Source organism: Narcine bancroftii, chromosome 10 (assembly GCF_036971445.1).
Source record: "Narcine bancroftii isolate sNarBan1 chromosome 10, sNarBan1.hap1, whole genome shotgun sequence".
NCBI classification, from domain to species: domain Eukaryota; kingdom Metazoa; phylum Chordata; class Chondrichthyes; order Torpediniformes; family Narcinidae; genus Narcine; species Narcine bancroftii.
Genome location: NC_091478.1, coordinates 296,733 through 368,309, shown reverse-complemented (window position 1 = coordinate 368,309; position 71,577 = coordinate 296,733). Strand labels below are relative to the sequence as shown.

The 71,577-nt window shown below is 49.3% G+C and overlaps 1 long non-coding RNA gene across 1 annotated transcript; it reads right to left on the bottom strand.

The window, feature by feature from the left end:
- Window positions 1-47,961: 47,961 nt before the first annotated feature.
- On the bottom strand, window positions 47,962-51,487 carry LOC138743864 (uncharacterized). The gene is made up of 3 exons (XR_011345078.1): window positions 51,378-51,487; window positions 50,297-50,522; window positions 47,962-48,063 (listed from the first exon to the last, which is right to left on the bottom strand). It is a non-coding gene; the product is annotated as an uncharacterized lncRNA (long non-coding RNA).
- Window positions 51,488-71,577: the final 20,090 nt, after the last annotated feature.

Sequence of the window (71,577 nt, the reverse complement as noted above, 5' to 3'; positions counted from 1 at the left end):
CAAACTTTTACCTCCTGTTTCAATCCCTGCTCCCCGCAATGAAAAAAGTCTCTCCACATCAACTCGTTCTATCCTCCAAGTAATTTTAAAGACTTCGATCAAATCCCCTCTCAACCATCTACAATCCAAAGAATAAAGACGTCATTTGCTCAATCTTTCTTTGTAATCTAGTTGCTGATATCCAGGTAACATTGACGTAAATCTTCTCTGCACCCTCTCTACTTTATTGATAGCTTTCCTCTCATTTGGTGACCAGAACTGAACACAGTACTCACAAAAGAGCTTCACCAATATCTTGTCTAATCTCAACCTCACTGCCCGACTCCTGTATTCTATGCGATGGTTGATCAAGGCCAGCTATTTGAACAGATTCTTTTCGAGGTACTCTCTGATTACCCTCCAATAATTTACCTATTTTGTCCGGCTCACCTGGTTGGCTTTTGAAGCCGTTTTTAAACAAGGGAACATTAGATTACATCCATTCCTCTGGCACCTCACCCGTGGATAAACAGGTTTTAAATATTTCTGTCAGAGCCCTTGCAATTTCTACTCTTCTTTCCCTCAAGGCCAAGGGAATATCATGTCAGACCTCCATCCACCATCAGACAAAAATCAGCCAACACAAGATGAAGGCAGGACAGTAGTCCCACCTCTCCAGCACAAGTCATGGATCAAGTGAGCACTGACTGCAAGAAGTTTCTATATCCTCTTGGTGTCTGTGTGGATTTCCTCCCACACTCCACAGCTCAAGGGGGCCGAAAGTTCATTGGCGAATTGGGAAGCTCAAGACCATGGGGTGGAAGTGCACATTCTGGTCCTGGGGGCATCAATTCAATTCAACTGCACGGATGAACCTTTGGGCACGACCTGATCTTTTTCTGGTTTCAAACTCATTATTTTTGAAAATTGTATGTGCCCCTCTAATGCAGCACGACTGCTGCAAAACAGGCTTCATGATACATATCCATGACAAGAACTCGGGAAAATCTGATTTAGTTACTAGACTTTTGAACAGAACAGTGTCTGGACATTTTATCCCTAAACTGAAACTTTATAGACATACAGAACAAAAAGAGGGCAAAACAAGCTTGTGTCTCACCAATACCACAATTCACGGACACTTTTTAAGTTCTCAAGGGTGGCAGAAAACACAAAGAACAGACAAACTCCTTCCACACTGTCACTTTGAGAGCTTTGGACTCACCATGCTATAAATATTGCCAAGCCATCACTCTCTCTCCAAATCAATGACCCAAAGTCCTGGCTGAGCAATAGATTTGAGACATTTTACCCGCTATGTAGCAATCAGGCACAAGGAAAATTGCTGCTTCCATTGTGAAGTATTTAGGAATCTCAGACCACAAACAACCTTCACCCCGAAAAACAAGCAATTCTCCACAATAAAACTAGGTTTCCTTCCTGTCTGCAAGCATCTGCTCTCTTGAGTCTGAATGGCACAACTGGGGAAACCGTTTCAAACCCATGACCTGAAACAGCATATTCTCTTCCCCTAATTGGAGGTGTCTTGCAATTGGCCACCACTGCCCAAGCAAGAATGAACTGGGAGATCTCACACTTGCTCCTTCACAGGTGAGACCTCCCTGTTCATTGGAGCTCCATATTATCCATCTTGCTCTATTTTGTTAACCTTAATCAAGTCTCCTCTCATACTCCAACACTCCCATGAAAAATAAAAATCATGTATCCTGTAGTTTGCGAGTCCGGACACCAGGTGGTGGTATTATACCTAGATCTTTCTCTCTCTCTCACTCTCTCGCTTCATGCATGAAGTACTCGGTGTGAACAGGCGGTGGCAGCACTTTACAGCCCTTGCAATCTGCAGCTTGGACAGGAGATGTCAGAGTTACAGAGACATGGCCGCGGGAAGGGCAGGATTGGGAAATCAATGTTCCCGGGTACACGTCCTATAGAAAAGACAGAAAGTTGGGAAGAGGGGGTGGGGTAGCTCTGTTGGTAAGAAATGAAATTCAGGCGTTTGAAAGGAAAGACATTGAAACAGATGGGTAGAGTCTGTTTTGATAGAATTAAGAAATTGTAAAGGCATGAGGACCATAATGGGGGTCATTTACAGGCCTCTGAAAAGTAGCTCAGATATCGGTAGCAGTATAAATCAGGAATTAAGAGTGGCATGTCAAAGTGGTAGCAATACGGTAGTTATGGGGCACTTCAACATGAAGGTGGACTGGGATAATCAGACGGGGGCAGGAACACAAGAGAGTGAGTTTATTGAATGTCTACGAGATACTTTCTTCCATTGATTTAATTATAAATTTGGTTACTTTGTTCTTTCTGTTAATTTTTTTCCCAGTTTTATCCATATTTGAATCCAAATTCAGGTTGAAATCCCCTCCTATTAATATGTTCCCTTGCGTATCTGCTACCTTCAAAAAGATAACTTGCATAAACTTTTGATCTTCTTCGTTAGGTGAATATACATTGAGTAGATTCCAAAACTCCGAATATATCTGACATTTTATCATTACATATCTCCCTGCTGGATCTATTATTTCCTCTTCTATTTTAAATGGCACATTTTTACTAATTAATATAGCTACTCCTCTTGCTTTTGAATTATACGATGCTGGTGTTACGTGTCCTACCCAATACGAGATACTTTCTTGGAGCAGCTAGTGGAGGAACCTACCAGGGGGAAGTCGATTCTGGACTTGGTGCTGTGCAGCGACGCAGAGTTTATAAGTGACCTCGATGTAGGGGAGCCATTAGGGAATAGTGACCATGGAATGGTTATTTTTGAGCTGCAATTAGAAAGGGAAAAAGAAAGGAAGTCGGAAGCATCTGTACTGCAGTTAAATAAAGGGGATTATGCAGCTATGAGGGAGGAGCTAGCCAAAATAAAATGGAAAGATACACTAGCTGGGAGGACAACTCGGGAAAAATGGCAGGTGCTTTTGGACATTTTCCACAGGATTCAGGACAAATTTATTCCAAAGTGGAGGAAAGGCTCTAGGAGATGCAAATGGCAGTCGTGGCTAACTAATGAAATCAAGTGCAATATCAAATCCAAAGGGAGTAAGTATAAGATAGCGAAGTGGAGTGGGAAGCTAGAGGATTGGGAAACCTTCAAAGAGCATCAGAGGGTAACTAAGAAAGTCATAAGAGAGGGGAAAATGAAGTACGAGAGGAAATTAGCAAATAATATAATGGAGGATAGCAAAAGCTTTTTTAAATATGTGAAGAGGAAGAAATTGGTTCGATCTAAAATTGGTCCATTAAGAATGGAAAAGGCTGGAATTATTACCGGAAACAAGGAGTTAGCTGAGGAATTTAACAAATACTTTGCATCGGTCTTCACCAAGGAGGATATAGGTTATGGTCAGTTAGGGGGTAGTGGTCATGCGGTATCAAGAGACTTGGGGAACTTTCCTGGGGAAGTAGGGGATCTAATGGATATCCGGATCTAGAAGCAGGAAGTTGTGAGTAAATTGTTGGGACTGAGGGCTGATAAAACACCAGGGTCTGATGGGCTGCATCACAGGGTGCTTAAAGAAGTTGCTATGGAAATTGTGGAGGCACTGGTCGACATTTTCCAAAGTGCATAGATTCGGGGGAGGTCCCTGAGGATTGGAGAGTGGCTGATGTGGTGCCGATTTTTAAGAAGGGAGGGAGGAAGAAAACAGGAAATTATAGACCGGTCAGCCTGACGTCAGTGGTGGGGAAGATATTGGAATCTATCATAAAAGGAGTAACAGCAGAACACTTAGGCAGAAATAATAGTATAAGGGCTAGTCAGCATGGATTCCTTAAGGGTAAGTCATGCTTGACTAACCATCTGGAATTTTTCGAGGATGTGACAAAGAGGGTGGACTTGGGAGAGCCAGTGGATGTGGTGTATTTGGACTTCCAGAAGGCCTTTGATAAGGTACCGCACGGGAGACTAGTGGGCAAGATCAGGGAGCATGGAATTGGAGGTAAGGTGCTGACATGGATAGGAAATTGGTTAAGAAATAGGAAAAAAGGGGTTGGAGTAAGCCAGTCCTTTTCAGGATGGCAGGATGTGATGAGTTGAGTGCCGCAGGGATCGGTATTGGGTCCTCAGTTGTTTGTAATTTATCTAAATGATTTGGATGAGGGGATTATTAATAACATGAGCAAATTTGCAGATGACACTAAACTGCGTGGCGGTGTGGGGTGTGAGGAGGATGTCAGGAAAATGCAGAGGGACTTGGACAGGTTAGGGGTGTGGGCTGCTGAATGGAAGATGACGTTCAATGTGAGCAAATGTGAGGTTATCCATTTTGGGGGCAATAATAGGAAAGGTGAGTATTATTTAAATGGAGACAGGCTAGGGAGTGGGGAGGAGAAAATGGATCTGGGTGTACTTGTTCACCGGTCAGTGAAGGCTAACATGCAGGTTCAGAAAGCTGTGAAGAAGGCAAATGGCATGTTGGCTTTCATAAAGAGGGGATTGGAGCATAGGAATAGAGACGCGCCCTTCTGCAGTTGTACAGGGCCCTGGTGAGACCCCACCTGGAGTATTGCGTCCAGTACTGGTCTCCAATTTTGAGGAAGGACATACTAGCTATAGTGGGTGTGCAGCGCAGATTTACAAGGTTAGTTCCAGCGATGGCGGGGTTGACATATGCTGAAAGGCTAGAAAAACTGGACTTGTATCCGATGGAGTTTAGAAGGATGAGGGGGGACATGATTGAGGTATACAAAATTATCAGGGGGATGGACAGGGTGAAGTCGGATTACTTGTTCCCAGTGATGGGGGAGACGAGGACTAGAGGGCATAGTTTAAGAATACAGGGTAGGCCCTTTAGGACGGAGATGAGAAAACATTTTTTTACCCAGAGAAGTGTGAATCTGTGGAATGCTCTGCCACAGAGGGTGCTAGAGGCAGATTCGATGATTATGTTCAAAAGAGAGTTAGATAAGACTCTAGTGGGCAAAGGAGTTAAGGGTTATGGGGATGAGGCTGGAAAGGGGTACTGATAGTAGTGATCAGCCATGATCTGGAAAATGGCGGTCACTGAAGGCTCGACAGGCCGAAGGGCCTACTCCTGCTCCTATTGTCTATTGAACCATTCCTCCAAGATCCCTCTGTTCCTCAATGCCCTCCCCTTCACTGCATACGTCTTGGTTATTCTTCCCAAAATAAAGCACCTCACACTTACCAACATTAAACTCCATCTGCCATCTTTCCAAACAGTCCAAATCCTTTTGTAGTCCATGAAAACCCTCCTCACTCTCCACAACTCTTGAAAATAAGCAAAATGTATTACGTTATGTTAAGCTTCTCTTTGAAAATTTTAATTTCACATGCATTAAATGCGTACATAAATTTCTCATTCAAAGATAATGAAAAATTAATACATAGTATTTTTTTTTTAAATTCCCCCTGCACAACAACCCAATAGAAAAGAAAGATAACATCTGGAAAGTACTTATAAAAAAATTACTAAAAATCTATCAAATAAAATATAACAAATTTTCTTGATTTTAGGAGTCAGAAGGTTCAGGTTGGGCGATTACAACTTAATTCCTACAGTTTATAAATAGGAGTCCCAAATCTTTCCAAAAATTTCAAATTTGTTACATAAATTACTTGTAATTATTTCAAGTGTCAAGGGACTTGGGGGGGGGGTTCTCGTTCAGGAAAACATAGTGAGTGGGTAACCACCAGGTTGGATCGGCAGGAAAAGAAAGCAAATCCTATGTTGGCCTTTGTTTCAAGGGTAGGGAGGTGTTGATGGGGCATGGGAGAGACCTCATTTGGAGAACTGCGAAGTTTATCTTAAAAAGGATGTGCTGATATTGGAGAGAGAGCAGAGATTTACCAGGATGATATATCTCCACTCTTCATTGGAGTATAGAAGAAGGAGAGGAGATCTCAGAAACCTTTCCAATGCTGAAAGGATTGGACAGTAGATGTGAATAATGTTTCCCTTGGATAAAAAGACATGGTCTTAGAATTGGAAGATACCTATTTAAAGCAGATGAGAAATTTATTTCACCAGATGGTCATGGAATTTGTTGCTGGATTGTTGAGGGAGTTTAAGTGGTGGGGGGGGGGGGGGGCAGAATTAATAGATGTTTAATGAGTCAGGGTATCAAGGGATCAGGGGAAAAAGCCAGAACTTGGAATGAAAGGCGACAACAGTTTAGGCCAGGGGATAGCAGACACAGTGGGCTGAATGGCCAACTTCTGTTCCTTGTGATTTGACACCATTTTAACTAATGTACCTTTGAGAATTTTAACATCCATCCATATGTCCTCTGTGGAGGCCTGTGACGAGAGCTGTGCCTCAGGGATAGGTGCTGGAACAATAATGTGGTAAATTGGATTAGCAAGTTTGCAGGTGACACCAAGAACGGTGGAGTTGTGGACAGCCAGGAAAGCTTGCAGAAGGATCTGGACCAGCTGGAGAAAGGGCAGATGGAATTTAATGCAGACAAGTGTGAGGTGTCACATTTTGAAGGGCAAACCAAGAAAAGATAGACACGGTGAACGGTCGGGCACTGAGGAGTGAGGTTGAACAGAGGGACATGGTAAACGGGTGTCATTCCATGCAAGTGCTGTCACAGGTGGATTTGGGCGGGAATTGAAGATAACCAAGTTAACTAAAATTGAAAATTGTAAATGGGGCAAAAGAAGGGATCTATTTCAGAAATGTTTGTGACAACAGAAAATGGCTAAACCAACTTTAGATTAAATGGGAGATTCTTCTTTAGAATTAACCCAAGAAGAACGGACTACTTACTATGTGTGAAGATGGTGGATTAAATTGATGAATGTGCGATATAATTGGGTGAATTATAATTTTTTTTACATCAGTTGTATTTAACTTTAGTCATTCAGATTTATGTTTTCATTGTGGGATTCAAATTAATACTTTTTTTTTGTCTGTCTGGTGGTGTGATAAAAGTTAAGCCTTTGAAGATTTATTTGAAAGGTTAACACAATTCCATTACACCTCCTTCCCATGGAGAAATTTTTAGACTTCTGAAAGGTCAAAATTTTAAACTGCAATCTCTGATTTGTTCTTAATAGATTTCACAGCCATAATCAATAGAATAAAAACAAATATAGCAGAAACCTCTAAATCCAACATCTAAATAAGCAATCCTCAATGACACTGGCCCTTAATATCATTATAGTGTCTTATAATTCAGTCCTATTCTTGCAAAATTAAACTCCAGTTGAATCATCATCTATTCTTATTTTTAATCTTACTCAAAAATTATGATCAATACTTCATCCCATAGCAGCACAAACACATTCTTCTACATGTTGCAGAGCTAATACAAGGGACAAAAATTATTTTCCAGCAGCAGAATAATTCTTTTGAGTGTTTATTCAATGACTGAGATACATAAGCCAGTGGATTTTTAACATTATCAGACATATTTATTTTTAATACAGCACCGGCTGCATCCATCAAATCCCGGGATGAAGCGGTTGTAAAAGTAGTCCATACCCGCAAACTCCTGCAGCTCCTTGAGGCTGTCCGGACATGGTAACTCCCTGAGAGCGGAGACCTTTGCAGCGGTGGGCGTGGCTCCTTCGGCCGTGATGGTATGGCCCAGGAACTGCATGGACTCTTTCCCAAACTAGCACTTGGCCAGGTTGATGGCAAGGCTGAAATCGGCCAGCCGGGAGAAAAGGGAACAAAGGTGGGCCTTGTGTTGCGCCTGGTCCTTGCTGGCGACGAGAATGTCGTCCTAATAAATAAAGCCAAAATCCAAGTACCTGCCCACAGAGTCCATGAGGCGCTTGAAGGTCTGAGCGGGATTCTTGAGCCCGAATGGCATGCACAGGAATTCGAAAAAGCCAAAGGGGGAGATGATTGCTGTCTTTGGTATGTCCTCAGGGTGCACCGGGATCTGGTGATATCCACGCACCAGGTCAACCATGGAGAAAACACTCGCACCATGCAGGTTGGCCGCCAAGTCTTGGATGTGAGGGATGGGATAACGGTCAGGAACTGTTACCTCATTGAGTCGTCGATAGTCTCCGCAGGGACGCCAGCCACCGGAGGCTTTCAGGACCAGGTGGAGCGGCGAGGCCCATGGGTTTTCATACCGCCGAATGATCCCGAGTTCCAACAGGTGCCAAAACTTCTCCTTCGCCTCCTTGAGCTTGTCAGGCAGGAGCCAGCGAGCCTTGGCGTGAACCAGTGAGCCCTGCGTGGGGATGTGGTGGAACACCCTGCGGTGCGGTGAGGCAGCGGAGAACTATGGCTTGATGAGTGTTGTGAACTCTTCCGGCATTCACTGGAACGAGTCTCTGGGTGTGCTGATCGTGGCCATCTGTGGTTGCTCCGAGCGGGAGGCGTCGAGGCGAACGGCCTGGAAGGTACGGCATCCACCAGGCACCTACCTCGAATGTCTACCAGAAGCGCATGTGCGAGGAGGAAGTCTGCACCCAGGATGGCAGTTGGAAAGGACAAGACGGTGAACCTCCATGTGAAATTTCATTGGCTGATCTGGAAGTGGACTGTCTTGTCTCCATACATCTGGCTGCACGGAGGGGAGGACCACAAGGTCAGTTCCTGGACTCGACGGCCGTGGCCAGGATGACATTGATCTGGGCTCCAGATCAACGAGGAACTGCCAGCTGCTGACTGAGTCCCGCAGATAGAGGAGGCTGTGTTCTTGGCCAGCCCCCGCAGCCATTAACCCTGGCCGAACTGGTCATTTCCCTGGAATGAGCCAGACTGATGACACTTCCGAGCCTTGGCTCCCCAGCGCTGGTGGTAGAAGCAGAGGCATGGAGCGGATGCTGTGGCCTTGGTTATGCTCTTGGGCACCCCTGCAGGAGCCAAATGCTCTACTGCAGTGCTCGGGGCAGGCTTGGCGTGGTCATGTCTGTGCCTCGAGACCTACTGGACCACTGAGCCCTCTGGGAATAGTGCGTGCCATAGCTCCTGGGCCTTCTTGGGGACCTTCCTCAGGTCAGTGAAGCACTCCTGGACCAGCAGCAGCTGGACGTCCACGGGTATATGGTCGAGGAAAATGCACTCGAAGAGGGGGAGTTGGTGTGTTCACCCATGAGCGTGAGCATCTCGTCCATCAGCTCCATTGGGGACCTGTCCCTCAGGGCGCCGAGGTGTAGCATCTGAGCGGCATGCTGGTGTCTGGATAGTCTAAGGGATCCAGTTAGCACTTGCTTGACGGTCTCGTATTTGTCTTCGGCGGGTGGGTGCTGAGCAAGGTGCAGCACGTGTCTGCCGATGGCCAGGTCCAGGGCAGCGACCACATGATAGAATTTGGTTGTGTCGGACAAGGTCTGGCAGAGGTGAAACTGAGCCTCCGCGTGGCTGACGCAAGTCTCCAGCTCCTGAACCCAGAATTCATGGAGTTTCGCGGCTAAGGCGCTGATCACCCCAGGCTCACTCATGATGGGTTCAAAGACGTTTGATCCAATCAGGGTCACCAATTGTTTCATCAGCTACAGTGCTCCTGAAAGAACACACACAACCAGACAGTTTGAGCTCAGTGAGCAGACTAGTTTATTGCAGGCTACTAAGCTGTACTTATACTCCCATCCTGGACCTGGCTGAAAACCATGCTGGAGGGCGCTGACGTCACCTGGGCATCACGTGGTCCCCCAGCTCGGGGCTTCTGAGCCCCGTGCTGGGAGGAAGGGAACACACCCAATGGCGCCATTTTGGCCGGCTGTCCCACCGCGTGGCTTACAAGCGGGGCTGGTTCGCCTGCCTGGTGGTGAGCCGCCACACATCACACATTCTGGGTGATTTGCAGACAATGCAATTTGGTTTTCTTAATACTTTATTTCTCAATTTTTCACCAAAATAATATTTGTATTACATTCAACTGTAAATTATTTTAAAAAATTAACATGTGGTATTATCCTTCCATCCCCCTCAACCCACCCTCCCAACATCCCCCCCACTCCTAAAAAAAAGAAATAAACTGGAGAATGCCAAGAACATAAAGCATTCCTGGAGAAATATCTATTGGGATGTCTGGGAATGGACCAAGCGTTTGGCCTTCACGTCCAAAGGCAGGCTGTGTGCTCGTAGAAAGTCTGCGCCGAGAAGTGATGTGTCCACAGTGGCTCGAATGAAATTCCACTAGAAATTTTATCTGCCGAGTTGTTTTTGGACATTGTGCGTGACAAAGGTCTTGATGGCAGTCTTTTTTGTCGCCCAGAGGGTGGGACCTTGTGGGTATGTTCGTCTCTTCAGGGCGATTGGTGGGATGACACTGAGTTCAGCACCCGTGCCGGCCACTAGCCTTGTCAGTAATGTTCAAGAGGCTATTGGTGAGGTCATCCACCTTGTCCATGAGCGGCGGCTGGCCTGGGCATTTTCTGAAAATGAGCAGGGCTGGCTGCATCTTCACGCTCGAGCCCATCGGTGTTGCTGATAAAGACACCAGCTAACGTTCAGTGCCTCTGCTAATTTGGTGGGGGGCGGTTGTGCTCGGTTCGGGTGGGATCAGTTCTGCTGCCCCACATGAGGATGAGTCAATCGGTTCATGGCGGACTCATTTTCCTGTTTCATGTGCCACAGCGCATCAGCTCTGGCCGTGACCTGACGTGGGTCTGAGAAATCTTCGTCCGTCAACGGCAGTTGTATGTCATCTGGCATCTGTTCCAAGAAAGCCTACTCAGACATGAGGCATGACTTGTGGCCCTCTGCTCGTGCGACCATCTCATCCATCAGGGCACATGGTGTTCTGTCTCCTTAGCTGTGCAGGTGCATCAGCCTGGCAGCGCACTGTCGTCTGAACAGGCCGAAAGCCCTCAAGAGGAGTTTGTTGAGGGCTGGGTATTTCCTTCCTCCGGGGATCGTGTATCAGGTCGTCCACCCTGGCCGCGGTCTCTTGGTCCAGGGAACTGACGACATGGTAGAACGTTGTCGAGTCAGACGTGATCTGCCGGAGGTGAAATCGTGCTTCCGCTTGCCTGAACCAAGTGCGTGGGCGAAGCGTCCAGAGGTTGGCAATTTCATAGCCACTGCGTTGACTGCTGCAGCATCCATGGTGTGGAGTCCAGAATCGTCTGGACTCGTCGGGGTCACCAATTGTAGCGGTAGCTACAAGGAGAAATGAAATAAGGAGATGACTCTGTTAGTCGCTTGCACTTCCAACAGTTTATAATGGAAAGTTCCCATGCTGCAACTTATCAGGTGGCCCGTAAGTGCCGCCCACACAGGGGCGGTGATGTAACGACGCAGCCAAGTGCATCTGCATGGCCCGTTTGAGCTGGGGAGAAGATGCGCCCAGCAGTACCATCTTGACACGGCTACACTGCTGCTGCGGCCGTAACAGTGCAGAGCCGATTCGACTGCGTCTCGATGTGTGCCGCTACAGCTATACATTTCCGAGCAACTGCTGAAGCAATTGACACAAATTCAATGTGATAAATATTTCAATTTAATTTTGGCCTCATAACCTTAATCTTTCTTTGGCTTGGCTTCGCGGACGAAGATTTATGGAGGGGTAATGTCCACGTCAGCTGCAGGCTCGTTTGTGGCTGACAAGTCCGATGCAGGACAGGCAGACACGGTTGTAGCGGTCGCAAGGGAAAATTGGTGGGTTGGGGTTGGGTTTTTCCTCCTTTGTCTTTTGTCAGTGAGGTGGGCTCTGCGGTCTTCTTCAAAGGAGGTTGCTGTCCGCCAAACTGAGAGGCGCCAAGATGCACGGTTTGAGGCGATATCGGCCCACTGGCGGTAGTCAATGTGGAAGGCACCAAGAGATTTCTTTAGGCAGTCCTTGTACCTCTTCTTTGGTGCACCTCTGTCTCGGTGGCCAGTGGAGAGCTCGCCATATAACACCATCTTGGGAAGGCGATGGTCCTCCATTCTGGAGACGTGACCTACCCAGCACAGTTGGATCTTCAGCAGCGTCGGCCTCTGCCATCTCGAGTACTTCGATGTTGGAGATGAAGTCGCTCCAATGAATGTTGAGGATGGAGCAGAGACAACGCTGGTGGAAGCGTGATGTTGGAAGAGGACCCATGATTCGGAGCCAAACAGGAGTGGGGGTATGACAACGGCTCTGTATACGCTAATCTTTGTGAGCTTTTTCAGTTCGTTGATTTTCCAAACTCTTTTGTGTAGTCTTCCAAAGGCGCTATTTGCCTTGGCGAGTCTGTTGTCTATCTCGTTGTCGATCCTTGCATCCGATGAAATGGTGCAGCCGAGATAGGTAAACTGGTTGACCATATTGAGTTTTGTGTGCCCGATGGAGATGTGGGGGGGCTTTTCGTCATGGTGGGGAGCTGGCTGATGGAGGACCGACCTCAGTTTTCTTCAGGCTGACTTCCAGGCCAAACATTTTGGCAGTTTCCGCAAAACAGGACGTCAAGCGCTGAAGAGCTGGCTCTGAATGGGCAACTAAAGCGGCATCGTCTGCAAAGAGTAGTTCACGGACAAGTTGCTCTTGTGTCTTGGTGTGAGCTTAATATTACTCGGTAAAAATAACATGAAGGCCTGTGAAAATTACGTACCCCAATCCAAAATTGTCTAACTTTAGCACATTGCCAAGTTGAATGCAAAAATGTTCCAATCTCAGGTCCACATCGAAAACATTAATCCGATACGGCAGGATTTAATCTATTTGATTTTTGTGGAGTCAAATAGAACTGATGTAAAAAATTATATTGAACCAACTTATATCTTAGTCATATTATTTACACAAATCCATCCAATCCTTTTCGCTTATTTGAGAATTTAAATCTATTTCCCATCTTCATCTAGATTTATTCACTCCAGTTTTGGGGGCCTTAGATTGAAGCAAGTTATACAGTACTGAAATAAATTTATTTCCAGTAGGATAACAAATCAGTAATTCTAATTCACTTTGATTAGGTAACATCAAAGTAAGACCTACTTTTACAGATAAAAAAGCTTTAACTTGGTAATAACAAGATAATTCTTTCAAAGATTTCAATCTCACATCCTCAAAACTAATTTTCTTAATACCCTTCCATCTCCAAATCTTCCAGAATTGGTTGTCTATTGAAAAAGGAAAATGCCTATTTCAATATTAAACCTTTCATGCCAATTTCATTATCAACTCAATCAAATGTTTCAAAATAGATGATTCCCCACTTCCAAATAAAGCTTAGGATTCCATTTGTAAATAAAATCTTGGGGATCCGTATTCCCTATTGCATTAAATTCAACAGAAACCCAAGATGGAATATCATCTAAATTATACAATATATTTATAAATCTCAATTGAGCTGCTTTTTAAAATTCTTAAAATGAGGAAGACACAAACCACAACCACCCCCACCCCACCCCCACCAACTCATATTTCCAAGTCAATTTTTCCAAAGAAACCCTGGGCATTTTATCTTTACATAAGTTCCGAACCGCCATATTTAAATCCTGACAATGCAATTTGTTGAGCTCCTTGTTTATAAACTAACGGTTGAAATACATCTGACATAAAATTCTTTCCCTGATCTGATTTCATTTCTTGAGGCAAACCAAACCAATTGAAAAAATTTTTCTCGAGCCCCAGACACAGTTTTTGCTTTAATGTTCCCAAGTGGTATGGCTTCTGTACACCTGGAAACATCCAAGCTAACTCATCAAGAATACAGGTACAATATTTTACCTCAGTAATTTAATTTACTAAGACATTTTTATATACGAGAAATATTAAATTAATATTAAAGGTTAACACAACTCCGTGACATATCTGAATAGTCAAGGTATTAAAGGTGAGTGGGAGAATGGATCAGTTCATGATGGAATGGACACAATGGGCCAAAAGGCCTACTTCTGCTCCTGTATCTTATTGTCTCATATTTTACAAAGCACAGATGTTTTTTTCAACCCCAATTTTTAAATCACAGTTTTGGCTTTTGAAATGAAAATTGCACTAATTTTTGCACAGCAAAGATGTCGGTTTTGACCCAAAAACAGGACATAGTTTGAAAAATACAACTTTTGTCCCTTTTTAGCAAAACACTCCATACTTTCCTTCAAAACACAACCTTCAGTTTTTGTTTATTAGAACCACCACTTCTCCCAAAACAACCATTGTACACAAATTCTCCAAAACACCACAACCATTCCTTAATTGGGCAACACTTCTCCTAAATATTGGCAACATTTATGCTGGCATTGCTCGGACGCCCTAATCAGAGTGACCCACAGTCGCCAGGAGTGGGTGCTGCCACGCGAGCCATCATCCAAGTAAATGGCTCGCGAGACTATCTTGTGACTTGAAGTCAAGCTGGTGTAAATACGATCAATAACTCTCTCTCTGTTTTGTGCAAAGAATCTTGTATATAAGAACGAAAGAGAGTTGGAGTGTGGTTTGGTGAAACTCTGTGTCCTTCATTAATTCTCTGAGTCAACTCAAAGTGGGAGTTCGATTCCTCATCTACGTGTGCAGCCCAGACAGTTTGGGCACAGTTACACCAGGTGTACACATTGCCCAAAGCCTTTGGGATCAGCATTGTGGTGCACACAATAATCACGTCAAATAGGATGGAGTGATTAAACACCTTCAATGACCAAAAACCTGAGCATTACTGATACACGACTGGGCCAGGTTCCATGAACAGAAGCAAGAGGGGGCAAGTCCGGGAAATCCAGGGTGGAGCTAAGGGAGAGGTTGGAGAAGGTCAGGTAGATATGGACTGGCCAGTCCATACATCTATATCAAAGCCTTTCACCACTTCTTTGAGATAAAACCCAACGAGGTGATGTGGCGACACAGAGCACATACTGTACTTTATGACATACATAGTTCATAGTGTCCATCACAAGTTCAGCCTGTCGGGTGGTCTTGTGATCCTCTGTGGCTTCCGAGGCACTGGGCCCTCCCAATTTTGTGCCAGCTCCCCTTCTCGCTTCAGTCTGTGTACGGACCTGAATCATTAACTGACCATCTCTCTCCATGGACACTGCCTAACCAGCTGAGTTCCTCCAGCTTCATTCTTTATTCCTCATTCTGGTGGTCCTTCACCTAAAGGCAGAATAGGCTCACGGGGAGAAACTGCCTCCTGCTCCTACTTTGTTCTGTGTTGGGGAAAACCTATTCTAAATCCTCGTTCACTCCTTGAGGTGATCGGTCCTTGGCATCTGTTGGCCCTTGTACAGAACTAAGGCCACTTTTCTGCCTCTCACCCTGAAAGGACTCAGTTCAACCTTGTGCCATTTGGGGGATTAGCATTGGGGGAGTGGGTTTGTTGGGGGATAAGGGATAAGTTAAAGGTTATCTGCCCTCTCATTTCAACTGAATCCACACAGACCTGCATCATTCTGTGTCGTATTAAGCCCTGACCACACAAATCCCCCCATTCACTTTCCAATTTGATGAAGGGTGCAGAATATTAGCTGGATTTGTTCTGATAATTCTGATGAAGACATCATCACACAGATTTTGCTAGGAAGCTAGGAGAGAGAGTGACCAAGGACATTTCAGACAGGAATCAATTCTCAACTCCTCGACTGAGTCTCATATCCTAATGCCTGCCTCATCTCTAAAACAATAGTGCGAATTGACTACAGCTGGAGCCACTTTCAGCTGCATTCTACGTCAAGAATCAGTCTGCAGAAGCAGAAACAGCCCTATGGAATGTTCTTTCAGATGGCAGCCTGAAAGGGACAGCTGCAGGAGAGGCGCCTCAGAGCGCACTCCAGTTCCTGTCAGCGCAGGACATCAGGGCAGGTGCGGCTGGCACAGGATGTTGGGGCAGGGGAGGCTGTCAGGCAGCAGTGATGTATGGTGTCGGGCGCGGTGATGGGGGCTCTCGGGTGAGGTGAATGGGGCTGTCGGACGCGGGAAGGGTGGGTTGTCGGGCACGAGGAGGGGGGCTGTCAGGCGCGGGGATTTGGGTCCCTGGCTGATTATCATTAGGCGGCTGCATTCAGGGTCCTCGGGGGAATTGCTCAGACACGGAGATCATACCTCCCGAAGGAAGATTGGTAAGTACTCCTCCGAGCCGCATCAGGCTCTTTCACATGGCCTCCTTACAGCCGCATTCGGGTAGAATATGTGACTTTACATCGGGGGTATTCTGGCCACCTGAAGGAGGCTCATCAGGCCTGATCCAAAGGCTGCAATAAGCCTTCAGCACCACTCAGTCCAAGAATGGAAGTTTCTGCTTTGAACTGTTAGCCACCATTGTCAACTTCAAGAATTAAAAATTCCTATGAAATTAGACATTTACATGTGTAAATTGGAAACCAGAAATCAGACAGGCAGAGAATGATTACCAATGTGTACTGTGAGCAACCCTTCCAGATTTCTTTTGAAATTTTAATTATAATGGGCACATGAGATTAAATTGCCAACAACAAATCCTTTCTATGTCTTGAGGAAGAGGATGTGCAAAATGTAAAGCAGAAGCTGTACTAATACCTTCCAAGAAATGTTATCCAATTTGTTGGCAGGAAAATGTCTTAAAAGCTCTACCATGTGACTGTGTTCTTTAACTGCCCTTCATACATTGATAGTGAGGTGAGTCTGTTCACCCACCACTGGTACCCCTCATTCCTGCTGGCATGACTCAATAAAGACTGTGTTTTAGAGTTTGTGCTTTGTTACTGTACCTTTTTGTACCTTGACAGGAAATCGACTTCAACAAGGGTGAGAAAAAAAAAAACACTCAAACCCCTTACATGGTGACAGATTTGAACCTGGGTCACTGTCACTAAGAACATTCTTCCAAACATGCCAAGATCAAAATTCAATTGATTGTCATGGTATAAAGTGCAATATTACACAAAATTCACTTCATTCAGTCATAAAGCAGACAGAGTCACATCAGCAGGAAGTTAGACATAGTGTTCCTTGCAGTCAAGAAGAAAAGAGAATTCCCTGAGTCCCCTACAGCCCCCAAACCCAGCCCTTGCCCACAAACACCCAGACCCCTGCCCCCAAAATCCAGCTCAAACCATCAAATGCAGTCGCCTTGTTTAGAAAAGGTAATGGGGAGAATCTTGGGAATTATAGACCAGTATAGGATCTATGAGCATTTGCAGAAGTACAGACTTCTCAGGTACAGTCAGCATGGCTTTGTGATGGGAAGGTCATGCCTCGTGAGTCTAAATGAGTTTTATTTGAGTGGGGTAACAAAGGAAATGAATGAGGGTCGTGTGGTAGATGTGGTCTACATGGATTTTAGCAAGAATTTGACGAGACTCATCAGAAAGCAATTTGGCAAAGGATCAGGGTAACTTTGGCTGTGGATAAAAAATTGTCTTGTTGGAAGAAAGCAGAGAGGAGTGGAGTGCCACAAGGATCTGTTCTGGGACCCCTGCTCTTGATGATTTTTATAAATGACCTGGATGAAGAGGCAGAAGATGGGTCAGTAAGTCTGCAGATGATGTGAAGGTTGGAGGAGTTGTGGATGAAGCTGAAGGTTGTCGAAGGATAACGATTTCAATCCAGGTAAGTGTGAGGTGATGCATTTTGGAAGGACAAACCAGAAGGCTGGGTATAAGGTTACCAGTCGGTTACATGAGTGAGGATAAACAGAGGGACTTTGGGGTTCAGATCCAAACATCCCTCAAGGTTGCCGCTCAGGTTGATAGGATAGTTATGAAGGCCAATGGGATGATGAGCTTCATTAAACTTTTCTACGTGGTCGTGCGTGAAAGTGAGGCCATTTTGGCAAGAGAGCGCAGAAAAATTAACCACGATCACAGCAGTGACCTCCACGTGAGACCTGGAGCAATCTGTTCATTGAAACAAGCGACAACTTGACCAAATATCTAATCTCATTTATAAAAATAGCACTGGCCTTCGCGAAGAGATGTATCACGATCAACTGGATGTCCGATAGCACGCTGGGCTGTGGAAATGAACTGCAGTTACCTACGGAAAAAAAAAATCACATAAACATGACCCTTTGGTAAAGGTCTGTCAGCTGTACCTCGACCACATAGGGACCCAGACACTAATATAAATGAACAATAAAAGGAGTTAAAAGTAACCATTATATAGACCAAAACAAAGTTTCCCCAACTGGACTCATCTACTTGTAATCTCTGAAAATGTGGAAATAAAAACAAACTGCAATAGAGAGAGAAAAAATTCAAAGTGCAAAAGGGAGACTCTTTAAATGAGTCCCTGAATGTGTGTTGAGTCTCGTGGTGAAGGGGTAGCAGCTGTTCCTGAACCTGGCTATACCTCTATCCTGATGGGAGCATTGAGAACAGAGCGGGTAATGTGGATCCTTGATTTCTGCTGCTCTCTGACAGCAGCGCTCCCTGCAAATGTTCTCAATGGTGGAGGGTTTTTACCTGAGATGTCCAGGGCGGTGTCCAAACTTTTGCAGAGCTTTTTGCTCAGGGGTATTGGTGTCACAAGACAATAGCTCAAACCTACTAAAAACTGAACCTTTCCCCCCTCACACCCGTAACCCACTATTTTTCTTGCATCAATGTGCCTGTCCAAATGTTAAAGGTCCCTATTATTCCAGACTCCACTATCCTGCCCGGCCATGCGCTCCAGGCATCCGCAGCCTTGTGGGTCCCCGGCCCCGTCCACTTACCCACACAGCCTTCTGGGTCCCCGTCGCCCCTCAGCATTCTGGGTCCCCGTCCCCGTCCCCGTCCCCCCTTAGCCTTCTGGGTCCCAGACCCGTCCCCCCTAAGCCTTTTAGGTCCCCGTCTCCCCTCAGCCTTCTGGGTCCCCGACCCCCCCTCAGCCTTCTGGGTCCACGTCCCCCCTCAGCCTTCTGGGTCCCCGTCCACCCTCAGCCTTCTGGGTCCCCGTCCCCGTCCACCCTCAGCCTTCCGGGTCCCGGTCCCCGTCCCACCTCAGCGTTATGGGTCCCTGTCCCCCCCTCAGCCTTCTGGGACCCCGTCCCGTCCCCGTCAGCCTTCTGGGTCCCCGTCCCCGTCCCCCTCAGCCTTCTGGGTCGCCGTCCCCGTCCCCCTCAGCCTTCTGGGTCCCCGTCCCCCCTCAGCCTTCTGGGTCCCCGTCCCCCCTCAGCCTTCTGGGTCCCCGTCCCCCCTCAGCCTTCTGGGTCCCCGTCCCCCCTCAGCCTTCTGGGTCCCCGTCCCCCCTCAGCCTTCTGGGTCCCCGTCCCCCCTCAGCCTTCTGGGTCCCCGTCCCCCCTCAGCCTTCTGGGTCCCCGTCCCCCCTCAGCCTTCTGGGTCCCCGTCCCCCCTCAGCCTTCTGGGTCCCCGTCCCCCCTCAGCCTTCTGGGTCCCCGTCCCCCCTCAGCCTTCAGGGTCCCCGACCCCCCTCAGCCTTCTGAGTCCCCCCTCAGCCTTCTGGGTCCCCGTCTCCCCTCAGCCTTCTGGGTCCCCGTCCCTGTCCCCCCTCAGCCTTCTGGATCCCAGTCCCCGTCCCACCTCAGCCTCATAGGTCCCAGTCCCCCCTCAGCCTTCTGGGTCCCCGTCCCCCCTCAGCCTTCTGGGTCCCCGTCCCCCCTCAGCCTTCTGGGTCCCCGTCCCCCCTCAGCCTTCTGGGTCCCCGTCCCCCCTCACCCTTCCGAGTCCCCGTCCCCCCTCACCCTTCTGGGTCCCCGTCCCCCCTCACCCTTCTGGGTCCCCATCCCCCCTCAGCCATCTAGGACCCCGTCTCCGTCCCACCTCAGCCTTCTGGGTCCCCGTCCCCCCTCAGCCTTCTGGGACCTCGTCCCCCCTCAGCCTTCTTGGACCCCGTCCCCCCTCAGCCTTCTGGGTCACCGTCCCCCTCTGCCTTCTGGGTCCACGTCCCCCCTCAGCCTTTTGGGTCCCCGTCCCCCCTCAGCCTTCTGGATCCCCGTCCACCCTCAGTCTTCTGGGTCCCCGTCCCCCCTCAGCCTTCTGGGTCGCCATCCCCCCTCAGCCTTCTGGGTCCACGTCCCCCCTCAGCCTTTTGGTTCCCCGTCCCCCCTCAGCCTTCTGGGTCCCAGTCCACCCTCAGTCTTCTGGGTCCCCGTCCGCCCTCAGCCTTCTGGGTCCCCGTCCATCCTCAGCCTTCTGGGTCCCCGTCCCCGTACCCCCTCAGCCTTCTGGGTCCCCGTCCCCCCTCAGCCTTCTGGGTCCCCGTCCCTCCTCAGCCTTGTGGGCCCCCGTCCCCCCTCAGCCTTCTGGGTCGCCGTACCCGTCCCTCCTCTGCCTTCTGGGTCCCCGTCCCTTCACAGCCTTCTGGGTCCCCGTCCCTCCTCAGCCTTCTGGGTCCCCGTCCCTCCTCAGCCTTCGGGGTCCCAGCCCCCCTCAGCCTTCGGGGTCCCCGCCCCCCTCAGCCTTCGGGGTCCACGTCCCCCCTCAGCGTTCGCGGTCCCCGTCCCCCCTAAGCCTTCTGGATCCCCGTCCCCCTCAGCCTTCTGGGTCCCCGTCCCCCTCAGCCTTCTGGGTCCCCGTCCCCCTCAGCCTTCTGGGTCCCCGTCCTTCCTCAGCCTTCTGGGTCCCCGTCCCTCCTCAACCTTCTGGGTCCCCGTCCCCGTCCCTCCTCAGCCTTCTGGGTCCCCGTCCCTCCTCAGCCTTCTGGGTCCCCGTCCCCGTCCCTCCTCAGCCTTCTGGGTCCCCGTCCCCGTCCCTCCTCAGCCTTCTGGGTCCCCGTCCCCGTCCCTCCTCAGCCTTCTGGGTCCCCGTCCCTCCTCAGCCTTCTGGGTCCCCGTCCCTCCTCAGCCTTCTGGGTCCCCGTCCCTCCTCAGCCTTCTGGGTCCCCGTCCCTCCTCAGCCTTCTGGGTCCCCGTCCCCCCTCAGCCTTCTGGGTCCCCGTCCCCCCTCAGCGTTCGCGGTCCCCGTCCCCCCTCAGCTTTCTGGTTCCCCGTCCCCCTCAGCCTTCTGGGTCCCCGTCCCCCTCAGCCTTCTGGGTCCCCGTCCCCGTCCCTCCTCAGCCTTCTGGGTCCCCGTCCCTCCTCAGCCTTCGGGGTCCCCGCCCCCCTCAGCCTTCGGGGTCCCCACCCCCCTCAGCCTTCGGGGTCCACGTCCCCCCTCAGCGTTCGCGGTCCCCGTCCCCCCTCAGCCTTCTGGATCCCCGTCCCCCTCAGCATTCTGGGTCCCCGTCCCCCTCAGCCTTCTGGGTCCCCGTCCCCCTCAGCCTTCTGGGTCCCCGTCCCTCCTCAGCCTTCTGGGTCCCCGTCCCTCCTCAACCTTCTGGGTCCCCGTCCCTCCTCAGCCTTCTGGGTCCCCGTCCCCGTCCCTCCTCAGCCTTCTGGGTCCCCGTCCATCCTCAGCCTTCTGGGTCCCCGTCCCTCCTCAGCCTTCTGGGTCCCCGTCCCCGTCCCTCCTCAGCCTTCTGGGTCCCCGTCCCTCCTCAGCCTTCTGGGTCCCCGTCCCCGTCCCTCCTCAGCCTTCTGGGTCCCCGTCCCCGTCCCTCCTCAGCCTTCTGGGTCCCCGTCCCCGTCCCTCCTCAGCCTTCTGGGTCCCCGTCCCTCCTCAGCCTTCTGGGTCCCGGTCCCTCCTCAGCCTTTTGGGTCCCCGTCCCCGTCCCTCCTCAGCCTTCTGGGTCCCCGTCCCTCCTCAGCCTTCTGGGTCCCCGTCCCCCCTCAGCGTTCGCGGTCCCCGTCCCCCCTCAGCTTTCTGGTTCCCCGTCCCCCTCAGCCTTCTGGGTCCCCGTACCCCTCAGCCTTCTGGGTCCCCGTCCCTCCTCAGCCTTCTGGGTCCCCGTCCCCGTCCCTCCTCAGCCTTCTGGGACCCCGTCCCGTCCCCCTCAGCCTTCTGGGTATCCGTCCCCCCTCAGCCTTCTGGGTCCCCTTCCCCGTCAGCCTTCTGGGTCCCCGTCCCCGTCCCCCTCAGCCTTCTGGGTCGCCGTCCCCGTCCCCCTCAGCCTTCTGGGTCCCCGTCCCCCCTCAGCCTTCTGGGTCCCCGTCCCCCCTCAGCCTTCTGGGTCCCCGTCCCCCCTCAGCCTTCTGGGTCCCCGTCCCCCCTCAGCCTTCTGGGTCCCCGTCCCCCCTCAGCCTTCTGGGTCCCCGTCCCCCCTCAGCCTTCTGGGTCCCCGTCCCCCCTCAGCCTTCTGGGTCCCCGTCCCCCCTCAGCCTTCTGGGTCCCCGTCCCCCCTCAGCCTTCTGGGTCCCCGTCCCCCCTCAGCCTTCTGGGTCCCCGTCCCCCCTCAGCCTTCAGGGTCCCCGACCCCCCTCAGCCTTCTGAGTCCCCCCTCAGCCTTCTGGGTCCCCGTCTCCCCTCAGCCTTCTGGGTCCCCGTCCCTGTCCCCCCTCAGCCTTCTGGATCCCAGTCCCCGTCCCACCTCAGCCTCATAGGTCCCAGTCCCCCCTCAGCCTTCTGGGTCCCCGTCCCCCCTCAGCCTTCTGGTTCCCCGTCCCCCCTCAGCCTTCTGGGTCCCCGTCCCCCCTCAGCCTTCTGGGTCCCCGTCCCCCCTCACCCTTCTGAGTCCCCGTCCCCCCTCACCCTTCTGGGTCCCCGTCCCCCCTCACCCTTCTGGGTCCCCATCCCCCCTCAGCCATCTAGGTCCCCGTCTCCGTCCCACCTCAGCCTTCTGGGTCCCCGTCCCCCCTCAGCCTTCTGGGACCTCGTCCCCCCTCAGCCTTCTTGGACCCCGTCCCCCCTCAGCCTTCTGGGTCACCGTCCCCCTCTGCCTTCTGGGTCCACGTCCCCCCTCAGCCTTTTGGGTCCCCGTCCCCCCTCAGCCTTCTGGATCCCCGTCCACCCTCAGTCTTCTGGGTCCCCGTCCCCCCTCAGCCTTCTGGGTCGCCATCCCCCCTCAGCCTTCTGGGTCCACGTCCCCCCTCAGCCTTTTGGTTCCCCGTCCCCCCTCAGCCTTCTGGGTCCCAGTCCACCCTCAGTCTTCTGGGTCCCCGTCCGCCCTCAGCCTTCTGGGTCCCTGTCCATCCTCAGCCTTCTGGGTCCCCGTCCCCGTACCCCCTCAGCCTTCTGGGTCCCCGTCCCCCCTCAGCCTTCTGGGTCCCCGTCCCCCCTCAGCCTTGTGGGCCCCCGTCCCCCCTCAGCCTTCTGGGTCGCCGTACCCGTCCCTCCTCTGCCTTCTGGGTCCCCGTCCCTTCACAGCCTTTTGGGTCCCCGTCCCTCCTCAGCATTCTGGGTCCCCGTCCCTCCTCAGCCTTCGGGGTCCCCGCCCCCCTCAGCCTTCGGGGTCCCCGCCCCCCTCAGCCTTCGGGGTCCACGTCCCCCCTCAGCGTTCGCGGTCCCCGTCCCCCCTAAGCCTTCTGGATCCCCGTCCCCCTCAGCCTTCTGGGTCCCCGTCCCCCTCAGCCTTCTGGGTCCCCGTCCCCCTCAGCCTTCTGGGTCCCCGTCCCCCTCAGCCTTCTGGGTCCCCGTCCTTCCTCAGCCTTCTGGGTCCCCGTCCCTCCTCAACCTTCTGGGTCCCCGTCCCCGTCCCTCCTCAGCCTTCTGGGTCCCCGTCCCTCCTCAGCCTTCTGGGTCCCCGTCCCCGTCCCTCCTCAGCCTTCTGGGTCCCCGTCCCCGTCCCTCCTCAGCCTTCTGGGTCCCCGTCCCCGTCCCTCCTCAGCCTTCTGGGTCCCCGTCCCTCCTCAGCCTTCTGGGTCCCCGTCCCTCCTCAGCCTTCTGGGACCCGGTCCCTACTCAGCCTTCTGGGTCCCCGTCCCTCCTCAGCCTTCTGGGTCCCCGTCCCCCCTCAGCCTTCTGGGTCCCCGTCCCCCCTCAGCGTTCGCGGTCCCCGTCCCCCCTCAGCCTTCTGGGTCCCCGTCCCCCTCAGCCTTCTGGGTCCCCGTCCCCGTCCCTCCTCAGCCTTCTGGGTCCCCGTCCCTCCTCAGCCTTCGGGGTCCCCGCCCCCCTCAGCCTTCGGGGTCCCCACCCCCCTCAGCCTTCGGGGTCCACGTCCCCCCTCAGCGTTCGCGGTCCCCGTCCCCCCTCAGCCTTCTGGGTCCCCGTCCCCGTCCCTCCTCAGCCTTCTGGGTCCCCGTCCCCGTCCCTCCTCAGCCTTCTGGGTCCCCGTCCCCGTCCCTCCTCAGCCTTCTGGGTCCCCGTCCCTCCTCAGCCTTCTGGGTCCCCGTCCCTCCTCAGCCTTCTGGGACCCGGTCCCTACTCAGCCTTCTGGGTCCCCGTCCCTCCTCAGCCTTCTGGGTCCCCGTCCCCCCTCAGCCTTCTGGGTCCCCGTCCCCCCTCAGCGTTCGCGGTCCCCGTCCCCCCTCAGCCTTCTGGGTCCCCGTCCCCCTCAGCCTTCTGGGTCCCCGTCCCCGTCCCTCCTCAGCCTTCTGGGTCCCCGTCCCTCCTCAGCCTTCGGGGTCCCCGCCCCCCTCAGCCTTCGGGGTCCCCACCCCCCTCAGCCTTCGGGGTCCACGTCCCCCCTCAGCGTTCGCGGTCCCCGTCCCCCCTCAGCCTTCTGGATCCCCGTCCCCCTCAGCATTCTGGGTCCCCGTCCCCCTCAGCCTTCTGGGTCCCCGTCCCCCTCAGCCTTCTGGGTCCCCGTCCCTCCTCAGCCTTCTGGGTCCCCGTCCCTCCTCAACCTTCTGGGTCCCCGTCCCTCCTCAACCTTCTGGGTCCCCGTCCCTCCTCAGCCTTCTGGGTCCCCGTCCCCGTCCCTCCTCAGCCTTCTGGGTCCCCGTCCCTCCTCAGCCTTCTGGGTCCCCGTCCCCGTCCCTCCTCAGCCTTCTGGGTCCCCGTCCCTCCTCAGCCTTCTGGGTCCCCGTCCCCGTCCCTCCTCAGCCTTCTGGGTCCCCGTCCCCGTCCCTCCTCAGCCTTCTGGGTCCCCGTCCCCGTCCCTCCTCAGCCTTCTGGGTCCCCGTCCCTCCTCAGCCTTCTGGGTCCCGGTCCCTCCTCAGCCTTTTGGGTCCCCGTCCCCGTCCCTCCTCAGCCTTCTGGGTCCCCGTCCCTCCTCAGCCTTCTGGGTCCCCGTCCCCCATCAGCGTTCGCGGTCCCCGTCCCCCCTCAGCTTTCTGGTTCCCCGTCCCCCTCAGCCTTCTGGGTCCCCGTACCCCTCAGCCTTCTGGGTCCCCGTCCCTCCTCAGCCTTCTGGGTCCCCGTCCCCGTCCCTCCTCAGCCTTCTGGGTCCCCGTCCCCGTCCCTCCTCAGCCTTCTGGGTCCCCGTCCCCGTCCCTCCTCAGCCTTCTGGGTCCCCGTCCCTCCTCAGCCTTCTGGGTCCCCGTCCCTCCTCAGCCTTCTGTGTCCCCGTCCCCGTCCCTCCTCAGCCTTCTGGGTCCCCGTCCCTGTCCCTCCTCAGCCTTCTGGGTCCCCGTCCCCCCTCAGCCTTCTGGGTCCCCGTCCCTCCTCAGCCTTCTGGGTCCCGGTCCCTCCTCAGCCTTTTGGGTCCCCGTCCCCGTCCCTCCTCAGCCTTCTGGGTCCCCGTCCCTCCTCAGCCTTCTGGGTCCCCGTCCCCCCTCAGCGTTCGCGGTCCCCGTCCCCCCTCAGGTTTCTGGTTCCCCGTCCCCCTCAGCCTTCTGGGTCCCCGTACCCCTCAGCCTTCTGGGTCCCCGTCCCTCCTCAGCCTTCTGGGTCCCCGTCCCCGTCCCTCCTCAGCCTTCTGGGACCCCGTCCCGTCCCCCTCAGCCTTCTGGGTATCCGTCCCCCCTCAGCCTTCTGGGTCCCCTTCCCCGTCAGCCTTCTGGGTCCCCGTCCCCGTCCCCCTCAGCCTTCTGGGTCGCCGTCCCCGTCCCCCTCAGCCTTCTGGGTCGCCGTCCCCCCTCAGCCTTCTGGGTCCCCGTCCCCCCTCAGCCTTCTGGGTCCCCGTCCCCCCTCAGCCTTCTGGGTCCCCGTCCCCCCTCAGCCTTCTGGGTCCCCGTCCCCCCTCAGCCTTCTGGGTCCCCGTCCCCCCTCAGCCTTCTGGGTCCCCGTCCCCCCTCAGCCTTCTGGGTCCCCGTCCCCCCTCAGCCTTCTGGGTCCCCGTCCCCCCTCAGCCTTCTGGGTCCCCGTCCCCCCTCAGCCTTCTGGGTCCCCGTCCCCCCTCAGCCTTCTGGGTCCCCGTCCCCCCTCAGCCTTCAGGGTCCCCGACCCCCCTCAGCCTTCTGAGTCCCCCCTCAGCCTTCTGGGTCCCCGTCTCCCCTCAGCCTTCTGGGTCCCCGTCCCTGTCCCCCCTCAGCCTTCTGGATCCCAGTCCCCGTCCCACCTCAGCCTCATAGGTCCCAGTCCCCCCTCAGCCTTCTGGGTCCCCGTCCCCCCTCAGCCTTCTGGGTCCCCGTCCCCCCTCAGCCTTCTGGGTCCCCGTCCCCCCTCAGCCTTCTGGGTCCCCGTCCCCCCTCACCCTTCTGAGTCCCCGTCCCCCCTCACCCTTCTGGGTCCCCGTCCCCCCTCACCCTTCTGGGTCCCCATCCCCCCTCAGCCATCTAGGTCCCCGTCTCCGTCCCACCTCAGCCTTCTGGGTCCCCGTCCCCCCTCAGCCTTCTGGGACCTCGTCCCCCCTCAGCCTTCTTGGACCCCGTCCCCCCTCAGCCTTCTGGGTCACCGTCCCCCTCTGCCTTCTGGGTCCACGTCCCCCCTCAGCCTTTTGGGTCCCCGTCCCCCCTCAGCCTTCTGGATCCCCGTCCACCCTCAGTCTTCTGGGTCCCCGTCCCCCCTCAGCCTTCTGGGTCGCCATCCCCCCTCAGCCTTCTGGGTCCACGTCCCCCCTCAGCCTTTTGGTTCCCCGTCCCCCCTCAGCCTTCTGGGTCCCAGTCCACCCTCAGTCTTCTGGGTCCCCGTCCGCCCTCAGCCTTCTGGGTCCCTGTCCATCCTCAGCCTTCTGGGTCCCCGTCCCCGTACCCCCTCAGCCTTCTGGGTCCCCGTCCCCCCTCAGCCTTCTGGGTCCCCGTCCCCCCTCAGCCTTGTGGGCCCCCGTCCCCCCTCAGCCTTCTGGGTCGCCGTACCCGTCCCTCCTCTGCCTTCTGGGTCCCCGTCCCTTCACAGCCTTTTGGGTCCCCGTCCCTCCTCAGCATTCTGGGTCCCCGTCCCTCCTCAGCCTTCGGGGTCCCCGCCCCCCTCAGCCTTCGGGGTCCCCGCCCCCCTCAGCCTTCGGGGTCCACGTCCCCCCTCAGCGTTCGCGGTCCCCGTCCCCCCTAAGCCTTCTGGATCCCCGTCCCCCTCAGCCTTCTGGGTCCCCGTCCCCCTCAGCCTTCTGGGTCCCCGTCCCCCTCAGCCTTCTGGGTCCCCGTCCCCCTCAGCCTTCTGGGTCCCCGTCCTTCCTCAGCCTTCTGGGTCCCCGTCCCTCCTCAACCTTCTGGGTCCCCGTCCCCGTCCCTCCTCAGCTTCTGGGTCCCCGTCCCTCCTCAGCCTTCTGGGTCCCCGTCCCCGTCCCTCCTCAGCCTTCTGGGTCCCCGTCCCCGTCCCTCCTCAGCCTTCTGGGTCCCCGTCCCCGTCCCTCCTCAGCCTTCTGGGTCCCCGTCCCTCCTCAGCCTTCTGGGTCCCCGTCCCTCCTCAGCCTTCTGGGTCCCCGTCCCTACTCAGCCTTCTGGGTCCCCGTCCCTCCTCAGCCTTCTGGGTCCCCGTCCCCCCTCAGCCTTCTGGGTCCCCGTCCCCCCTCAGCGTTCGCGGTCCCCGTCCCCCCTCAGCTTTCTGGTTCCCCGTCCCCCTCAGCCTTCTGGGTCCCCGTCCCCCTCAGCCTTCTGGGTCCCCGTCCCCGTCCCTCCTCAGCCTTCTGGGTCCCCGCCCCCCTCAGCCTTCGGGGTCCCCACCCCCCTCAGCCTTCGGGGTCCACGTCCCCCCTCAGCGTTCGCGGTCCCCGTCCCCCCTCAGCCTTCTGGATCCCCGTCCCCCTCAGCATTCTGGGTCCCCGTCCCCCTCAGCCTTCTGGGTCCCCGTCCCCCTCAGCCTTCTGGGTCCCCGTCCCTCCTCAGCCTTCTGGGTCCCCGTCCCTCCTCAACCTTCTGGGTCCCCGTCCCTCCTCAGCCTTCTGGGTCCCCGTCCCCGTCCCTCCTCAGCCTTCTGGGTCCCCGTCCCTCCTCAGCCTTCTGGGTCCCCGTCCCCGTCCCTCCTCAGCCTTCTGGGTCCCCGTCCCTCCTCAGCCTTCTGGGTCCCCGTCCCCGTCCCTCCTCAGCCTTCTGGGTCCCCGTCCCCGTCCCTCCTCAGCCTTCTGGGTCCCCGTCCCCGTCCCTCCTCAGCCTTCTGGGTCCCCGTCCCTCCTCAGCCTTCTGGGTCCCGGTCCCTCCTCAGCCTTTTGGGTCCCCGTCCCCGTCCCTCCTCAGCCTTCTGGGTCCCCGTCCCTCCTCAGCCTTCTGGGTCCCCGTCCCCCCTCAGCGTTCGCGGTCCCCGTCCCCCCTCAGCTTTCTGGTTCCCCGTCCCCCTCAGCCTTCTGGGTCCCCGTACCCCTCAGCCTTCTGGGTCCCCGTCCCTCCTCAGCCTTCTGGGTCCCCGTCCCCGTCCCTCCTCAGCCTTCTGGGTCCCCGTCCCCGTCCCTCCTCAGCCTTCTGGGTCCCCGTCCCCGTCCCTCCTCAGCCTTCTGGGTCCCCGTCCCCGTCCCTCCTCAGCCTTCTGGGTCCCCGTCCCTCCTCAGCCTTCTGGGTCCCCGTCCCCTAATATGGAAATTGTGGAGGCACTGGTCGACATTTTCCAAAGTTCCATAGATTCGGGGGAGGTCCCTGAGGATTGGAGTGTGGCTGATGTGGTGCCGATTTTTAAGAAGGGAGGGAGGGAGAAAACGGGAAATTATAGACTGGTCAGCCTGATGTCAGTGGTGGGGAAGATATTGGAATCTATCATAAAAGGAGTAATAGCAGAACACTTAGGCAGAAATAATAGTATAAGGGCTAGTCAGCATGGATTCCTTAAGGGTAAGTCATGCTTGACTAACCTTCTGGAATTTTTCGAGGATGTGACAAAGAGGGTGGACTTGGGAGAGCCAGTGGATGTGGTGTATTTGGACTTCCAGAAGGCCTTTGATAAGGTACCGCACAGGAGACTAGTGGGTAAGATCAGGGAGCATGGTATTGGAGGTAAGGTGCTGACATGGTGCTGATAGGAAATTGGTTAAGAAATAGGAAACAAAGGGTTGGAGTAAGTGGGTCTTTTTCAGGATGGCAGGATGTGACGAGTGGATTGCCGCAGGAATCGGTATTGGGTCCTCAGTTGTTTGTAATTTATGTAAATGATTTGGATGAGGCGATTATTAATAACATGAGCAAATTTGCAGATGACACTAAACGGGGTGGCGGTGTGGGGTGTGAGGAGGATGTCAGGAAAATGCAGAGGGACTTGGACAGTTTGGGGGTGTGGGCTGCTGAATGGAAGATAACGTTAAATGTGAGCAAATGTGAGGTTATCCATTTTGGGGGCAATAATAGGAAAGCTGAGTATTATTTAAATGGAGACAAGCTAGGGAGTGGGGAGGAGCAAATGGATCTGGGTGTACTTGTTCACCGGTCACTGAAGGCTAACATGCACGTTCAGAAAGCTGTGAAATGGGCAAATGGCATGTTGGCTTTCATAAAGAGGGGATTGGAGTATAGGAACAGAGACGCCCTTCTGCAGTTGTGCAGGGCCCTGGTGAGACCCCACCTGGAGTATTGTGTCCAGTTCTGGTCTCCAATTTTGAGGAAGGACATACTAGCTATAGAGGATGTGCAGAGCAGATTTACAAGGTTAGTTCCAGGGATGGCGGGGTTGACATATGCTGAAAGGCTAGAAAATTGGACTTGTATCCGATGGAGTTTAGAAGGATGAGGGGGGACATGATTGATGTATACAAAATTATCAGGGGCACAGACAGGGTGAAGTCGGATTACTTGTTCCCAGTGATGGGGGAGACGAGGACTAGAGGGCATAGTTTAAGAATACAGGGTAGGTCCTTTAGGACGGAGATGAGAAAACATTTTTTTACCCAAAGAAGTGTGAATCTGTGGAATGCTCTGCCACAGAGGGTGGTAGAGGCAGATTCGCTGATTATGTTCAAAAGAGAGTTAGATAAGACTCTAGTGGGCAAAGGAGTTAAGGGTTATGGGGATAAGGCTGGAAAGGGGTACTGATAGTAGTGATCAGCCATGATCTGTACAATGGCGGTGCTGGCTCGACAGGCCGAAGGGCCTACTCCAGCTCTTATTGTCTATTGAACCATTCCTCCAAGATCCCTCTGTTCCTCAATGCCCTCCCCTTCACTGCATACGTCTTGGTTATTCTTCCCAACATAAAGCACCTCACACTTACCTACATTAAACTCCATCTGCCATCTTTCCAAACAGTCCAAATCCTTTTGTAGTCCATGAAAACCCTCCTCACTCTCCACAACTTGAAAATAAGCAAAATGTATTACGTTATGTTAAGCTTTCCTTTGAAAATTTTAATAAAATTTAATAGAATATTTCAGGCCAATGGGACGCCAGGCATCATTAATCTTTCCATGTACGGCGTGGTCGTGCGTGAAAGTGTGGCCATTTTGGCCAAAAAAGCGCAGTAAAACGAACCGCGATCACAGGAGTGGCCTCCACAGTCGACCCGCAGCAATATCTTTGAGGTAATTTCATGGAAACAAACGACAACTTAAGCAAATATCAAATCTCATTTATAAAAATGGCACTGGCCTTGTCCTTTGACTGTTGGTTCCGTGATTAGACAGGGATGACTTAAAAGTGTGGTGGGGAAAGAAAGTGTTTGAAAACAATGAAATAACAAATGAAGGGCAGGGGAGTGGATGTGGGGTGTGTGGATTTTAGTGAGGCCTTTGACAGGGTTGCCCAGGGTAGATTCATTCTGATAGTCATGAGGCAAAGGATCTGTGGAACCTTGGTTGTGTGGATTCAGAATTAGTTTGCCTGCAAAAAAAGGATCTCAACCTTTATCTTCTCACTCACCTACCACCTTAAGTAATTTCTGAACATTAAGGGATTGCTTCATGTGGTAGGTGAGTGGGAAGGGAAGGTTGAGAATGACGGTTCTAGATTGTTCATATGATTATTTTAAAATAGGGTTTGAACTTTCTTTCCACCCACTTACCACTAAAAGTGGTATGTGAGTGCAAGGAAAAAGGTTGAGAACCATTGGTTTAGTACGTTATATTTAAGGAGTGAATATATGGGCTAGAACAACATCAAGGCCTGAAGGGCCTGTACTGTGCGGTGTTCTCTGGATCTGCTGATCAATGGCCAGGGTTACCCATCCAGTATGGACACTGCAACTGAGTAAGGCAAGAGGAAACTTCTTCAGTATTTCCAGCCCATCTGTAACCATGACCTCAACGTCAATATTGGTCTCAGCTCAGAAAAGAACGGGGAGGCCACAACTACAATTCAGAGGTTCAGAGATTGTGGTGGATTGAGAGACAGGATCGCCCTCGCTGGACGGTAAGTCAACTAAATGATGATATTTGGTGTCCAAAATAGGAACTTCTCTTATTTTTGATCATTGAGCCCATGGTAAAACCTTCATTTCACTTCAAGTCACACTTTCCAAGAATGTGTCGACAACATTGAGGACCAGCTGTAGGCCCTGGTGGGTTCACCTTCAAGTCCCAGCAACATCCTAACCAATCTCTGCACTTCTTCAATCACATGGATTCTGCAATTTGGTGACTTGGTCCTCCAAATATGAACCAGCTAAAGCAACCTGTAAAAATCCCGTTTAATCCAAATATTTTTAGTCTCTTCCAGGAAAAATATTCTAGGATCCATTGGGAGTGTTCAAAATTTTAATTTTGGACCAAAATGTATATATTTTGGACAAACCCAAGTAGAATATATAAACATAGAAAAATAGGTGCAGGATTCGGCCATTTGGCCCTTCAAACCTACCCTGCCATTCAATACGATCATGGCTGATCAGTACCCAGTTCCTGCCTTCTCTCCATACCTCCTGATCCCCTTAGCCACGAGGGCCAATTCTAACCTACTCTTGAACATTGACAAGGAACCAGCCTCAACTACTTTCTGTAGCAAAGAATTCCATAGATCCATCATCCTCCAAGAGAGGAAATCTTTCCTCATCTCGGTCCTGAAAACCTTCCCCCAATGCCTGAAGAGGGCGCATAAAATCAGTGAACTGGTGCGGACTCGAAAGGCCAACATGGCCTGTTTCCGCTCCGTAAATGGTTATATGGTTATAGTATGGTTATCCTTAAACTGTAACCCCTGGTTCTGTTTTTCCCAGCATTGCAAACAACCTACCCGCATCTAGTCTGTCTAAACCCTTTAGAATTTTGTTTCTATAAGATCCCCCTTCAATTTCCTAAATTCCAGAGAATACAAGCCTCGTCTATCCAACCTTTTTCATCTGCAAGTCCTTCCATCCCTGGTATCAGTCTAGTGAATCTTCTCTGCACCCACTTCAAGGCGAGGATGTCCTTCCTCGGATTAAAGACCCAAAACGGCACGCAGTATTGCAGGTGTGGTCTCACCAAGGCCATGTATGGCTGCAGCAGGATCTCTGTACTCAAATCCTCTTGCTATGAATGCCTTCCTCACCGCCTGTTGCAACTGCATGCCCACTTTCAACGACTGATGCACAGCAACACCCAAATCTCTATGCATTTCCTGAACAGATACCGTTGAGATAATAGTCCTCTTTCCTGTTCTTGCCTCCAAAGTGGATCACCTCACATTTATCCACATAAAAGAACCTACTTTATTACATCCAAGACAAATCTGATAATGTCAAATTAAATTTATTTAAATTGGGTGTCAAGTATAATCGATGTAAAAAAGATTATATATAACTCCATTAGTGATCACAGACAAAGGAACAGAACCAGGCCACTAGGCCCATCGAGTCTATTCCATAAATCTACACTAAGCTACTCTACACTAGTTCTCATTTTTGGCCTTGCCCCCATAATCGCTTGATGCCCCCACTAATGAGATATTTGTCATTCTTTTTAAAATACTCCCAGCGATCTGGCTTCAACTGCTGCATGCCGCAGTGAGTTCCACACATCCACGACCCTCTGGCTAAAGAAGTTCTTCCTGATCTCTTTTATATGGATAACCTCTCATTTTCAGACTATGAATAGTATTCTGCCTGTTTAATATTTCCACTGGTAGACGAGGCTTGTATTATATGTTATCTTTTCTAATGGAATACAAGACCTCCTTTCTGAATGCCACCATTGAATGCTCGTCATTTTCTAGCCCCAGCTAAAGCCAATCTCAAAGAGCAATTTGAGACTCATCTAATTTTAATTCTAAACTCAATTTCTTCATATAACCCGACAAAAATACCTTAGGATCAAGTGAAAGTTTAAATTTTAATAAGTTCCTTGATTTTATCCCAGAAAGGTTTCACGTAATCAAGTCGAGTGCAAGAAAGAGCCAACTTGCTCATGGCACCTAAAGCATCGATTTACGTGAAACTCCACGTGTTCCACCTACCTACTTCCCTTGCCCATAACCCTCCCACCCCCTCGCATCCATGTACTCATATAACCTCATCTTAAATGACAGAATTGACCCTGGCGCAACTTCTTCCAGTAGATCATTCCACTCAGCCACCACTCTGAGTGAAGAAGCATCCTCTTGTATTACTTCTCAAGTTTTGCCCCTTAACTTATGACCCCTTGTTCCAATCTCTGCTCCCCTTAGGGGAAAGAGCCTATTCACAGCTACTCTATCTATTCCCTTGATAATTTTAAATACCTCTATCAAATCCCCGCTCAACCCTCTACGCTCCAATGAATGAAGTTCCAGTCTACTCAATCTTTCTACATATTCAAAATACTGCAATCCAGGCAACATTTTCGTCAAACTTCTTTGCACTCTCTCAACCTTATTGATATCCTTCCTATAATTTTGAGTCCAGAACGGCATACAATACTCCAAACTTGGCCTCACCAACACTCTGAACATCACCTTCCCAGATCCTATATTTAATGCTATGATTTATAAAGGCCAGCGTACCCAAAGCCTTCTATCTCCATGGGAATCCACCTTCAAATTTAAAACTAATTTGGCAGGGGGAAGGGAACAGGACTGATAGGGAAGCAGATAGGAGAGTGAATATAGCGGTGGTTCTGTTAGACGGTGAAACAATAAGGAAAAAGGGAACTAAAAGTGATAGGAGAGTAGGGGCAAGTGCATCGAGAACAAAGGTGGAGGGAGAAAGGAGATATGGTATCAAGGTATTGTGTATGAATGCACAGAGTGTAAGGAATAAAATGGATGAGCTTGAGGCGCAAATGGCAATGGGAGGTTATGACATTGTCGGAGTTACGGAGACATGGCTGCGGGAAAGGCAGGATTGGGAAATCTATGTTCCCGGGTACACGTCCTATAGAAAAGACAGAAAGTTAGGAAGAGGAGGTGGGGTAGCTCTGTTGGTAAGAAATGAAATTCAGGCGTTTGAAAGGAAAGACATTGAAACAGGTGGGTAGAGTCTGTTTGGATAGAATTAAGAAATTGTAAAGGCATGAGACCATAATGGGGGTCATTTACAGGCCTCCGAAAATTAACTTAGATCTCGGTAGAAGTATAAATCAGGAATTAACAGTGGCATGTCAAAGTGGTAGCAATACAGTAGTTATGGGGGACTTCAACATGAAGGTGGACTGGGATAATCAGACGGGGGCAGGAACACATGAGTGAGTTTATTGAATGTCTACGAGATACTTTCTTGGAGCAGCTAGTGGAGGAACATAGCATGGGGAAGTCGATTCTGGACTTGGTGCTGTGCAGCAAGGCAGAGTTAATAAGTGACTTCGATGTAGGAGAGCCATTAGGGAATAGTGAGCATGGTATGGTTACTTTTGAGCTGCAATTAGAAAGGGAAAAAGAAAGGAAGTCGGAAGCATCTGTACTGCAGTTAAATAAAGGGGATTATGCAGCTATGAGGGAGGAGCTAGCCAAAATAAAATGGAAAGATACACTAGCTGGGAGGACAACTCGGGAAAATGGCAGGTATTTTTGGACAATTTTTTTACCGGATTCAAGACAAATTTATTCCAAAGTGGAGGAAAGGCTCTAGGAGATGCAAATGGCAGCCGTGGCTAACTAATGAAATCAAGTGCAATATCAAATCCAAAGGGTGTAAGTATAAGATAGCGAAGCGGAGTGGGAAGTTAGAGGATTGGGAAACCTTCAAAGAGCATCAGAGGGTAACTAAGAAAGTCATAAGAGAGGGGAAAATGAAGTACGAGAGGAAATTAGCAAATAATATAATGCAGGATAGCAAAAGTTTTTTTAAATATGTGAAGAGGAAGAAATTGGATCGGTCTAAAATTGGCCCATTAAGAATGGAAAAGGGTGGAATTATTACCGGAAACAAGGAGTTAGCTGAGGAATTTAACAAATACTTTGCATCTGTCTTCACCAAGGAGGATATAGGTTATGGTCAGTTAGGGGGTAGTGGTCATGCGGTATCAAGAGACTTGGGGAACTTTCCTGGGGAAGTAGGGGATCTAATGGATTTCCGGATCTAGAAGCAGGAGGTTGTGAGAAAATTGTTGGGACTGAGGGCTGATAAAACCCCAGGGCCTGATGGGCTGCATCACAGGGTACTTAAAGAAGTTGCTATGGAAATTGTGGAGGCACTGGTTGACATTTTCCAAAGTTCCATAGATTCGGGGGCGGTCCCTGAGGATTGGAGAGTGGCTGATGAGGTGCCGATTTTTAAGAAGGGAGGGAGGGAGAAAACGGGAAATTATAGACCGGTCAGCCTGATGTCAGTGGTGGGGAAGATATTGGAATCTATCATAAAAGGAGTAATAGCAGAACACTTAGGCAGAAATAATAGTATAAGGGCTAGTCAGCATGGATTCCTTACGGGTAAGTGATGCTTGACTCACCTTCTGGAATTTTTCGAGGATGTGACAAAGAGGGTGGACTTGGGAGAGCCAGTGGATGTGATGTATTTGGACTTCCAGAAGGCCTTTGATAAGGTACCGCACGGGAGACTAGTGGGTAAGATCAGGGAGCATGGTATTGGAGGTAAGGTGCTGACATGGATAGGAAATTGGTTAAGAAATAGGAAACAAAGTGTTGGAGTAAGCGGGTCTTTTTCAGGATGGCAGGATGTGACGAGTGGATTGCCGCAGGAATCGGTATTGGGTCCTCAGTTGTTTGTAATTTATGTAAATGATTTGGATGAGGGGATTATTAATAACATGAGCAAATTTGCAGATGACACTAAACGGGGTGGCGGTGTGGGGTGTGAGGAGGATGTCATGAAAATGCAGAGGGACTTGGACAGGTTGGGGGTGTGGGCTGCTGAATGGAAGATAACGTTAAATGTGAGCAAATGTGAGGTTATCCATTTTGGGGGCAATAATAGGAAAGCTGAGTATTATTTAAATGGAGACAAGCTAGGGAGTGGGGAGGAGCAAATGGATCTGGGTGTACTTGTTCACCGGTCACTGAAGGCTAACATGCACGTTCAGAAAGCTGTGAAATGGGCAAATGGCATGTTGGCTTTCATAAAGAGGGGATTGGAGTATAGGAACAGAGACGCCCTTCTGCAGTTGTACAGGGCCCTGGTGAGACCCCACCTTGAGTATTGCACCCAGTACTGGTCTCCAATTTTGAGGAAGGACATACTAGCTATAGAGGATGTGCAGCGCAGATTTACATGGTTAGTTCCAGCGATGGCGGGGTTGACATATGCTGAAAGGCTAGAAAAACTAGACTTGTATCCGATGGAGTTTAGAAGGATGAGGGGGGACATGATTGAGGTTTACAAAATTATCAGGGGGATGGACAGGGTGAAGTCGGATTACTTGTTCCCAGTGATGGGGGAGACGAGGACTAGAGGGCATAGTTTAAGAATACAGGGTAGGCCCTTTAGGACGGAGATGAGAAAACATTGCTTTACTCAGAGAAGTGTGAATCTGTGGAATGCTCTGCCACAGAGGGTGGTAGAGGCAGATTCGCTGATTATGTTCAAAAGAGAGTTAGATAAGACTCTTGTGAGCAAAGGAGTTCAGGGTTATGGGGATAAGGCTGGAAAGGGGTACTGATAGTAGTGATCAGCCATGATCTGTGAAATGGCGGTCACTTAAGGCTCGACAGGCAGAAGGGCCTACTCCTGCTCCTATTGTCTATTGAACCATTCTTCCAAGATCCCTCTGTTCCTCAATGCCCTCCCCTTCACTGCATACGTCTTGGTTATTCTTACCAAAATAAAGCCCCTCACACTTACCTACATTAAACTCCATCTGCCATCTTTCCAAACAGTCCAAATCCTTTTGTACTCCATGAAAACCTTCCTCACTCTCCACAACTCTTGAAAATAAGCCAAATGTATTACGTTATGTTAAGCTTCTCTTTGAAAATTTTAATTTCACATGCATTAAATGCGTACGTAAATTTCTCATTCAAAGATAATGAAAAATTAATACATAGTATTTTTTTTAAATTCCCCCTGCCCAACAACCCAATAGAAAAGATAGATAACATCTGGAAAGTATTTATAAAAAAATTACTAAAAAACTATCAAATAAAATCTAACAAATTTTCTTGATTTTAGGAGTCAGAAGGTTCAGGTTGGGCGATTACAACTTAATTCCTACAGTTTATAAATAGGATTCCCAAATCTTTCCAAAAATTTCAAATTTGTTACGTAAATTACATGTAATTATTTCAAGTGTCAAGGGACTTGGGGGGGTTCTCGTTCAGGAAAACATAGTGAGTGGGTAACCACCAGGTTGGATCGGCAGGAAAAGAAAGCAAATTCTATGTTGGCCTTTGTTTCAAGGGTAGGGAGGTGTTGATGGGGCATGGGAGAGACCTCATTTGGACAACTGCGAAGTCTATCTTAAAAAGGATGTGCTGATGTTGGAGAGAGAGCAGAGATTTACCAGGATGATATATCTCCACTCTTCATTGGAGTATAGAAGAAGGAGAGGAGATTTCAGAAACCTTTCCAATGCTGAAAGGATTGGACAGTAGATGTGAATAATGTTTCCCTTGGATCAAAAGACATTGTCTTAGAATTGGAAGGTACCTATTTAAAGCAGATGAGAAATTTATTTCACCAGAAGGTCATGGAATTTGTTGCTGGGTTGTTGAGAGAGTTTAAGTGGTGGGGGGGGGGGGGGGGCGGAATTAATAGATGTTTAATGAGTCAGGGTATCAAGGGATCAGGGGAAAAAGCCATAACTTGGAATGAGAGGCGAGAACTGTTTAGATCAGGGGATAGCAGACACAGTGGGCTGAATGGCCAACTTCTGTTCCTTGTGATTTGACACCATTTTAACTAATGTTCCTTTGAGAATTTTAACATCCATCCATATGTCCTCTGTATTTTGGATGTGAAACAACGGCTGTGCAGGAGAAGCCAGTGAGTTGGTGAGACCAATTGCTCTTCAGACTGGAGGCCTGTGATGAGAGATGTGCCTCAGGGATAGGTGCTGGAACAATAATGTGGTGAATTGGATTAGCAAGTTGGCAGGTGACACCAAGAACGGAGGAGTTGTGGACAGCCAAGAAATCTTGCAGAAGGATCTGGACCAGCTGGAGAAAGGGCAGATGGAATTTAATGCAGACAAGTGTGAGGTGTCACATTTTGAAGGGCAAACCAAGAAAAGATAGACACGGTGAACGGTCGGGCACTGAGGAGTGAGGTTGAACAGAGGGACATGGTAAACGGGTGTCATTCCATGTAAGTGCTGTCACAGGTGGATTTGGGCGGGAATTGAAGATACCCAAGTTAACTAAAATTGAAAATTGTAAATGGGGCAAAAAAAGGGATCTATTTCAGAAATGATTGTGACAACAGAAAATGGCTAAACCAACTTTAGATTAAATGAGAGATTCTTCTTTAGAATTAACCCAAGAAGAACGGACTACTTACTATGTGTGAAGATGGTGGATTAAATTGATGAATGTGCGATATAATTGGGTGAATTATAATTTTTTTTTACATCAGTTGTATTTAACTCCAGGAAAAAAAGATAAGGATTTAGTAATTCAGACTAATGTTTTCATTGTGGGATTCAAATTAATACTTTTTTTTGTCTGTCTGGTTGTGTGATAAAGTTAAGCCTTTGAGGATTTATTTGAAACTACTTTAAAGAAACTCTTTTTATGTTCGATCCACTGCTTTTTCTAATGCGGTATATTACAACTTGATCAACGGGATAAAGAATGGATAAACCTCAAATTGAGTTTATTCAGTTAGTATTAGCAGTGGCCAGTAAATGCATTGCGATGACGTGGAAAATTAGGTTTGGTGTTTTCATTCTGCCGCAACGAATTGATATGATTTTTCTCTCCCTCAGTCGAGGGAGTTTGGGGGGGGTAATTATGGGGAGGGGGGATGGAATATAGTTTTTTTTTGGGAGGTTGGTTTATTTTGTTTACTATGTATTTTATATGTTCATAAATAAAGTTTAAAAAAAGATACACAACCAGTGTTTCAGGCTTGTGCCTTTTAACAGGGCTACGAGTATCTGTACTCTATAAAGGTTCACTGCTTGATCAGATGAGCTTCTCCAGCATTTGTGTCCTTACAGAATTTGGTTGAGTTACTATATGTGGACATCAGGTCATTTTTTCACCCTTAAACTGTCCATCCACACAGACAGGAACTTCTTTTTCCCACAACTAGCCTCATTTGGTGAAGTGTGTGGAATATTAGCTGTAGAATATCTTCTTCTGGGAATTATGATGAAGAAACCATCACACAGACTTTGCCAGAAAGCTGGGAAAGAGAGTTAAAAAGCACATTCCAGACAGGGATCAATTCTCACCTCCTCTACTGAGCCATACATATCCAAATGCCTGCCTGATCTTCAAAACAATGGTGCAAATTGTTAGACCTGATCCAAAGGCTGCAATAAGCCCCCAGCACCACTCAGACCCTGAATGGTATTGTTTCTGCTTTGAAGTGAAGAATTTAAGACTGCTATGAAATTAAGACATTTGGGTAAATTGGAAACCAGAAATCAGGCAGGGAGAGAATGATTACTAACGTGAACTGTGAGCAACTCTTCCAGACTCCTGTTGATTTTTTTGTGTTCCCTCACCCTAACTGGTACATGAGATTAGATGACCAACAAGAAGTCCTTTCCTTGTCTTTAGGAAGAGGATATGCAAAATGTAAAATACAGTGGCAGATAGAACAGTAACAGGTCATAACAAGCCCTGACCATCTGAAACAGGTCATGGGAATATAAATTTATTCAGTAATGTAGAAATGACTGCAAAAGCTGAGAAATTAGGAATTCATAAACTGAGGCAAAGATGGGATGGAGATTTGAACATAGAAAATGGACTGATCGTTATAAATGAGATAGACTGGTTCAATACAATTTTACTCACCAGACACCTCAAAAGAAAATACATGGAATCGGATTTGTTTCAAATGTTAACAAGTCATTTGTACTTTTCTGCATTTGATTGGCAATGTCCTAAAGTTGGGCAGCTTGGTTGAAATAAGTATTTTTTTTAAAATTCCCACAGGATCCATGAGAAAGAGATGTTAAGGAATTAAATTTAAATTAGAACTGAATATTTACCAGGTTTAAATTGCTGCAAATTGTACAGCTAGAAAGTGCGTGGCCATATCTTGCAAACTGGCTGAGGTTCGGAACTGTTCACCACAAGAAAATAATGTATCGTTCACGAGATGAACATTCTATCTTAGGAGCCCACATTTCCTAAAGGTGGGTTGAAGTGAAGTTTTGAAATATTCACAATATTATGGTTAAATAAAACATCTGTTGAAGATCTCTGGTCCCTCATATGGGATGTGGAGAGGGTGGGTCTGGGTAGATCTCAATTTGTATTAATCAACCACATGTATCGGGATTTGAATTATATTCTTGTAAAATTAACAAGAATATAACTAACTCTTAAAAATTAATTAAAAAAAAAAAACCCTGACCCACACAAATGCCCCTGTTCACCTTGCCATTTTGTAAAAGGTGATGGGGGGAAAATCCTGACACAAGGGACAGATTTGAACCTGGGTCACTGTCATTTTCTGTTAAACATGCCAAGATCAAAATTCGACTGACTGTCCTGTAACATAGTGCAATATTACACACACGTAAGGTAAGATGGTTACATCAGTAAAAATTAAATGAAATGCTTCTTACAGTCAAGAGCAAAAGAATTCCCTGCAGCCTCCAAACCAGCCCTTGCCCACAAATAACACCCCCGCCCCCCTCCCCACCCCAATTCTGGGATCAAACCATCAGCAGCCTACACTTTGTTGGAATCTAGGGGTTAAAACATTATGAAAGAAATGATTAATTAATAAGTTGATATGTACTGCATGGTTCAGGGAAAAAGAGGAATGTGATTAAGTGGCAATCACAGCATGGAGCGAAGTTGGCTGAGCAAAATTGTCTGCTCCCAAATACAGGGAGAGGAAATTCATAAAACGATTTAGGAGGAAAGCTCCAACTGAAGGAGGTGGTGAGTAGCACAGGAGACACAGGCCAGACCAGAACAAAGAATGGCCTGCAAGAAACCAAGGGAATGGAAAACCAGTCTAGGAGGAAGATTAAGGCATGAGGAGGTGTTAAAGAGAACAGCAGAAATTGGCCAGATAGGAACAGAATGGTGATTAGAAATATCTGGTGATGAATTAATTTCTGATCAAAACAACAGGATAGTCTGGCCTGGAGGATTAAGATGGGAGCGCTACACCCCAGATATCTGCAAAACAGGAGATGACTTGTGATAACCCTTATGCAAAAAGATCTAGCAAAGGAAGCCAACTTTTGTTCTGTATGATAAGGTTGATCTATATAAACTGAGCCAACTGGACAATAGGGGTCAGTCTTGGGGAATAGCTCACTGTGCAGGTGACCTATGAACTAACGACTGACCCAGAGCTCTGTTAAGTTTTATTCTTGTGCTGGGTAATAAATTGACTGTTGAACCGAATACCTTCTCCTATCACTTCATTCAAAGAACACGCTGGACTCAGACCACATACAGACTAAATTAAGAGTAAGGGAAAGCCAGAGTCCGACAACTTCAGAGCCAAACCTCAGGCACAAACATCCCAAAACCATCATCCCAAGACAAGAGCTAAAGTTGCAGGCACCGTAAACCACACACATTAAAACAACACATTTCTCTGGCTCAATACCCACGAACCACATGGAACACCAGTTTGCAAACGACCCACAAACACCGGATTCCTTTCACCCCAACAACTCAAAGAACCACCCCAGAAAAAGCAGCCACAGTAAAACCAGGCTTCCTACCTTCCTCTGATGGCAGCATCACCTCATCTCTGCCTGAAACCTGCAAGTGACTAGAGTGGGGCTGTTTTAAACCCTGAGCTGGAATCAGGAGGACAATTAATTCAGGTGTGAAATATCTCAGTAAATTGTGGCTGGCCCTTTAAACAAGGCCCATCTCCGCCCTTCAAGAGAGCTGCAATTAAGGGAATAGCACCTTTTTAATTTGGAGTGGGAGTTAAAACAGTTTTCTCACCTGTGGCATTGAGATGTTTGAGGAGATGATACCTCTAGATAGGGGAGTGTTAGAGCTTTATGAGAGATTTGTTTGTTTGTGGGGCTTGTCTTTTGAATTTTGGTTTGGAAGCCTTTTGTGGTCTATGGCAGCTGAAAACTAAGCAAACTAGGGTTTTCTTTGATCCTGATGGTTGTGCAGCAGTTCAAACTTCTCAAATGCAGAATTTGAGCTGTTTGCTCTCCCAGTGCCCTAGAGCATTGGTTTGGGAATATTTATGCCACAGGTGGTGTTATGGTCCTGTTAAGTCAATGACTCTGGATCAAATCTGGCCCCGTCTGTAAGGGGTTTGTGTGTTCACCCACTCTTCAGTGGAGGTGGCAGGTTAACAGGGGTTTGTGGGGGGGAAAATCGCAGGTGAATGAGGGGGAATGCACAGAGCTGGTGGGGTGAATAGGAGTGTGAGGCAGTTGTTGGCGAAGGAGAGTGTGTTGCAGGGATGTGTAGCTAAGGACTCACCATCCAATCTCAGACCAGAGTGAAACAGGATTCTTATCGTGCTCACAAATTCCTTCGTCACTCCTCAAACGATGATCAGTATTCTGACTCAAGCGTTTTCTGGCCTTGTGACGACAAGCGGGCCTAACGTTCCAATGGCAAATGAGGCAGGGAGGATGTTTCCTGTAATAGAGGTAGTAAAAGTTCCATTAGAGAGGAATACGTTGCCTTTAACTGATAACATGCGGTGGGGTCTCGGTACATTTGGTGATGTCTGGGATCTCTCTATCAATATAAAAAATGAAAATCAAGGCTGGGTCTCTCTGTGGGGGGGGGGGGGGGTATCTAATATTTGCTTGTCATAATCTAATTCATCCCAACTGGCAGTGCGGGCTTTGTTCCCCAAGGCATCCGTATTGGCTGTCCATGGACCATCTCTATCCCAATGCAGTCCTCAGTGTCTCTTGCATTTAAATCAATGATGGCATCAGCACCTTTTGGCCAATTTTAGCTGTGTTTACTCAGTCAATCTGGCCAGTTTAGTTTTTCATTCAGTACTGGTGTCTGGGGTTAATGGGAGTAGTGGATGATTGATAATTCCTGAAATAATTCTTCATTCATCTTATTTTTTTTAATTATTTAATTTCACATATGCATTAAAAACTAATTTTTTATTTGAAATAACATCAAATGAATGCATAGTGATTTAAAAAATTAACCCCTTGTCTTGGGATGATGGTCTTGGGATGTTTGTGCCTGAGGTTTGTCTCTGAAGTGGACGCTGCTGATGGATTGATCCCAGAATGGGGGGGGGGGGGGGGGTGTTTGTGGGCAAGGGCTGGATTGGAGGAATTCTCTTGCTCTTGACTGCAAGAACCATTTCATTTAATTTTTCCTGATGTAAAGAAAAAAAGAAAAAACATCTGGATAGTATTTATAAAAATTTACCAAGCCTTTCAAATAAAATCTAACATCCTAAATTTCTTGATTTTAGGAGTCGGAAGGTTCATGTTGAGCTTCCAAGTTACTGCCACACATTTTACCCCTAGAACAATTACAGCACAGAAACAGGTCATTTGGCCTTTCTCGTCTGCTCTGAACTAAATACTCTCCTCCAGTACCACCTCTCTGCATTCCCCACCCCTCCAATTTTCTCTTAAATGACAAAATGGACCCTGCTGCCACTATTTCTCCCGGAAGCTCACTCCACTCAGCCACCATTGAGTCAAGAAGTTCCCCCTCACGTTACTTCAAAACTTTTGCCTCTTAACTCAAGACCTCTTGTTTCAATCTCTCCCACTTGCAATGGAATTGCCTATCCACATCAACTCTATCCATCCTTCTTGTAATTTTAAATACTCTACCAAATCCCCTCTCGGCTTTCGAGTTGACAGGAATGCACTCATGGATGGTTGGATGAATTCTCTTGGGAAGAGTTCATAGTGGCTCAAAAGTGCTTGATTAGATGCAAGGAGAGCTGCCACTGAATGTTGCATGTATTTGGTTCTGGGTTTCGAAGGTACCTCAGCTCTCTCTCTTTTGTACTCGGTCCAAAAGACATTGCTGATCTTATTTGGAATTAGACCAGTTTCAATGAAGCAATGCTGAAGATTTTTGCTGGGGGGGGGGGGGGGGGGGAATAAGCATTGCATTAAATTAAGCTGCGGCTGGTCATCCTTAAGTGTTGATCTGCAGTCCAAGTCTGGTGAGCTTTCTGGGATGGGCTAACGTTCCAGGCAACTCCTTCTTCACACAACAGGATTCAACATTTAATAGGACGGGGGGTGGGGGAATAATCTTGGGTTAAGTTCCATTTGTGTTTTAGTTCATAAAGCCCATTGGATTTTGACTTCTATCGGGAGCACAGTGGGATATGAACAACATTTCTTGTTGTTTTCAGAGTATATCTTTCCCCTGGTTTATAATTCTTTGTGTGAATCATTTTTTTACTCCTGTCCAAGTTAGTAACAGGAAACACTGTGGGAGTGGGACGCTGTTTCATCGCTGGTAAAGTCCAACAACTGGTGAAACATTGACATGATTGAAGCTCTCTGGAAGGCAGGTTTCCAATTACTGCAGGTAACTTTCAGTTCAAGATCTTTCACCCCATCTTCCTCACTCGTGCACAGTGTCACGGCCGTCAATGACGGAGGGAGGAAAGTTGGTTTGAAAATGAGCAAATTGTTTACGTCAGAGCCAAGTCTGAAACCACCTTTTATTGAATCAAGTGAGATGCAGGACTGGTCACGGTGGCTGCTGGGAAGCACATGCAGATAGCCTTGCCCACAAGGAATCTTTTGAGTCCTCATTCTCAACATAGGGTGGCAGTGTCCTAGGGTCTCCTTCTTTCGCCTCGTCTTCCTTAATCATCTGAAGCCTGATTTCTTTCCCCTCTCATTCAGCCTGCATTATTTTCTGCATCCTCTCCCTGTTACTCCCTTGCTTTCTGTTCCCTTCATTTTCTCCCTCATCATTAATTTTAGCAAAGATGACTGGCTTGGTTTAGTCTGTAACATGTTTGAGTTTCAAGTGGAACATTTAACGTGGGATCAGTGCTGTTTTGAAATATTAGCAGAATAGAGGGCGACACCAGTCACTAATGGATAGAAGAGAAAAAGATCCCCCTCTCTCTGGTAAGGTCGTGGGCAAGAGACCTAAGAGAGGAACAAGTCTGAATAAACATCTTTCCTGATTAACTGTGTCCGGTGCATTGATTGAGTGGTGCTGTTGCAGCAGACCCCACTCTTATCCATAATTGATTGGAAACTAATCTATGGTCACTGGACCCAAAATGTTCACATACACGTTTTACCTCTCTAACTATTACAGCATCGAAATAGGCCAACTTGGCCCTTCGAGTCCACGCCGAACACTTTGTCCTACCTCATCCCATTGACCTACACTCGCCCCTTGACCCTCCATTCCTTTCCTGTCCAAATACATATCCCACTTCTCCTTAAGTGCTAATATTGAGCCTGCCTCCTCCACTTCATCTGCAAGTCCATTCCACACACCCACCACTCTGAGTGAAAGTCCCCCCTCACATTTCCTCTAAACTTCTGCCCCTTTCTCTCAACCCACCTCAAATCTATACCCCAATAATTTTAAATACCTCAACCCAATCCAACCTCAACCTTTTATACTCCGCAGAATAAAAATCTTGCTTAACCTTTCCCTATAACTTAGACCTATGGTTTTCAAAATGCTCCCAAACTCAAATTCCACTTGAAGCAATCCCTACACCAGAAGTGCTCTGTGATTAGTCAGGGATTGATTCAGGTGCAATGAAAGGAACCACCTACATCCTACAGGATGGAGCGCCAGAATAGCGTACATAGTTGAAGAAATTAAATTCCAAGACTTTGCTCTGCAAAGTGTTTCAACTTCAAAAGTACAGCCCCTCATGCCCAATCCCGGGAATTTACTGGGACAGCGTCCAGTGGAAAAGGGACACTGTCCAAATGCCAGTGTCAAATGATGTCATTTCACGCCACCTCTAACCCTACTCATATCCTCGGCGTTTGCCGATGTCGGCCTGATGGTAAAACCAGTGGAACAGAGACAGCAGAGAATCACCTGTTTCCAGTCGAAGGCAGAACACTCCGCTCCCCGGGGATGAGTTGTGTTCAGTGGAAAAGCAATCTTGTGTCCCAGTGGAAATGGCACCAAGGGCTTCCTAACCTCAGACACTGCATGGCCAATGAACTGGGATTCCCGTGGAAAAAGGGTTTCAGACTGCTTTGTAAAATCTGCATGCAGTGCTTCAACCGAAATGAAGGCCAATGGGATGATGAGCTTCATTAAACTTTTCTACGTGGTCGTGCGTGAAAGTGAGGCCATTTTGGCAAGAAAGCGCAGAAAAATTAACCACGATCACAGGAGTGGCCTCCACGTGATACCTGGAGCAATATCTTCATGGAAACAAGCGACAACTTGACCAAATATCTAATCTCATTTATAAAAATAGCACTGGCCTTCGCGAAAAGATGTATCACGATCAACTGGATGTCCGATAGCACGCTGGGCTGTGGAAATGAACTGCTGTTACCTACGGGAAAAAAAAATCACATAAACGTGACCCTTTGGTAAAGGTCTGTCAACTGTACTTGGACCACATAGGGGCCCAGACACTAATATAAATGAACAATAAAAGGGGATGAATGTAACCATTATATAGACCAAAACCAAGTTTCCCCAACTGGACTCATCTACTTGTAATCTCTGAAAATGTGGATATGAAAACAAACTGCAATAGAGAGAGAAAAAATTCAAAGTGCAAAAGGAAGAGTCTTTAAATGGGTCCCTGAATGTGTGTTGAGTCTGGTGGTGAAGGGGAAGCAGCTGTTCCTGAACCCGGCTATACCTCTTTCCTGATGGGAGCAGTGAGAACAGAGCGGGTGATGTGGATCCTTGATTGCTGCTGCTCTCTGACAGCAGCGTTCCCTGCAAATGTTCTCAATGGTGGAGGGTTTTTACCTAAGATATCCTGGGCGGTGTCTTAACTTTTGCAGAGCTTTTTGCTCAGGGGTATTGGTGTCACAAGACAACTGATCAAACCTACTACAAACTGAACCTTTCACCCCTCACACCCGTAAACCCACTATTTTTCGTGCATCAATGTGCCTGTCTAAATGTTAAAGGTCCCTATTATTCCAGACTACACCATCCTGCCCGGCCATGCACTCCAGGCACCCGCAGCCTTCTGCACGTTCTCTTTCTACAAGTCCTTCAGCAGCCTTGTGTTTCCTCAGCACTGCCTGCTCCTCCACCAAGCTCTGCCTCAAATCCATTCACTCTATGAGCTTCCTGCATCACTCCAGAGAAAAGCCCAAGGTTTCTCTCTCTGGATATTGCATTTACTTCATTCTGATGGGCTGAATTCCTGCAGCTTCCCAATCAAACATCTGCAATCGCCTTTAAATTGTGCCCCTCTGCACAGATTTGTGCCACCTGCTTTTAAGCAGGTTAAATCCTATGGGCATTCTGACAGTATCCTTCCACGCTCTCTCTCTCTCTCTCTCTACCAGTGGATCTAAATCCTTCTGCCCAAATTGTTGCTTGGTCTGGGCTTCTGTCCTTTTGCCTGGATTCTCATCCTCTGCTATTTCAGTCTGAACCTTGCCGTCAGCCCGAGGAATAAAACCGAGGGGATATGGATTGGAATTCTTTCTGGCTAGAGCATCTCAAACACTGCTCTCATCCTCGTGTGTGCACAGCTAGAGACAAGAACAAATCTTGTCCTTAGTCACTGTGAATACCATCTCCAGGATGCTGGCACTTTATTCCTGTGTGTTTTTTTTTGAACCTTGCTTAGTGCTAGTTTTTCCTTTTGATTTGAACATTACAATATATGTGAACGCACTTTCCAAATGGTTTTACAATGTAAACAATATTTTAAAGAAAAATCTGAAGACTTCACCATCTGAGATGCAGATTCTAATCTGTGGCTTCGGCGGGTCCGCGCCAAGGGGTATTTGGATTATTTTAAAGAGAACCGTCTTCCAATGTCTGCAGTGGAACTGGGAGAAAGAGGGTTGGGCTGTCGGTGTCATAGTTAATGACGTCTCATTACAGAACTGAAAGCTTACAGTCTGTGGTGAACTGATATTCTCGTCCCACTGACCAGCACCCCTTCCTGCTCATTCCCATCCATGGGGCCGGGACTCCCTCACCCTCACGGGTCCCCCTCACACTCGCAGTTCTCCGATCCCCTCAACCACACGGATCCCCTAAACCACGCGGGTTCCCACCCCCACCTTCAGCCTCGCAGGTGCCCTCAGCCTTCTGGGTCCACGTCCCGGTCCCCCCCTCCGCCCTCTGGGTCCCCGTACCTCCTCAACCTTCTGGGTCCCCGTCCCCTTCCCCCCTCAGCCTTCTGGGTCCCCACTTCCCCCTCAGCCTTCTGGGTCCCCGTCAGCCTTCTGGGTCCCTGTCCCCTCTCAGCTTTTTGGGTCCCCGTCCCCCCTCACCTTTCTGGGTCCTGATCACCCTCACCCTTCTGGGTCCTGATCACCCTCACCCTTCTGGGTCCTGATCACCCTCACCCTTCTGGGTCCTGATCACCCTCACCCTTCTGGGTCCTGATCACCCTCACCCTTCTGGGTCCAGATCACCCTCACCCTTCTGGGTCCTGATCACCCTCACCCTTCTGGGTCCTGATCACCCTCACCCTTCTGGGTCCTGATCACCCTCACCCTTCTGGGTCCTGATCACCATTACCCTTCTGGGTCCTCATTCCCCTCACCCTTCTGGTTCCACGAGTACCTCAGCCTTGCGTGTCCCTCAACCTTCTGGATACCCGTCCCCCTCAGCCTCGCAGGATCCCCGCCCCCCACAGCCTTACATGTCCCTCACTCCTCTTGCAGATATCCCACACCCCTCTGGCGGGTCCCCCTCACCCTTCTGGGTCCTCGACCCCCCTCACCCTTCTGGGTCCCCGACCCCCTCACCCTTCTGGGTCCCCGACCCCCTCACCCTTCTGGGTCCCCGTCCCTCTCCCCCCTCTGCCTCGCGGGCCCCGAGCCCCCTCTGCCTCGCGGGCCCCGAGCCCCCTCAACCTCGCGGGACGCGACGCCCCTCAGCCTCGCGGGTCCCTGATCCCCCTCAGCCTCGCGGATCCCCCTCCCCCCCCACAGCCTCACGGACCCCGACCCCCCCCCCCCTTCAGCCTCGCGGGTCCCCGACTACCACACACCCTAACGCCACCCCGACCCAAACTCCCTCACGGTACCCCAGCCCCACCTCACAACCATCCCCCTGCCCGTTCCCCTCCGAGCTCCGGCCGCTCCAGACCCAAAGGGCGACCCGTGGAAACTCCGTCCTCCCTGGTCTCGCTCCCAAAATGCCCCGATTCCCGCCCGTGAGGAACCAACACGAACCTCTCTCCCCCTCCCGCTCGCGACCAACTCCTCCAAAGGCCGGAAAGATCAACAACATGGCAGCCACCAGGGGTCGCTCTCGCGAGAGCTTGATCCACCCCTCCTCGGGATCTCCTCTCCACCACCCCGAGCCCCTGGATGGAGCCCCAGGGCTCGAGGTCCAGCCCTTTGGAGCCCCCTCTCTCCTGAGAACCTCGTCCCACTGGGGAAGGGTCCGAGAGCTGCCTCGGGCCTCCAGTCCATCTCCCCTTCAGGCTGCCCATTTCCACACCAGGACCTGCCCCACATTCCCCCCCAAGATTCCAGTCCATCCCACCTCCACCACCTTGGCCCAAAGCTCATTCCACGTTCCCACCCCCCTCTGAGGGAAGAAAATCCCCCTTCAATCTCAATCCATGTCCTCCTCTTTGAATCTCTCCCACTCTCCTTGGAAACAGCCTGTCCCCATGGACACGATCCGTCCCCCCTCACAATTTTCAAATCTTCCTCAATCTTCTACGCTCCAGGGAATAAAGTCCCAGCCTGTCCAACCTTCCCCTGGAACTCAAACCCCGAAAGCCAGACCACCTTCTTGTCACTCTCCTCGACGCGCTGTCTCATTCCTATCCTTCCTCTCCTCCGGCCACCCAAACGGCACACAATGTTCCCAAGTTGGCCTCACCCATGCCTCGTCCAACTTCCTCGTGGCCTCCCACCTCCTGCACTCAATCCTCTCATTTCTGAAGGCCAAAATACCAGAGGCTTTCTTCACTCCCCCCCACCCCCCCATCTCTACAAGGGACTCCACTTTCGGGCAGTTCTGTACCACAGTTCCTCAATCCCTTTGTTTGACAACACTCCTCAATGGTCTGCCATTTAACATTCAAACTCTTACGTTTTAAGAATCAATTGCAGAGATCCATGGATGTGGGAAGTCAGGAGGGTTAGGGACTGGGTGCAGGTCGATGAAACTGGCAGAATGATATTTCACCATGGACGAGAAGGGCCGAAGGGTCCCTTTTCTTTGCTGTGGGGTTTCTAGGGTAGAGTTCACACCATTCTCAGGAAGGAGGATGAGCAGACAGATGTCATGGTCCACGGGTAGGAAAGGTGATGAGATCCTGCCAGGAGAGATGAGGGAGTTAAGTGCACAACCAAGGGGTCTCTCTCTGTCAGTCTGTGTGTGTCTCTATCTCTCTGTGTCTCCCTCTCTCTCTGTCTGTGTCTCTCTGTCTGTGTCTCTGTCTGTCTGTGTCTCTGTCTGTCTGTGTCTCTCTCTCTGTCTGTGTCTCTCTCTCTGTCTGTGTCTCTCTCTCTATCTGTGTCTCTCTTTGTGGCACTCTGTGTCTCTCTGTGTGTGTCTCACTCTCTGTCTCTCTCTCGCTGTCAGTGTCTCTCTCTCTGTCTGTATGTGTCTCTCTGTGTGTCTGTGTCTGTATATCTGTCTCTCTGTGTCTGTGTGTGAGTGTGTCTGTCTGTCTGGGTATGTGTGTGTGTCTCTCTCTGTCTGTGTCTCTGTATCTGTATCTGTGTGTGTGTGTCTCTCTCTGTCTGTTTGTGTGTCTTTCTCTCTCTGTGTCTCTGTGTGTGTCACTGTCTGTGTGTGTCTCTCTTTCTGTCTCTCCCTCTGTGTCTCAATGTGTGACTCTCTCTGTGTCTGTATGTGTGTGTGTCTCTCTCTCTCTGTCTGTGTGTGTGTCTCTCTGTGTCGTGTGTGTGTGTTGTCTCTCTGTGTCGTGTGTGTGTGTGTCTCTCTCTGTCTCTATGTGTGTCTCTCTGTCTCTGTGTATCTCTCTCTCCATCTGTGTGTGTCTCTCTGTCTCTCTCTCGCTGTCAGAGTCTCTCTCTGTCCCTGTGTGTGTCTGTGTGTGTGTGTGTGTGTGTGTGTGTGTGTGTGTGTGTGTGTGTGTCTGTCTGTCTGGGTATGTGTGTCGCTCTCTATCAGTGTCTCTAATATTTGCTTATTCATTACCCACCATTATCCATCCCGACTGGTGGTGCGCGCTTTGTTCCCCAAGGCGTCCGTATTGGCTGTCCATGGACCATCTCTGCCCCAACGCATTCCTCGGTGTCACCTGCATTAAAATCAAGGTGGCATCAGCACCTTTTTGGGCACTTTTAGCCGTATTTCCTCAGTTCTTCTGGCCAGTTTTGTGTTTCGTTCACACATTCCTGCTGCCTGGGGTTCACGGCACTCGTGGAAAATCGCCAGTTCCTGAAACAATTCTTCATTTATCTTATTTGTAACATTTTTACATTTAATTTAACATATGCATTAAAAAACTTAAATTTCTTATTTGAAAATAAGATGAAATTAATGCATAGTGATTTAAAAAGTAACCCCTCCCACAGCTGCCCAATAGAAAACAATAAAGAGAGGAAACATCTAGATAGCATTCATAAAAATTGAGCAAAACTCTCAAATAAATTCTTGCTTTTCTTGGTTTTAGGAGTCAGAAAGTTCGTGTTGGGTGATTACAACTTAATTCCTACAATTGGTAAATACACATCCCAAATCTTCAAAAGAGAAATTCAAATTTGTTCCGTGAATTCAATGTAATTTTTTCAAGTGGGATACAACGGCCTATTTCAGTGTGGCTCTCGACCCATTCCCAAATACGCATCGGACTTCCAAGTTACTGCCACACATTTTAACCCTATAACAATTACAGCACAGAAACAGGTCATTTGGCCCTTCTTGTCTGCACTGAACGAAATACTCTCCTCTCGTACCACCTCTCAGCATTACCCTCCCCTCCAATTTTCCCTGAAATGACAAAATGGACCCTGCCGCCACTACTTTTCCCGGAAGCTCACTCCACTCAGCCACCACTCTGAGTAAAGAAGTTCCCCCTCATGTTACTTCCAAACTTTTACCTCCTGTTTCAATCCCTGCTCCCCGCAATGAAAAAAGTCTCTCCACATCAACTCGTTCTATCCTCCAAGTAATTTTAAAGACTTCGATCAAATCCCCTCTCAACCATCTACAATCCAAAGAATAAAGACGTCATTTGCTCAATCTTTCTTTGTAATCTAGTTGCTGATATCCAGGTAACATTGACGTAAATCTTCTCTGCACCCTCTCTACTTTATTGATAGCTTTCCTCTCATTTGGTGACCAGAACTGAACACAGTACTCACAAAAGAGCTTCACCAATATCTTGTCTAATCTCAACCTCACTGCCCGACTCCTGTATTCTATGCGATGGTTGATCAAGGCCAGCTATTTGAACAGATTCTTTTCGAGGTACTCTCTGATTACCCTCCAATAATTAACCTATCACTGTCAGGCTCACCTGGTTGGCTTTTGAAGCCGTTTTTAAACAAAGGAACATTAGATTATATCCATTCCTCTGGCACCTCACCCGTGGATAAACAGGTTTTAAATATTTCTGTCAGAGCCCTGGCAATTTCTACTCTTCTTTCCCTCAAGGCCAAGGGAATATCATGTCAGACCACCATCCACCATCAGACAAAAATTAGCCGACACAAGATGAAGGCAGGACAGTAGTCCCACCTCTCCAGCACGAGTCATGGATCAAGTGAGCACTGACTGCAAGAAGTTTCTACATCCTCTTGGTGTCTGTGTGGATTTCCTCCCACACTCCACAGCTCAAGGGGGCCGTAAGTTCATTGGCGAATTGGGAAGCTCAAGACCATGGGGTGGAAGTGCACATTCTGGTCCTGGGGGCATCAATTCAATTCAACTGCACGGATGAACCTTTGGGCACGACCTGATCTTTTTCTGGTTTCAAACTCATTATTTTTGAAAATTGTATGTGCACCTCTAATGCAGCACGACTGCTGCTAAACAGGCTTCATGATACATATCCATGACAAGAACTCGGGAGAATCTGATTTAGTTACTAGACTTTTGAACAGAACAGTGTCTGGACATTTTATCCCTAAACTGAAACTTTATAGACATACAGAACAAAAAGAGGGCAAAACAAGCTTGTGTCTCACCAATACCACAATTCACGGACACTTTTTAAGTTCTCAAGGGTGGCAGAAAACACAAAGAACAGACAAACTCCTTCCACACTGTCACTTTGAGAGCTTTGGACTCACCATGCTATAAATATTGCCAAGCCATCACTCTCTCTCCAAATCAATGACCCAAAGTCCTGGCTGAGCAATAGATTTGAGACATTTTACCCGCTATGTAGCAATCAGGCACAAGGAAAATTGCTCCTTCCATTGTGAAGTATTTAGGAATCTCAGACCACAAACAACCTTCACCCCGAAAAACAAGCAATTCTCCACAATAAAACTAGGTTTCCTTCCTGTCTGCAAGCATCTGCTCTCTTGAGTCTGAATGGCACAACTGGGGAAACCGTTTCAAATCCATGACCTGAAACAGCATATTCTCTTCCCCTAATTGGAGCTGTCTTGCAATTGGCCACCACTGCCCGAGCAAGAATGAACTGGGAGATCTCACACTTGCTCCTTCACAGGTGAGACCTCCCTGTTCATTGGAGCTCCATATTATCCATCTTGCTCTATTTTGTTAACCTTAATCAAGTCTCCTCTCATTCTCCAACACTCCCATGAAAAATAAAAATCATGTATCCTGTAGTTCGCGAGTCCGGACACCAGGTGGTGGTATTATACCTAGATCTCTCTCTCTCTCTCTCCCCCTCTCGCTTCATGCATGCAGTACTCGGTGTGAACAGGCGGTGGCAGCACTTTACAGCTTTTGCAATCTGCAGCTTGGACAGGAGATGTCGGAGTTACAGAGACATGGCTGCGGGAAGGGCAGGATTGGGAAATCAATGTTCCCGGGTACACGTCCTATAGAAAAGACAGAAAGTTGGGAAGAGGAGGTGGGGTAGCTCTGTTGGTAAGAAATAAAATTCAGGCATTTGAAAGGAAAGACATTGAAACAGGTGGGTAGAGTCTGTTTTGATAGAATTAAGAAATTGTAAAGGCATGAGGACCATAATGGGGGTCATTTACAGGCCTCCGAAAAGTAGCTCAGATATAGAAGTATAAATCAGGAATTAAGAGTGGCATGTCAAAGTGGTAGCAATACGGTAGTTATGGGGGACTTCAACATGAAAGTGGACTGGGATAATCAGACGGGGGCAGGAACACAAGAGAGTGAGTTTATTGAATGTCTACGAGATACTTTCATCCATTGATTTAATTATAAATTTGGTTACTTTGTTCTTTATGTTAATTTTTTTCCCCAGTTTTATCCATATTTGAATCCAAATTCAGGTTGAAATCCCCTCCTATTAATATGTTCCCTTGCGTATCTGCTACCTTCAAAAAGATATCTTGCATAAACTTTTGATCTTCTTCGTTAGGTGAATATACATTGAGTAGATTCCAAAACTCCGAATATATCTGACATTTTATCATTACATATCTCCCTGCTGGATCTATTATTTCCTCTTCTATTTTAAATGGCACATTTTTACTAATTAATATAGCTACTCCTCTTGCTTTTGAATTATACGATGCTGGTGTTACGTGTCCTACCCAATACGAGATACTTTCTTGGAGCAGCTAGTGGAGGAACCTACCAGGGGGAAGTCGATTCTGGACTTGGTGCTGTGCAGCGACGCAGAGTTAATAAGTGACCTCGATGTAGGGGAGCCATTAGGGAATAGTGACCATGGAATGGTTATTTTTGAGCTGCAATTAGAAAGGGAAAAAGAAAGGAAGTCGGAAGCATCTGTACTGCAGTTAAATAGAGGGGATTATGCAGCTATGAGGGAGGAGCTAGCCAAAATAAAATGGAAAGATACACTAGCTGGGAGGACAACTCGGGAAAAATGGCAGGTGCTTTTGGACATTTTCCACAGGATTCAGGACAAATTTATTCCAAAGTGGCGGAAAGGCTCTAGGAGATGCAAATGGCAGTCGTGGCTAACTAATGAAATCAAGTGCAATATCAAATCCAAAGGGAGTAAGTATAAGATAGAGAAGTGGAAGACTAGTGGGCAAGATCAGGGAGCATGGAATTGGAGGTAAGGTGCTGACATGGATAGGAAATTGGTTAAGAAATAGGAAACAAAGGGTTGGAGTAAGCCGGTCCTTTTCAGGATGGCAGGATGTGACGAGTAGAGTGCCGCAGGGATCGGTATTGGGTCCTCAGTTGTTTGTAATTTCTGTAAATGATTTGGATGAGGGGATTAATAACATGAGCAAATTTGCAGATGACACTAAACTGCGTGGCGGTGTGGGGTGTGAGGAGGATATCAGGAAAATGCAGAGGGACTTGGACAGGTTGGGGGTGTGGGCTGCTGAATGGAAGATGACGTTCAATGTGAGCAAATGTGAGGTTATCCATTTTGGGGGCAATAATAGGAAAGCTGAGTATTCTTTAAATGGAGACAAGCTAGGGAGTGGGGAGGAGCAAATGGATCTGGGTGTACTTGTTCACCGGTCACTGAAGGCTAACATGCAGGTTCAGAAAGCTGTGAAGAAGGCAAATGGCATGTTGGCTTTCATAAAGAGGGGATTGGAGCATAGGAACAGAGACACCCTTCTGCAGTTGTAAAGGGCCCTGGTGAGACCCCACCTGGAGTATTGCGTCCAGTACTGGTCTCCAATTTTGAGGAAGGACATACTAGCTATAGAGGATGTGCAGCGCAGATTTACATGGTTAGTTCCAGCGATGGCGGGGTTGACATATGCTGAAAGGCTAGAAAAACTGAACTTATATCCGATGGAGTTTAGAAGGATGAGGGGGGACATGATTGAGGTATACAGAATTATCAGGGGGATGGACAGGGTGAAGTCGGATTACTTGTTCCCAGTGATGGGGGAGACGAGGACTAGAGGGCATAGTTTAAGAATACAGGGTAGGCCCTTTAGGACGGAGATGAGAAAACATTTTTTTACCCAGAGAAGTGTGAATCTGTGGAATGCTCTGCCACAGAGAGTGGAAGAGGCAGATTCGCTGATTATGTTCAAAAGAGCGTTAGATAAGACTCTAGTGGGCAAAGGAGTAAAGGGTTATGGGGATAAGGCTGGAAAGGGGTACTGATAGTAGTGATCAGCCATGATCTGTAAAATGGCGGTCACTGAAGGCTCGACAGGCCGAAGGGCCTACTCCTGCTCCTATTGTCTATTGAACCATTCCTCCAAGGTCCCTCTGTTCCTCAATGCCCTCCCCTTCACTGCATACGTCTTGGTTATTCTTCCCAAAATAAAGCACCTCACACTTACCTACATTAAACTCCATCTGCCATCTTTCCAAACAGTCCAAATCCTTTTGTAGTCCATGAAAACCCTCCTCACTCTCCACAACTCTTGAAAATAAGGAAAATGTATTACGTTATGTTAAGCTTCTCTTTGAAAATTTTAATTTCACATGCATTAAATGCGTACATAAATTTCTCATTCAAAGAGAATGAAAAATTAATACATAGTATTTTTTTTAAATTCCCCCTGCCCAACAATCCAATAGAAAAGAAAGATAACATCTGGAAAGTATTTATAAAAACATTACTAAAAAGCTATAAAATAAAATCTAACAAATTTTCTTGATTTTAGGAGTCAGAAGGTTCAGGTTGGGCGATTATAACTTAATTCCTACAGTTTATAAATAGGATTCCCAAATCTTTCCAAAAATTTCAAATTTGTTACATAAATTACATGTAATTATTTCAAGTGTCAAGGGACTTGGGGGGGTTCTCGTTCAGGAAAACATAGTGAGTGGGTAACCACCAGGTTGGATCGGCAGGAAATGAAAGCAAATTCTATGTTGGCCTTTGTTTCAAGGGTAAGGAGGTGTTGATGGGGCATGGGAGAGACCTCATTTGGAGAACTGCGAAGTTTATCTGAAAAAGGATGTGCTGATGTTGGAGAGAGAGCAGAGATTTAACAGGATGATATATCTCCACTCTTCATTGGAGTATAGAAGAAGGAGAGGAGATCTCAGAAACCTTTCCAATGCTGAAAGGATTGGACAGTAGATGTGAATAATGTTTCCCTTGGATAAAAACACATTGTCTTAGAATTAGAAGATACCTATTTAAAGCAGAGAATTTTAACATCCATCCATATGTCCTCTGTGGAGGCCTGTGACGAGAGCTGTGCCTCAGGGATAGGTGCTGGAACAATAATGTGGTAAATTAGATTAGCAAGTTTGCAGGTGACACCAAGAACGGTGGAGTTGTGGACAGCCAGGAAAGCTTGCAGAAGGATCTGGACCAGCTGGAGAAAGGGCAGATGGAATTTAATGCAGACAAGTGTGAGGTGTCACATTTTGAAGGGCAAACCAAGAAAAGATAGACACGGTGAACGGTCGGGCACTGAGGAGTGAGGTTGAACAGAGGGACATGGTAAACGGGTGTCATTCCATGCAAGTGCTGTCACAGGTGGATTTGGGCGGGAATTGAAGATACCCAAGTTAACTAAAATTGAAAATTGTAAATGGGGCAAAAAAAGGGATCTATTTCAGAAATGTTTGTGACAACAGAAAATGGCTAAACCAATTTTAGATTAAATGGGAGATTCTTCTTTAGAATTAACCCAAGAAGAACGGACTACTTACTATGTGTGAAGATGGTGGATTAAATTGATGAATGTGCGATATAATTGGGTGAATTATAATTTTTTTGACATCAGTTGTATTTAAGTCCAGGAAAAAAAGATAAGGATTTAGTCATTCAGATTTATGTTTTCATTGTGGGATTCAAATTAATACTTTTTTTTGTCTGTCTGGTGGTGTGATAAAGTTAAGCCTTTGAGGATTTATTTGATAGATTAACACAATTCCATTACACCTTCTTCCCATGGAGAAATTTTTAGACTTCTGAAAGGTCAAAATTTTAAACTGCAAACTCTGATTTGTTCTTAATAGATTTCACAGCCATAATCAATAGAATAAAAACAAATATAGCAGAAACTTCTAAATCCAACATCTAAATAAGCAATCCTCAATGACACTGGCCCTTAATATCATTATAGAGTCTTATACTTCAGTCCTATTCTTGCAAAATTAAACTCCAGTTGAATCATCATCTATTCTTATTTTTAATCTTACTCAAAAATTATGATCAGTACTTCATCCCATAGCAGCACAAACACATTCTTCTACATGTTGCAGAGCTAATACAAGGGACAAAAATGATTTTCCAGCAGCAGAATAATTCTTTTGAGTGTTTATTCAATGTCTGAGATACATAAGCCAGTGGATTTTTAACATCATCAGACATATTTATTTTTAATACAGCACCGGCTGCATCCATCAAATCCCGGGATGAAGCGGTTGTAAAAGTAGTCCATACCCGCAAACTCCTGCAGCTCCTTGAGGCTGTCCGGACATGGTAACTCCCTGAGAGCGGAGACCTTTGCAGCGGTGGGCGTGGCTCCTTCGGCCGTGATGGTATGGCCCAGGAACTGCATGGACTCTTTCCCAAACTAGCACTTGGCCAGGTTGATGGCAAGGCTGAAATCGGCCAGCCGGGAGAAAAGGGCACAAAGGTGGGCCTTGTGTTGCGCCTGGTCCTTGCTGGCGACGAGAATGTCGTCCTAATAAATAAAGCCAAAATCCAAGTCCCTGCCCACAGAGTCCATGAGGCGCTTGAAGGTCTGAGCGGGATTCTTGAGCCCGAATGGCATGCACAGGAATTCGAACAAGCCAAAGGGGGAGATGATTGCTGTCTTTGGTATGTCCTCAGGGTGCACCGGGATCTGGTGATATCCACGCACCAGGTCAACCATGGAGAAAACACTCGCACCATGCAGGTTGGCCGCAAAGTCTTGGATGTGAGGGATGGGATAACGGTCAGGAACTGTTACCTCATTGAGTCGTCGATAGTCTCCGCAGGGACGCCAGCCACCAGAGGCTTTCAGGACCAGGTGGAGCGGCGAGGCCCATGGGTTTTCAGACCGCCGAATGATCCCGAGTTCCAACAGGTGCCAAAACTTCTCCTTCGCCTCCTTGAGCTTGTCAGGCAGGAGCCGGCGAGCCTTGGCGTGAACCAGTGGGCCCTGCGTGGGGATGTGGTGGAACACCCCGCGGTGCGGTGAGGCAGCGGAGAACTATGGCTTGATGAGTGTTGTGAACTCTTCCGGCATTCACTGGAACGAGTCTCTGGGTGTGCTGATCGTGGCCATCTGTGGTTGCTCCGAGCGGGAGGCGTCGAGGCGATCAGCCTGGAAGGTACGGCATCCACCAGGCACCTACCTCGAATGTCTACCAGAAGCCCATGTACGAGGAGGAAGTCTGCACCCAGGATGGCAGTTGGAAAGGACAAGACGGTGAACCTCCATGTGAAATTTCATTGGCTGATCTGGAAGTGGACTGTCTTGTCTCCATACATCTGGCTGCACGGAGGGGAGGACCACAAGGTCAGTTCCTGGACTCGACGGCCGTGGCCAGGATGACATTGATCTGGGCTCCAGATCAACGAGGAACTGCCAGCTGCTGACTGAGTCCCGCAGATAGAGGAGGCTGTGTTCTTGGCCAGCCCCTGCAGCCATTGACCCTGGCCGAACTGGTCATTTCCCTGGAATGAGCCAGACTGATGACACTTCCGAGCCTTGGCTCCCCAGCACTGGTGGTAGAAGCAGAGGCATGGAGCGGATGCTGTGGCCTTGGTTATGCTCTTGGGCACCCCTGCAGGAGCCAAATGCTCTACTGCAGCGCTCGGGGCAGGCTTGGCGTGGTCATGTCTGTGCCTCGAGACCTACTGGACCACTGAGCCCTCTGGGAATAGTGCGTGCCATAGCTCCTGGGCCCTCTTGGGGACCTTCCTCAGGTCAGTGAAGCTCTCCTGGACCAGCAGCAGCTGGACGTCCCCGGGCATATGGTCGAGGAAAATGCACTCGAAGAGTGGGGAGTTGGTGTGCTCACCCATGAGCGTGAGCATCTTGTCCATCAGCTCCATTGGGGACCTGTCCCTCAGGGCGCCGAGGTGTAGCATCTGAGCGGCATGCTGGTGTCTAGATAGTCCGTGGGATCCAGTAAGCACTTGCTTGACGGTCTCGTATTTGTCTTCGGCGGGTGGGTGCTGAGCAAGGTGCAGCACGTGTCTGCCGATGGCCAGGTCCAGGGCAGCGACCACATGATAGAATTTGGTTGTGTCGGACGAGGTCTGGCAGAGGTGAAACTGAGCCTCCGCGTGGCTGACGCAGGTCTCCAGCTCCTGAACCCAGAATTCATGGAGTTTCGCGGCTAAGGCGCTGATCACCCCAGGCTCACTCATGATGGGTACAAAGACGTTTGATCCAATCAGGGTCACCAATTGTTGCATCAGCTACAGTGCTCCTGAAAGAACACACACAACCAGACAGTTTGAGCTCAGTGAGCAGACTAGTTTATTGCAGGCTGCTAAGCTGTACTTATACTCCCATCCTGGACCTGGCTGAAAACCATGCTGGAGGGCGCTGACGTCACCTGGGCATCACGTGGTCCCCCAGCTCGGGGCTTCTGAGCCCCGTGCTGGGAGGAAGGGAACACACCCAATGGCGCCATTTTGGCCGGCTGTCCCACCGCGTGGCTTACAAGCGGGGCTGGTTCGCCTGCCTGGTGGTGAGCCGCCACACATCACACATTCTGGGTGATTTGCAGACAATGCAATTTGGTTTTTTTAATACTTTATTTCACAATTTTTCACCAAAGTAATAATTGTATTACATTCAACTGTAAATTATTTTTAAAAATTAAACATGTGGTATTATACTCCCATCCACCTCAACCCACCCTCCCAACATCCCCCCCACTCCTTAAAAAAAGAAATAAACTGGAGAATGCCAAGAACATAAAGCATTCCTGGAGAAATATCTATTGGGATGTCTGGGAATGGACCAAGCGTTTGGCCTTCACGTCCAAAGGCAGGCTGTGTGCTCGTAGAAAGTCTGCGCCGGGAAGTGATGTATCCACAGTGGCTCGAATGAAATTCCACTAGAAATTTTCTCTGCCGAGTTGTTTTTGGACATTGTGCGTGACAAAGGTCTTGATGGAGTCTTTTTTGTCGCCCAGAGGGTGGGACCTTGTGGGTATGTTCGTCTCTTCAGGGCGATTGGTGGGATGACACTGCGTTCAGCACCCGTGCCGGCCACTAGCCTTGTCAGTAATGTTCAAGAGGCTATTGGTGAGGTCAGCCACCTTGTCCATGAGCGGCGGCTGGCCTGGGCATTTTCTGAAAATGAGCAGGGCTGGCTGCATCTTCACGCTCGAGCCCATCGGTGTTGCTGATAAAGACACCAGCTAACGTTCAGTGCCTCTGCTAATTTGGTGGGGGGCGGTTGTGCTCGGTTCGGGTGGGATCAGTTCTGCTGCCCCACATGAGGATGAGTCAATCGGTTCATGGCGGACTCATTTTCCTGTTTCATGTGCCACAGCGCATCAGCTCTGGCCGTGACCTGACGTGGGTCTGAGAAATCTTCGTCCGTCAACGGCAGTTGTATGTCATCTGGCATCTGTTCCAAGAAAGCCTACTCAGACATGAGGCATGACTTGTGGCCCTCTGCTCGTGCGACCATCTCATCCATCAGGGCACATGGTGTTCTGTCTCCTTAGCTGTGCAGGTGCATCAGCCTGGCAGCGCACTGTCGTCTGAACAGGCCGAAAGCCCTCAAGAGGAGTTTGTTGAGGGCTGGGTATTTCCTTCCTCCGGGGATCGTGTATCAGGTCGTCCACCCTGGCCGCGGTCTCTTGGTCCAGGGAACTGACGACATGGTAGAACGTTGTCGAGTCAGACGTGATCTGCCGGAGGTGAAATCGTGCTTCCGCTTGCCTGAACCAAGTGCGTGGGCGAAGCGTCCAGAGGTTGGCAATCTCATAGCCACTGCGTTGACTGCTGCAGCATCCATGGTGTGGAGTCCAGAATCGTCTGGACTTGTCGGGGTCACCAATTGTAGCGGTAGCTACAAGAAGAAATGAAATAAGGAGATGACTCTGTTAGTCGCTTGCACTTCCAACAGTTTATATTGGAAAATTCCCATGCTGCACCTTATCAGGTGGCCCGTAAATGCCGCCCACACAGGGGCGGTGATGTAACGAGGGACGACGCAGCCAAGTGCATCTGCATGGCCCGTTTGAGCTGGGGAGAAGATGCGCCCAGCAGTACCATCTTGACACGGCTACACTGCTGCTGCGGCCGTAACAGTGCAGAGCCGATTCAACTGCGTCTCGATGTGTGCCGCTACAGCTATACATTTCCGAGCAACTGCTGAAGCAATTAACACAAATTCAATGTGATAAATATTTCAATTTAATTTTGGCCTCATAACCTTAATCTTTCTTTGGCTTGGCTTCGCGGACGAAGATTTATGGAGGGGTAATGTCCACGTCAGCTGCAGGCTCGTTTGTGGCTGACAAGTCCGATGCGGGACAGGCAGACACGGTTGTAGCGGTCGCAAGGGAAAATTGGTGGGTTGGGGTTGGGTTTTTCCTCCTTTGTCTTTTGTCAGTGAGGTGGGCTCTGCGGTCTTCTTCAAAGGAGGTTGCTGCCGGCCAAACTGAGAGGCGCCAAGATGCACGGTTTGAGGCGATATCGGCCCACTGGCGGTGGTCAATGTGGAAGGCACCAAGAAATTTCTTTAGGCAGTCCTTGTACCTCTTCTTTGGTGCACCTCTGTCTCGGTGGCCAGTGGAGAGCTCGCCATATAACACCATCTTGGGAAGGCGATGGTCCTCCATTCTGGAGACGTGGCCTACCCAGCACAGTTGGATCTTCAGCAGCGTCGGCCTCTGCCATCTCGAGTACTTCGATGTTGGAGATGAAGTCGCTCCAATGAATGTTGAGGATGGAGCAGAGACAACGCTGGTGGAAGCATGATGCCGGTAGAGGACCCATGATTCGGAGCCAAACAGGAGTGTGGGTATGACAACGGCTCTGTATACGCTAATCTTTGTGAGGTTTTTCAGTTCGTTGATTTTCCAAACTCTTTTGTGTAGTCTTCCAAAGGCGCTATTTGCCTTGGCGAGTCTGTTGTCTATCTCGTTGTTGATTCTTGCATCCGATGAAATAGTGCAGCCGAGATAGGTAAACTGGTTGACCATTTTGAGTTTTGTGTGCCCGATGGAGATGTGGGGGGGCTGGTAGTCATGGTGGGGAGCTGGCTGATGGAGGACCTCAGTTTTCTTCAGGCTGACTTCCAGGCCAAACATTTTGGCAGTTTCCGCAAAACAGGACGTCAAGCGCTGAAGAGCTGGCTCTGAATGGGCAACTAAAGCGGCATCGTCTGCAAAGAGTAGTTCACGGACAAGTTGCTCTTGTGTCTTGGTGTGAGCTTAATATTACTCGGTAAAAATAACATGAAGGCCTGTGAAAATTACGTACCCCAATCCAAAATTGTCTAACTTTAGGACATTGCCAAGTTGAATGCAAAAATGTTCCAATCTCAGGTCCACATCGAAAACATTAATCCGATACGGCAGGATTTAATCTATTTGATTTTTGTGGAGTCAAATAGAACTGATGTAAAAAATTATATTGAACCAACCTATATCTTAGTCATATTATTTACACAAATCCATCCGATCCTTTTCGCTTATTTGAGAATTTAAATCTATTTCCCATCTTCATCTAGATTTATTCACTCCAGTTTTGGGGGCCTTAGATTGAAGCAAGTTATACATTACTGAAATAAATTTATTTCCAGTAGGATAACAAATCAGTAATTCTAATTCACTTTGATTAGGTAACATCAAAGTAAGACCTATTTTTACAGATAAAAAAGCTTTAACTTGGTAATAACAAGATAATTCTTTCAAAGATTTCAATCTCACATCCTCAAAACTAATTTTCTTAATACCCTTCCATCTCCAAATCTTCCAGGATTGGTTGTCTATTGAAGAAGGAAAATGCCTATTTCAATATTAAACCTTTCATGCCAATTTCATTATCAACTCAATCAAATGTTTCAAAATAGATGATTCCCCACTTCCAAATAAAGCTTAGGATTCCATTTGTAAATAAAATCTTGAGGATCCGTATTCCCTATTGCATTAAATTCAACAGAAACCCAAGCTGGAATATCATCTAAATTATACAATATATTTATAAATCTTAATTGAGCTGCTTTTCAAAATTCTTAAAATGAGGAAGACACAAACCACACCCCCCCCCCCACCAACTCATATTTCCAAGTCAATTTTTCCAAAGAAACCCTGGGCATTTTATCTTTACATAATTTCCGAACCGCCATATTTAAATCCTGACAATGCAATTTGTTGAGCTCCTTGTTTATAAACTAACGGTTGAAATACATCTGACATAAAATTCTTTCCCTGATCTGATTTCATTTCTTGAGGCAAAACAAACCAATTGAAAAAATTTTTCTCGAGCCCCAGACACAGTTTTTGCTTTAATGTTCCCAAGTGGTATGGCTTCTGTACACCTGGAAACATCCAAGCTAACTCATCAAGAATACAGGTACAATATTTTACCTCAGTAATTTAATTTACTAAGACATTTTTATATACGAGAAATATTAAATTAATATTAAAGGTTAACACAACTCCGTGACATATCTGAATAGTCAAGGTATTAAAGGTGAGTGGGAGAATGGATCAGTTCATGATGGAATGGACACAATAGGCCAAATGGCCTACTTCTGCTCCTGTATCTTATTGTCTCATATTTTACAAAGCACAGATGTTTTTTTCAACCCCAATTTGTAAATCACAGTTTTGGCTTTTGAAATGAAAATTGCACACATTTTTGCACAGCAAAGATGTCGGTTTTGACCCAAAAACAGGACATAGTTTGAAAAATACAACTTTTGTCCCTTTTTAGCAAAACACTCCATACTTTCCTTCAAAACACAACCTTCAGTTTTTGTTTATTAGAACCTCCACTTCTCCCAAAACAACCATTGTACACAAATTCTCCAAAACACCACAACCATTCCTTAATTGGGCAACACTTCTCCTAAATATTGGCAACATTTATGCTGGCATTGCTCAGACGCCCTAATCAGAGTGACCCACAGTCGCCAGGAGTGGGTGCTGCCACGCGAGCCATCATCCAAGTAAATGGCTCGCGAGACTATCTTGTGACTTGAAGTCAAGCTGGTGTAAATACGATCAATAACTCTCTCTCTGTTTTGTGCAAAGAATCTTGCATATAAGAACGAAAGAGAGTTGGAGTGTGGTTTGGTGAAACTCTGTGTCCTTCATTAATTCTCTGAGTCAACTCAAAGTGGGAGTTCGATTCCTCATCTACGTGTGCAGCTCAGACATTTTGGGCACAGTTACACCAGGTGTACACATTGCCCAAAGCCTTTGGGATCAGCATTGTGGTGCACACAATAATCACGTCAAATAGGATGGAGTGATTAAACACCTTCAATGACCAAAAACCTGAGCATTACTGATACACGACTGGGCCAGGTTCCATGAACAGAAGCAAGAGGGGGCAAGTCCGGGAAATCCAGGGTGGAGCTAAGGGAGAGGTTGGAGAAGGTCAGGTAGATATGGACTGGCCAGTCCATACATCTATATCAAAGCCTTTCACCACTTCTTTGAGATAAAACCCAATGAGGTGATGTGGCGACACAGAGCACATACTGTACTTTATGACATACATAGTTCATAGTGTCCATCACAAGTTCAGCCTGTCGGGTGGTCTTGTGATCCTCTGTGGTTTCCGAGGCACTGGGCCCTCCCAATTTTGTGCCAGCTCCCCTTTTCACTTCAGTCTGTGTACGGACCTGAATCATCTCTCTCCATGGACACTGCCTAACTTGCTGAGTTCCTCCAGCTTCATTCTTTATTCCTCATTCTGGTTGTCCTTCACCTAAAGGCAGAATAGGCTCACGGGGAGAAACAGCCTCCTGCTCCTACTTTGTTCTGTGTTGGGGAAAACCTATTCTAAATCCTCGTTCACTCCTTGAGGTGATTGGTCCTTGGCATCTGTTGGCCCTTGTACAGAACAAAGGCCACTCTTCTGCCTCTCACCCTGAAAGGACTCAGTTCAACCTTGTGCCATTTGGGGGATTAGCATTGGGGGAGTGTCAGGTATTGAAGGTTGGGGGTAAGACGTGGGTTTGTTGGGGGATCAGGGATAAGTTAAAGGTTATCTGCCATCTCATTTCAACTGAATCCACACATCCCGGAATCATTCTGTGTCATATTAAGCCCTGACCACACAAATCCCCCCATTCACTTTCCAATTTGATGAAGGTTGCAGAATATTAGCTGGATCTTGTTCTGATAATTCTGATGAAGACAGCATCACTCAGATTTTGCCAGGAAGCTAGGAGAGAGAGTGACCAAGGACATTTCAGACAGGAATCAATTCTCAACTCCTCGACTGAGTCTCATATCCTAATGCCTGCCTCATCTCTAAAACAATAGTGCGAATTGACTACAGCTGGAGCCACTTTCAGCTGCATTCTACGTCAAGAATCAGTCTGCAGAAGCAGAAACAGCCCTATGGAATGTTCTTTCAGATGGCAGCCTGAAAGGGACAGCTGCAGGAGAGGCGCTTCAGAGCGCACTCCAGTTCCTGTCAGCGCAGGACATCAGGGCAGGTGCCGCTGGCACAGGATGTTAGGGCAGGGGAGGCTGTCAGGCAGCAGTGATGGGTGGTGTCGGGCGCGGTGATGGGGGCTCTCGGGTGAGGTGAATGGGGCTGTCGGACGTGGGAAGGGTGGGTTGTCGGGCATGAGGAGGCGGGCTGTCAGGCGCGGGGATTTGGATCCCTGGCTGATTATCATCAGGCGGCTGCATTCAGGTTCCTCGGGGGAATTGCTCAGACACGGAGATCATACCTCCCGAAGGAAGATTGGTAAGTACTCCTCCGAGCCGCATCAGGCTCTTTCACATGGCCTCCTTACAGCCGCATTCGGGTAGAATATGTGACTTTACATCGGGGGTATTCTGGCCACCTGAAGGAGGCTCATCAGGCCTGATCCAAAGGCTGCAATAAGCCTTCAGCACCACTCAGTCCCAGAATGGCAGTTTCTGCTTTGAATTGTTAGCCACCATTGTCAACTTCAAGAATTAAAAATTCCTATGAAATTAGACATTTACATGTGTAAATTGGAAACCAGAAATCAGACAGGCAGAGAATGATTACCAATGTGTACTGTGAGCAACCCTTCCAGATTTCTGTTGAAATTTTGTAGACCAGAAGGATGTTCTTAATTATAATGGGCACATGAGATTAAATTGCCAACAACAAATCCTTTCTATGTCTTGAGGAAGAGGATGTGCAAAATGTAAAGCAGAAGCTGTACTAATACTTTCCAAGAAATGTTATCCAATTTGTTGGCAGGAAAATGTCTTAAAAGCTCTACCATGTGACTGTGTTCTTTAACTCCCGTTCAAACATTGATAGTGAGGTGAGTCTGTTCACCCACCACTGGTACCCCTCATTCCTGCTGCCATGACTCAATAAAGACTGTGTTTTAGAGTTTGTGCTTCGTTACTGTACCTTTTTGTACCTTGACAGGAAATCGACTTCAACAAGGGTGAGAAAAAAAAACACTCAAACCCCTTACATGGTGACAGATTTGAACCTGGGTCACTGTCACGAAGAACATTCTTCCAAACATGCCAAGATCAAAATTCAATTGATTGTCATGGTATAAAGTGCAATATTACACAAAATTCACTTCATTCAGTCATAAAGCAGACAGAGTCACATCAGCAGGAAGTTAGACATAGTGTTCCTTGCAGTTAAGAGGAAAAGAGAATTCCCTGAGTCCCCTACAGCTCCCAAACCCAGCCCTTGCTCACAAACACCCAGCCCCCTGCCCCCAAAATCCAGCGCAAACCATCAAATGCAGTCGCCTTGTTTAGAAAAGGTAATGGGGAGAATCTTGGGAATTATAGACCAGTATAGGATCTATGAGCATTTGCAGAAGTACAGACTTCTCAAGGACAGTCAGCATGGCTTTGTGATGGGTCCCCTTCCCCCCTCATGAGTCTAAATGAGTTTTATTTGAGTGGGGTAACAAAGGAAATGAATGAGGGTCGTGTCTTAGATGTGGTCTACATGGATTTTAGCAAGAATTTGACGAGACTCATCAGAAGGCAATTTGGCAAAGGATCAGGGTAACTTTGGCTGTGGATAAAAAATTGTCTTGTTGGAAGAAAGCAGAGAGGAGTGGAGTGCCACAAGGATCTGTTCTGGGACCCCTGCTCTTGATGATTTTTATAAATGACCTGGATGAAGAGGCAGAAGATGGGTCAGTATGTCTGCAGATGATGTGAAGGTTGGAGGAGTTGTGGATGAAGCTGAAGGTTGTCGAAGAATAAGGATTTCAATCCAGGTAAGTGTGAGGTGATGCATTTTGGAAGGACAAACCAGAAGGCTGGGTACAAGGTTACCAGTCGGTTACATGAGTGAGGATAAACAGAGGGACTTTGGGGTTCAAATCCAAACATCCCTCAAGGTTGCCGCTCAGGTTGATAGGATAGTTATGAAGGCCAATGGGATGATGAGCTTCATTAAACTTTTCTACATTGTCTTGCGTGAAAGTGAGGCCATTTTGGCAAGAAAGCGCAGAAAAATTAACCACGATCACAGCAGTGACCTCCACGTGAGACCTGGAGCAATCTCTTCACTGAAACAAGCGACAACTTGACCAAATATCTAATCTCATTTATAAAAATAGCACTGGCCTTCGCGAAGAGATGTATCACGATCAACTGGATGTCCGATAGCACGCTGGGATGTGGAAATGAACTGCAGTTACCTACGGAAAAAAAAATCACATAAACGTGACCCTTAGGTAAAGGTCTGTCAGCTGTACCTGGACCACATAGGGGCCCAGACACTAATATAAATGAACAATAAAAGGAGTTAAAAGTAACCATTATATAGACCAAAACCAAGTTTCCCCAACTGGACTCATCTACTTGAAATCTCTGAAAATGTGGAAATGAAAACAAACTGCAAAAGAGATAGAAAAAATTCAAAGTGCAAAAGGGAGAGTCTTTAAATGAGTCCCTGAATGTGTGTTGTGTCTCGTGGTGAAGGGGTAGCAGCTGTTCCTGAACCTGGCTATACCTCTTTCCTGATGGGAGCAGTGAGAACAGAGCGGGTGATGTGGATCCTTGATTTCTGCTGCTCTCTGACAGCAGCGTTCCCTGCAAATGTTCTCAATGGTGGAGGGTTTTTACCTGAGATGTCCAGGGCAGTGTCCATACTTTTGCAGAGCTTTTTGCTCAGGGGTATTGGTGTCACAAGACAATAGCTCAAACCTTCTACAAACTGAACCTTTCCCCCCTCACACCCGTAAACCACTATTTTTCTCGCATCAATGTGCCTGTCTAAATGTTAAAGGTCCCTATTATTCCAGACTCCACTATCCTGCCCGGCCATGCGCTCCAGGCATCCGCAGCATTGTGGGTCCCTGTCCCCACTCAGCCTTCTGGGTCCCCGTCGCCCCTCAGCATTCTGGGTCCCCGTCCCCGTCCCCCCTTAGCCTTCTGGGTCCCAGACCCGTCCCCCCTCAGCCTTTTGGGTCCCCGTCCCCCCTCAGCCTTTTGGGTCCCCGTGCCCCCTGAGCCTTCTGGCTGGGTCCCCGTCCCCCCTGACCCTTCTGGGTCCCCGTCCCCCCTGAGCCTGCTGGGTCCCCGTCCCCCCGAGCCTTCTGGGTCCCCGTCCCCGTACCCCCTCAGCCTTCTGGGGTCCCCGTCCCCCCTCAGCCTTCTGGGGTCCCCGTCCCCCCTCAGCCTTCTGGGGTCCCCGTCCCCCCTCAGCCTTCTGGGTCCCCGTCCCCCCTCAGCCTTCTAGGTCACTGTCCCCGTCCCCCCTCAGCCTTCTGGGTCCCCGTCCCCGTCCCCCCTCAGCCTTCTGGGTCCCCGTCCCCCCTCAGCCTTGGGTCCCCGTCCCCCCTCAGCCTTCTGGGTCGCCGTCCCTCCTCAGCCTTCTGGGTCCCCGTCCCCCCTCAGCCTTCTGGGTCCACGTCCCCCCTCAGCCTTCTGGGTCCCCGTCCCCCCTCAGCCTTCTGGGTCCCCGTCCCCCCTCAGCCGTCTGGTTCCCCGTCCCCCCTCAGCCTTCTGGGTCCCCTTCCCTGTCCCTGCTCAGCCTTCTGGGTCCCTGTCCCTGCTCAGCCTTCTGGGTCCCGTCCCCCCTCAGCCTTCTGGGTCCCCGTCCCCCCTCAGCCTTCTGGGTCCCCGTCCCCGTCCCCCCTCAGCCTTCTGGGTCCCAGTTCCCCCTCAGCCTTCTGGGACCCCGTCTCCCCTCAGCCTTCTTGGTCCACGCCCTCGCTCAGCCTTCTGGGTCTCCGTCCCCCCTCAGCCTTCTGGGTCCCCGTCCCCGTCACCCCTCAGCCTTCTGGGTCCCCGTCCCCGTGCCCCCTCAGCCTTCTGGGTCCCAGACCCCCCTCAATCTTCTGGGTCCGCATCCCCCCTCAGCCTTCTGGATCCCCTTTCCCCCTCAGCCTTCTGGGTCCCCGTCCCCCCTCAGCCTTCTGGGTCCCCGTCCCCCCTCAGCCTTCTGGGTCCCCGTCCCCCCTCAGCCTTCTGGGTCCCCGTCCCCCCTCAGCCTTCTGGGTCCCCGTCCCCCCTCAGCCTTCTGGGTCCCCTTCCCCCCTCAGCCTTCTGGGTCCCCTTCCCCCCTCAGCCTTCTGGGTCTCCGTCCCCCCACAGCCTTCTAGGTCCCGGTCCCCCCTCAGCCTTCTGGGTCCCCGTCCCCACACAGCCTTCTGGGTCCCCGTCCCCTCTCAGCCTTCTGGGTCGCCGTCCCCCTCAGCCTTCTGGGTCCCCGTCCCCCCTCAGCCGTCTGGGTCCCCGTCCCCCCACAGCCTTCTGGGTCCCCGTCCCCCCTCAGCCGTCTGGATCCCCGTCCCCGTCCCCCCTCAGCCTTTTGGGTCTCAGCCTTCTGGGTCCCCGTCCCCCCTCAGCCTTCTGGGTCCCCGTCCCCCCTCAGCCCTCTGGATCCCCGTCCTCGTCCCCCCTCAGCCTTTTGGATCCCCGTCCCTCTCCCCCCTCAGACTTGTGGGTCCCCGTCCCCCCTCAGCCTTGTGGGTCCCCGCCCCCCTCAGCCTTGTGGGTCCCCGTCCCCCCTCAGCCCTCTGGATCCCCGTCCCCGTCCCCCCTCAGCCTTTTGGATCCCCGTCCCCGTCCCCCCTCAGCCTTGTGGGTCCCCGTCCCCCCTCAGCCTTCTGGGTCCCCGTCCCCCCTCAGCATTGTGGGTCCCCGTCCCCCCTCAGCCTTGTGGGTCCCCGTCCCCCCTCAGCCTTCTGGGTCCCCGTCCCCCCTCAGCCTTCTGGGTACCCGTCCCCCCACAGCCTTTTGGATCTCAG